The sequence below is a fragment of the Leptinotarsa decemlineata genome, unplaced genomic scaffold (assembly GCF_025532065.1).
Source record: "Leptinotarsa decemlineata unplaced genomic scaffold, Ldec_3_MD MMD2_P_RNA_scaffold_14, whole genome shotgun sequence".
NCBI lineage: Eukaryota > Metazoa > Arthropoda > Insecta > Coleoptera > Chrysomelidae > Leptinotarsa > Leptinotarsa decemlineata.
The window spans coordinates 9619814-9691902 of record NW_027412528.1 but is presented as its reverse complement, the minus strand read 5'-3'; the positions used below and the strand labels follow the sequence as shown (position 1 = coordinate 9691902).

Genomic DNA, 72089 nt, shown 5'->3' with positions numbered 1-72089 from the left:
TATCTCAAGAAGCCCTTGAATCTGATACTGATATTTATGATTTTTCAAAAGAAGTCCAGTACGTTTATCACAAAAGGTTATTTTACCAAGAAAGCATGCCTCATTGGGATTCAAATTTCTACATGAATAAGGACATTTAACCTCAACCAAACTATCATTACCTATTAACCCATCTGGAGATCCAGCAATTCTTTATGAATTATTGAACCAGAAAAATCACACTTACTGCTAGTTAATGCCTCAAAGTCACTAATTGCTTTCTTCTCAAATTTATTGCCAAGACTGATTGCTACATGAGATTCAATATTTATTGGATTCGAAATGCACTTAAATATATTTATCAAGCTATCATCACTTTTACTTAGACAAATATTTCCAAAATTAGATGCAGTAACTCGAATGCCCCTTTCTTTAAACCACAATTTAGAAAGTCTCTGATCTCTGGTACTTTTCTCAATTTTGATTAATTCTTGAAAAGATTTTCTATAATTCTCATCAAAATATTCAGAGCATAAGTTTTCATACCCCATATCCATTTTTGAAGACGTATCTACTTGAGGTTTGGTACAAAATTTACAAAAAAAATCATCATTCAAAGATGTCTGAATGTCTTCGATACATACTATATGCACCCAACCATCACATTTGTTGCATTGCACCCAATCAGCCTGGAATTCCAACTGCATAAATGCATAAATCTGGATTGAAATTTCGTGACTGTTGTGATTGAGAATTTTTAAGTGCCTGTTTGAGTGATGTTCCTAAAAAGTTATTTTGAATCAACTTTTCTTTTTTTTGCCAGAATTATTGGTAAGCAAGTCCTTTATTGAAGTCTTCAATTTGAGGTCTGCAACATTTTGTTTTGGGAATATAAAAATGACATTCTTTGAAAAGTAAACAATACATATTTTCCAATTTTTCTGATTATTCTACTACATTTTTGCCTCATAACTCCCTTAGGAAGAGTATTTTTCACAATACCGAACCATCTTTCAACTGCAGCATCACTTAGCCTTTCTATTATTTAAAAGAGGGGTAAACGGAATGTAAGCTTTGAAAAAATGATCAAAAAATTTTAAATTGCTGTATTCATTAATACAAGTGACATTATCTAAATTATTATTGAAAGAGATTTTGACTACAAGATGTTTCAAATATTGGCAAGACAGAGTGTCTTCGAAAATTATATTTCATCATCAATTGAATAATCAACAAGTTCAACGTTACTATCACTCAGAGCATTCGAACAAGATATTGTTAATAAATTTTGGAAAGCATTTTTGAATATAAAACTCTTTGTATTACAATGGGTTAAGATATAGAAGTGTTTAAACCAAGCACAAAAAATTTCCCAATCATTAATATAATATGCAGAGGCTATGATTTCTTTCATATGTTTTCGTACTATATTATCTTTATAATGGATATCAACATCACGAGCCATCAATTTAAACATATGAAAACAGCATATATGTAACTGAATTTTATTAGACGGAAACGCAATCTTATCATTTACACAATGAAAAGTCATATTGTATTCCTTCAAATCAAGGTTATTGAAAGAAATACAAGCAGCATTTAAAAGAGCAAACCTGAAATCAGTTACAACTTTTTTAAATGCTGGCCATTTATTGTGAATTACACAAAACGACCTGAACTTCAAAAGCCATGCACCTATGCTGCCACCATCATGTTCACATGAAACCATTTCCACTACAGGGCAGAGCCTGTCTGATTCCCGTATTTGAATAACCCCTGCATAATAATACACTTTTTTGCCACTGTTATCAGGACGACGTACTATGCTTCCAGTAGCATCAAGATGCAGAACTGTAACTTTACGAAGAGAAAGCAGAGCTAATTGTTCAGTACTATATATAAAAACATGAAACGGAATACCTGTAGACTGAATATAATTGGGGTGATCTCTTTGCATTTCAATCATATCAATGAGATAATCATCATGCCTATCATTTTTGGCAAAAGCTTCACAACGTGCTTTCCTATAAATGGCATCTGATTTGACTTCATCCAAGTTACATTTTTCTAAAGATTTATAATTTAAACTTAATACATCATTTTGACGCTGTTCCAAAGCCTTAACATTCAACAAGTCTCTTTTTATTAATTTTAGGTTGATTCCTCAATTGAGTTGATAAATTTGTTAAATGGTAGAAGTCTCTATCTGAACTGAATATCTCAACCCTTTGTGTTGGATAGTTCATTTTTGAACCGTTTCTGATATATAAAATAATTTTTTTACAGAAATTATGTGCACAATATGCATATATTTTAATTGAATCAGGTTATTTTAAATACCGGTTGTGTTTGAAATACAATTTACAAGTTTTATTAACTGAAACAATATGTTTATTGATAACTAATGGATATTTTTCCTGAATTAATTTCCTGTTTATTTTCGAAAAAAGTACTAATTGAAGTTTCACATGGACGAGAAACAGAATAAGATTCGTTATTTGATTTTGTTGAATTTTGAAGAAATATTTGTATTCAATGGTTGAGAAGAAGAAATGTTTCCTTTGATATTATCCGGCGTGGAATGCAATTTATTTTTAGATAAAGTATTACAGAAAGTTTCATTATCACTAAAAGAAATCCCGTTCTTCAGAAGTATACTGTTAAAAATACATAATTTTATTCTTTTATTACTCTTAGTAAATTTTCTTCCAATATGCTTATCATCCTCATCAAGTTTTTCATATTTTAGATGCCCTTTTAACAGTTCACTGATTTTACCTGTATCGCGACGAAAAACATTATAAATATCTGTACGACTTCTCGCAGTGTCGACAGAAAAAACGAACAAAGATGAATTTCTGATGATTAAGTCGTTACTTTTAAGAATTTGCAGAGAATTAAAGGGATCATGCGGAAAATTCTCGTTGAGATATTCAGCTAGTTTAACTACTGGAAACTTAGTAGGTCTTCCTGTCATATTGTTGTAATGAAGTGTAATAATCAAAATGAATTTAAATTGTTCTAACTCACCATTTAACATTGCTCATCTGTTGTAGGTTACATTTTCCGCCGGAAAAATGACAGGAGACACAAAACTATCAGTTTCACTAATCGAGTGGAGACCAATGTTGCCAATGGTACAAAACATTTCTCACGTCCTGACAGTGAAAGTATTCATAAGGAATGAGACGATTGTCACTCAATTAATTACAGTAAGAAATCATTTCATTGTCGTTTCAAGATGAATAACCATTTATTTTGTGAAAATAACCATGTTTATATATTTTCATGTGTTGTACCAAACCGAGCAAAACTCCAAGGATCGAATATTTTCTAGAGTGGTTTGAGAAACAATCACGTTACTATAGTGTATGGATATTTGGATATTTCATTATTGATTCTGAATATGATTTTAAATTTCTTTCCTAGATTCTGATCTCACATAAAACTGAACATGGACATATTTTCTGATACATGATCATCTCAACTGTGTCATTGAACATTACTTTTTGAATTTATTAGTCATTATGCATTTTTTTATAACATTTATAACTGAGTTATAACATTTTTTAACACTCATAACTGTGAGTGGAAATCATAACTGCAACCCAGAAGTGGTACATATAATATTTTTTTCTTCCATGTAAGCTTTTAAAGCTTTTTTCTCGCTTTTTTTCCCGTGATCTATCGCATTTGACCTAAAATTGGGCGTTTTTAACAATATCCATCAAGATATTTTGCAGAGTCTTTTCAGTTCTAGCTTTCCAAACTCTACCAAATAATGATGAAGGTATCAGTTTTATCCTCTCATTATACCATGAAAGAGATCTACTCTGTTCTCGAGTTTCTCTTTCAATAGTATCTAGTGCGTAGATAGATTTTTTGTACTCCTTTTCAAAAAACTCTCGACAAACTTTTTCTTTTATACGTTCATCACCGCTCTTTGAAACGCGGCAAGTGTTACAGAAATATGAGTCATGTTTTTCTGGGGGATATAATTCACAAGATTCGTGAACCCATCCTAAACATCCATCGCATCCATACCAAACTACCGTATGATCTAAGAAACCAAAGCCGCAGTGAACACAAAGATTTATAGTATCATCAATTATACTTTTGTCTTCAAGCATCCGTCTCAAATGTTCACCCCGAAAATTTGTCGATTTGTTGTTATATTTTTTTAACCAATTTTCTTGAGATGCCAATCCTTGATCATCAACAGTCGCCTTGTGAGAAACTAATACTTTTCTATGCTTTCCTTTATTTGGAATTTCAGGTAATTCTTCTTTATACACCGATAGTACATACTTTCGTATTTTTCGCACCACTCTGCTACATTTTTGTCCCATATGACTGGCTAGAATGTTATTTTTGCATATACCATACCACCTCTCGACGGGGGCGTTGCTCTTTCTGTTTGAATCCTCCAACATCAATCCGCTCCACGAAGGTACGTATGGTAAGTACCGTTTCATAATGGTGTCAAAAAATTCTTTACTGAAATATTGGTTCATAGAAAATATAGCGTCGTTATCTTTTTCAATAGTATTAAGCAGTTGACAGGCTAATTCTTGAAAATGAATATAAAAAGGGCTCTTTTCGTATATTGTAGTGGAATATTCTGAAGGAGTTGTATATGTTATACACGAAGTATCATATTCAGCATATTTATATTTTTAGCAGATTATGTAAACTTTTGTTTAAGGTTGGAGTTTTTGATGGAGAATTTAGTACAACCGCTATATTTTTGAACCATAACTGAAAAGTATTCCACTTCCGTATATTGAAAGAGGCCGCTAAAATTTCTTTCAGATGTGTCCTTATAACATCTTCTTGGAAATGGTTTTTAACTTCTATTACCATATTCTTGAATATATGATTGCAACAAATATGTAACTTGATTTTGTTGCTTGGAAATGTTTTCAACTTTGTGACAATATTATACGTCAGCTCTAGGTAATCTATTAGCTCCATACTATTCCATGCTACAGAGGTTGAATTCATCAATGTCCAACTGAAATCAACAACAACAGAACTGAATTGGGGCTACTTCTTTTGTTCTTGCAAGTAGAATGAATTTCAACTGCCATGCACCGATCGAACCAGCGTCGTGATCAGATGATATCATTTCTACCACTGGACATACTCTTTTATTTCTGGGTAGTTGAATGACTCCGCAGTAATAGAATATCTTTTTCGATGTTTTTTAGGTTTTCTTATTAGTGAACCTGTTGAATCTAAATATAAAACAGGTTTTTGCCTCATCAGAAACAGTTGTTCTCTGCTATATACATACACATGCAGTGGATCACCGACAGTCTTAATATATTCTGGATGACTTCGATACATTAATAACATATCTATGATGTCATCATTTCTCGCAAATATCTCTGCTCTGGCTTTTCCATATACTGCATCTGATCTAACAGAACCTAAATTATGTGTTTCAGCTGTCGAAATGGATAGCGACAAAACATCGTTTTGACGTTGGTCTAGTGGATTTATATGCAACAAATTATTTTTAACGATTTTTCGTTGGATACCTCTCATTTGCTCATATTCTTTCCCTAAATGATTAAAATCATTTGATGTACTGAATACTTCCACTATATGGGTTGGTCTAGAAATATTGGAAACATTGTTTATGAGAAAGATGAATTTTTTACAGCTCTTATGTTGACAATAAGCATAGATTTTTATAAGGTCACCTCTTTTTAGATATCGGTTTGTTTTGTAACATACTAAACAAGTATTATTAACAGATTTAATTTCTATATTCATCATGAATTGGTAAGAGCTTTCTATCAATTGACGATCTTTACATATAAACTGAAATTCTTTTTTGTTAAGTATAAATACTCCTTCTTTGAATGTACACATGGTGTAAGTGGTCCTCGACCAGTTACTTTCGTTCAAATTTTTGCATCCGTAAGGTAAAATTTTTGTTGTTCCGTCTTCAATTTGTTTTGTTGAGTAAGCAAATTCTTCATCAATATCTTCATTATCGGGAGTAACATTTATAATTTGTTCCTGAACATGTGTTATTTTGTTCTCAGTTGATTGGAATGAAAGAGAATCTGGGGTCTCCGATATTATATTTTCATTTTAATAGTTTATTTTCGTGTATTCTAGCGGAGCATGTCCTTGGGAAAAGTTATGTTTTCGCAAGACAAGGGTATCATCGGTTTGCTATTTTTGTCTTCATCTGCAATAAATGATCGATCAACATCTACGTTCTCTACAATTGTTGAATGTAGAAATCCGTTTTCAGGAATATCAATATTAGGAAAACATTCATGAGGAATAGGAGAAACACTGCATTCAAAAACGTCAGACATTTTCAAACTCATTCTCGCTTTCAAATCATTGGCATGTCTTTTGATGAAACCATGTAATTTCTTACGAGTTCTCACGTTACTCTTCTCTCCTATTATTTTACACAATTCTGAGTAATGAGGGTTGCTGTAGTAACTTTGGGTGAGTAAATATTCAATACTGAGCCCTTTAGTTTTCAAATGATCTAATACTAAATCAATATTTCGTTCAACCAATTTCTTATTATTTGAAAATTTGGGTACAGGTTTTTCATCACAACGCTTTTCTTTGAATAATATCATTGATTTGATATTTCCAGTATTTCTTTTCAGTGCTTGCAATACCATGAATCGAAACGTATTGCTACTGGTTGAAAATAAATGATTGGCAGCATCTTCAATTATTGGACTCGATATATTCAAGTATTCTAATGTAGTTTGGGTAATACTTGTATTCGCATTCAGATAATCGTCGAGTTCTCTAACTGGAAACTTCGTTTTGCGACCAGCCATTGTATTAAAATAAATTCCAATAGATACTTTTGGAAATGAAATCAACAACTGAATCAACAGATTTTGCCAACTCTTTGCAAATGAATCGAAACCGCTATTGAAGCGAGAAAAATATTTTTCCCTTTCAAAAAACGTAACAAGCGCCTAGAAAATTATGTGATGTACGTTGTAGTAATAGTATCTCAAGAAAAGTTCGAATAATTCAAGAAATAAATCAAATGAAGCAAATCATCGAAGCCGTCGCATAAATCACAGCGAGCTAAAATGAATCTAAAATGGAATATTAAGTACCTACATACGAAACATTGCTAAGATCTACGCTCTACCTACATAATAGTCGACGAGTTGTCTATCTCTACAACGCGCTCCTAAGGTAGACACGTTGGTTAAAATTTGATCTAAATCAACAACTTTTTCAACTGAAACCGTCTGTTAAAAAACACCGACCGTTGAAATAATCAAATGTTAAGATATTCGGAACAATATTAATCTGAAGAATTCTGATGCAGATTGAAATATAGGAAAATATCGAATATATAAAAAAAGATGTAGAGAGGTAGTTGAGTAAAATATGTTTCTCTGTTTAAAAATTATCGATTGTTAGTATCGATTAAGACAATGACCAAAAAAAATGTATCGGAATGATTCATTTAAAAAAGGATGAAAAAAAATGTACAGTAAACTAATGCTGAATTGTAAAAATACTGTGAAAGAGTCACAAAAAGTTGTATGGAGAAGTAGTCGACAAAATACTTAAAAAAAAATTGAATGCCAATTGGAAACAATAACATGTGTTAGGTTTTTCAAAGGAAAAAAATGTTAATTGAATTTTTGTGCGAAGTGATTATAGTGGCATATTTCAGCGACTAAAGCCCCGTAGCGATTAGTAAATACTACACGCTGTTACAATTCGCTTTTGAAGTAATAATATGTTCGGAATAGTGAGAATCTTGCGATGAGATTTTGTCGAAACGTCGGTGAAATTAGAGATAATATCACATACACGGATCAAATACCCGGAAAACCAGTTCAGCATATTCCTATCCGTGAAAACTTCAGATTCCATATTCGATACCTTAACGGGGAGATGAGGTCAACTAAGAAGAAGAAGAACTCAGGTAAAACTCAACAACATTTAAATAGTAGGTAGTAGAGGGTTTATGGACTACTCTATCTATGAACACGTAACGAATACCATTTTACCATTATAGTAAGAAGTGAGTTGAGCAAGGTCAACAAACTTCTGAACACGTAACAGCACACCTTGATAATGACAAATGAGATTTTGTCGAAACGTCGGTGAAATTAGAGATAATATCACATACACGGATCAAATACCCGGAAAAACCAGTTCAGCATATTCCTATCCGTGAAAACTTCAGATTTCATATATATATATATATATATATATATATATATATATATATATATATATATATATATATATATATATATATATATATATATATATATATATATATATATATATATATGTATATATAAAAATCATAAATGAAACAATTAGTGGACACAACACTCCAAAAGTGGGGCAAACCGCGGACACGTGTTTCTGGCTATTGGCCTCATCAGCGCGGTGCAGCCAAGTGTAAAGATGGGCAACACTTGTTTGCCGAAAGCAGGAAACAACACATATGCACGAAGTCAACAACAGGAGCCAACCGCACATTTGTGGTTCCAGTTAGAAGACCTAGAATTCCCAGGCTACAACTAACAAGACCACGTAGGCCGCTATAGCTACCTGCGTGACATCCGGGTCCAGGCTATCATACCCACTCGATAAAATCTCTCTTTGTATATATTTATATATATATATATATATATATATATATATATATATATATATATATATATATATATATATATATATATATATATATAGATCTTTCTACCTTACCTGAGCCATTTGGAAATTCATACGTTCCTGATCCATCGATTATTATTAAACATTTTTTTGTATTCAATGAATATATTTGCTAGATGGGTCGAACTATTGCTCTTTTGTTCCATATACATCATAATTATCTTTCCATTTGAATTTTCGATAATTAATTGTTACGATTATATACAAAAGTAACTTTCCTACTTTCTTGAGCCAAACACATATTTCTATCCAAGTTGAATCAGAATATACATATTTATTGATCTGTGCTCACAATCCTGAGTCCAACAACGTTGCCTAATCTAATTCCAGTTTTTTATGTTGAAAAAAAGATAGATAGATATGTTTAATCTCTTTTAATTCTGCAAGTATATTTATTCATTGAATGATTTGAAGAATGAAGTTTCTATTTTTGGTTTATTTTTTATTTATTTCCACTTCATTTTCAACGAAATGGCAATTCAGATGGACTTTCGAAAATTCTGGCAATACTGACAATTGTTTTTAGATCATTGATCAATAAGATTCGTAAAGATGAAAAATAAAGTGAACCTTTACGATCAGTATAATTTTTTATATATTGTTTCTGGTCGGTCGGTTCGACGTGGGTGCTTTGTTCACTCACTCGAATTGACTACCGTGTTGATCGGTGGTTCAACACGTAGTCTGAACGATCGATTTTTCACTGGCTATCGTCCAACCCGTGTTAGGAATCACACGTTAAAAGGTAAGACCTCGTTAATGCTTAGCTCGCACAAGTGTTGACTTCTCAGGGTTGCCGTAGGGGTGCGACAGCTGGTTAACGGAAAAACACATACTAAACAAAATTTTTTTAAAGAGATTGTTTCTTACGAAAAGGAAAATCCTGTAATGTTCAGAGAACATCGTGGGTACCAGTGGAGAGTAGAAAAGAGTCGATATTTCTCCAGGCTGTATGGCTCAGGGGAAAACCTCCTGGGGCAGCAAGTGCAAGAGCTTTGCTGTTTGTTGAAAGATTAAACCTTCGAGACAGATGTTCTGCATGTCTTGAAACGGACGACAAATGGATGATAGTCCAAACACTCTATGGATAATAATATTTTTCACTGAAGCGCAATCTAATATTTTTTCTGAAGGGGCAAGAAAATAAGTGGGAAATCGGGGAGAATGTACATATGAATTCAAACCAATAATTTTATATTTCGTATGTTAATTTCACTGAATTCAAAACGAAGCATTGTTGGAAGTTAATGAGAACTAAACGTGAAAAATCGTATTCGGCTTGATCCGCGGCAACCAAGTTATGCTATGGTCAACTGCCACCATAAATATTGTAAACAACAGCTTTCACAGGTGTCCACTTCCGATCATCAAACATACCAGGATATTCTTCCCCAAACCTAAAGTCTATCCAAATCCAAGATAGAGTGGATGTAAACATTGACATGCCCTACGCACGTGATATTGAACATCCCAAGAATTGGCCAGGGTCGTATTTAGAACCAACATCTTGTTGATCGCAAATGCTATATTATACTTAGGAAATTTTTTTTATAATAACGAGTGAAATGCACAAGTTTTGCAGTTGAACGGGAAAATGCAGATAATATGTGTAATATAAAATGATTTTCATTAGATTTTTCACAGCGCACTCAAGCATCATATGAAAAGAGACGTAACTATTTCTCCATTGATAATTTATATTTTATGTGAAATCAAAAGGAATATTAATCAAAATTATTCAACTAGATGAATTTGTCTCTTCATCAGTAGTGTCATCCCCAGCAATCTGAATTATCAGTGGCTCGATTTGTGCCTCTATTATATTATCAAGCTTCCACATCTCTGTCTCAAACTTCCGATATCACATGCCGAACACACTTCTCCCATTTCTCCGCTGTGACTCTTATCAAAGCCTCATCAAAAAGTAATTTGAGATCTGCAAATTTGAACGTGCTGTTATGCTGACCTACAAAATTCTTCACATCCACCCATATTAACTCGATGGGATTGAGTTCGCAGTGGTATGGAGGCAGGCAAAGGACAATTTTGCTTTGGCCTGCTGCCATCTCATCGACTATATATTTTTGGTATTCAAGCTTGCGCTCCTTGCCAATTTTTAGTAGCTGTACTCTTAGCATTGAATCTTCAAAGCTAATATTCTTTGATCGCAGCCAGTTTTGGATTTCAACCTTCTTTGAAGACGTTGTCGGAATCTTCTATAACCATCGCGAATGATGAGGTGCATTGTCCATTACAATCACAGCATCATCCTCCAGATGGGGTAGAACTTTGGAAAACCACTGTTTGAAAGATTCACCGTTCATTTCTTCATGATAATCTCCAGTTTTCTTCGACTCGAAACACCACAGCCCTTCAGGAACAAACCCATTCTCATTGCCGATATGACAAATAATAAGCCGTTTTCCTTTACCTAAAATTATGAAGAGGTATGTAGGTAAATAAAACAAATACGTGGGTTACTTTTTATATATTGATATTGAGGCGGGTCTTAATATAAATATAAGTTTATCTGATGGGTTTGTTTATCCGGTGGATAATCCATCTAGAAAGGCCCTCCTAGATGAGGTCACAGTTTCATCGACCCATACTTCAGGGGTAGTATGACCAGCATTAACCCAAGTTTCATCCATATAATAAATTGTTCTCTGTTGTTCCCTATAATATTTAATTTTGGTCAAATACTCTCTCCTCCATAACACAATTTCCTCTCTATCCAGTAATAAACTATTGCGCCCTCGTTTTTTCCATACAAAATTCAAATGTTTCAATACTTTATGGAATGTTGACCGCTTAAAACTTGGCAATAAAACATCTTCATTTATTTCTGTGAGTATTTTGTCTATCGTGGGTATTTCATTTCTGAAAAAGTACTCATGCACTTTCCTCTTGATTGCATGTTTATCAGCACCATCTATTGATTTTATAATGGTTTGACGATTCTGATTTGTATTCGGTTTGGAAAATGTATGATTTTGTTTATATTCCCGTAAAACATTGTAAATCGAAGCACATCACACTGCATTTTATCGGAAACTATCGATACGACTTCGTCGACAATCGATGTCTCAATTTCTTCCATCTCTTTCTTGAACACATTTAAAATCACTTCTTCCATCTCAACACTCAAATGTTTTTTTTTGATCGTTGCGTTTGGACCCTGTGCTGGTACCGAACTCGTATCAACAAGGCGAATTCACCAATGAACGTTGCCCTTTCCATCTGACACTGGGCGATCACGTGAACATCACGCTTCGATTTTATTTTGTTTCACTCTATCTTGGATTTGGATAGACTTTAGTGATCTCGTGTTCTTTTGGAGCCCTTTTGCTTTCAATCTGTTTCTCATATTTTGCAATATTTTTTTATGTTCTGCAGACCATGACATTTTTGGATGAACACTTTTTTCTTGTTCATTCTTGGTCATGTGTTCTTGGTCATTTCATCATGTATTGAAGATGTTCTCTCTTCAAAGTCACACTTCTCAACGATCGAGTTCATATCAACGTTAATTTCATCCAATGATAATTCCGTATATTTTTCCAAACCTCCTTCTGTTGCGAGGAGCGGAAGTTTGGATATTTTGTATGATAATTACTGTAAGTAGTATAAGTACTAGATATCACAGTGCGTTTTGAGGGTATGTCCCATAAACCTGGACAGTTGCACTTCAACTTTCACTTTTCAAAAATTGCAGTAACTGTGTAACAGTGTACTGAAAATGATTTTCCATCAGTGTGAAATATGTAATCATTGTCTTTCACAAATCTCTCCCTCACTTTCACTAAAACATAGAGGTATTGTCTCACTTTTTGAGAAAATAAAATAAGAACTCCTCGCTCTCTTTTTCCTCTGATAACAATTCTACTACAAGACTTGAGAGTAATTTTTTCTGTTTAAGTGAGGATGCTTTCGAATTCATTTTCTTTTTCTTGCAAATCAAGATTTATTTTTCTATAAGTGCTTGTACAGAACAATCAAAAATTGTAACCGAAATTGGGATAATTGGCGCCTGTGTTATCAATCAATGACAACAAGTATTATTTGTTCCTCTAGCACACAAGTAATTTCACTCCTAGATGCGAAATTCTATAACGTAATAGTGAGTAGGGATAACGATCCCTACTTATGAAAATAACTTGGTTTTCGAAATGCGCTTCTAGGAGTCATAATGATGTGAGGGGAAATGTGAGGAAAAAAATAATATATTATGATATATTCAAGCCAGTTTGAAACCGATTGCAAAATCACGCCAGAACAGACTCAGGATTTTTCTCAAAATTCTCCTGATCCATAATTTGGCCGCCAAGTGAATGCTGTTTTCGAAAAACAAATAAATCAATTATTTTCAGAAATATTTCAGTATTTAGACTCCGGAGTGTTGTCAAATAAATCAATGACTATACCTTCCTTGCTCAAAATAGCCAATTGCGTAGTAATATTTTTTAATTGGCTTATGATTCTGAAGAACCATTTCAGTATTCGTCAACTGATTACAATTATTCATCATTCGAATTTTCGATAAAAGGGATTCATCATGAACTAGGAATAACGTTTCATTCCGTACAACTAGTAAAAGAAGAGACAGTGTTCTGGTAGATTTTCAGTCGATCATATATGAAGCATTAAGTTGAAATGAAATAAACGTGCACAGACACATAAGATAGGTATTTGGAATCACATAATTGATTTGGCTGTTCTAATTATAAAATAACAACAACAAACTTAGTAGTTCGTTGAGACATGGTTTCTACCAGGACCGCAGCGAAAAGAAAAACCAGGGGGGAGGGAATCCAAATTTTCCCCAAGCCCAACAGCAAAATTTCCCAACTTTCAAGAAAATGAAAGCCGAGGGATTAGTTACTACTATAATAAATTAATTTTCTTACTGAGCTATCCAAAGATTGGCTGAATGCTTATGCTCATTAGGGTATGCACAAACAAAAATAAATTTTGGTAATCATAAAAATAATAATGGGAATCATTCTACTTTGGACCACGGTCCTTGGTCTTCCACCATATCCACCATTTATAGGAATATTCAGTACAAATGAAAGGAAACAACACTTAAATAATATTTTGCTTATTGTTTTCTACTATTATTTTTTTTATTTTCGCGGCCCGAAAATCAACGTTTCCAAGTCGAAGACTCAGCGAAAAGTTAGGAATTTTGTAAAATTATCACTACAAAATTTGTGGACTGTTCTCTTACTTGGGAGAAACTAAACTTTTTTGAAGTTTTCAAACAGCTCAGAATTTCAAAGTATTTAATCTCCAAGTTATGCATGTTGGAAAATCCCAACCTTCTCCTGGTTCTTTCCCTTTTCTTATTACATCTCCCTTTCTTTTCTCTTATTTTTATTATTTTGATGTTTATTCATTTTGTTACTATGTATTATTTTTTTCTATCTTCACGGCCAAAAATGTACCAACTTTTTCCCAAGTTGAAAAAGTAGGGAGGAGGCTTCAACGACGACGGCCCTGGTTCCTACATATTTTAGTACAACTTTAAACACTCTAGTGAAGTCCCCTGTTGAAGAATCGAAACAGTGATGCCAAATTCATATGGCTCAGGTTCGCATATAGGAGTTGGTATTGCCGATGTATACATTTGTATATGATGAAAGCATATGCAGCGCCATTCTGGAATTTCGTCGAACTAATTTTTACATCTTTCATACCAACCTGACCCATTGAACTTTGTCAAATAGCGCTTATTTACAAAAGAAACACGTGACGGGGCATTACGAAAATGATTGGATAATATTGGCTTCGCGCTCCCTCCTTCGAATATTGGCTCTTGGACAGCAGATGAGTGAGAAATACGGAAAAATCAAACCTGAGCCATATATATGGCTCAGGTTTGAAATAGTGGCTCGAGATTGCATGTGGGGTTTGCTATCGGTGGCTCAGCTGCGTATGAAACGCATGAATATATATATATATATATATATATATATATATATATATATATAGGGGAGACGGGGGCTGGTTCTAACAAATTTTGAATTAAGCGTTCGATAAAATCTCTCTTTGTATATATGTATATATATATATATATATATATATATATATATATATATAGGGGAGACGGGGACTGGTTCTAACAAATTTTGAATTAAGCGTAATATTTTCTAAACTATTTTAGCAAGAAACATGGTTTTTTGGTAAATGATGCAAAATTTAATGAGCTTTACGTAAAGTACAACAAAATGTATATAATAATTACCATATCTGAGAAAAAACGAGTTTTGGCAAACAAGTCACTTGTTAGATCTTACCTCCGGTTTGGGGTTGGTTTTAACACCGCTGGGGAAAGTTTTAACAGCGGAGGTAAGAAATAACATGTAGTTGGGAATGGGATTTTGGTTAAGATAAACAACAAAATAATATTCAATGTTTATTAGAAACACTAATAAAATTAAATGCGGTTCCTTACCGTTCATAAAATAAACAGAAAACTTAAATTATATAGTTAAACTGACTCACTTAATCAGCATTACTCAAATCAGAGAACAAAAAATAATGTTTGATCATCAAATGATCATTAAAAATCCAAATAAAATGAAATTCGGCTCCTTGCCGTTTAAACATGTGTAATAAACTTAAAACTTACTAAATCTATCTTTATCAAATAAAATAACAAAACATTACTCCTCTAATAAATCAACATAGGTACAACTTTGGTTATAACAGTGAAACTTTCTAATCAGTCTTACTCAACCTACTCATTAGTCAGTCTTCAAACCAGTGATAAAAATTAGTCATCGTAATCGGAATCTGAGTTGCAGTTTGTGCAAACATAAGCAACTGCATCGCCTTTTATGCAAGTTATATGCGACCATTGTTTACAGGATATACATTCAACCCAGTCCACACCAGATATATCTTCAGAATATGATGAGCCACAGCCTGAGCAAATGGTTTCATCCTCATCATCGTCGTCTTCTGAACTCTCTTGTAATACTTTCTTTTTTACTCTATCCCTAGGCTGTTTACTGGACTTCTTCTCTTTTTTTTCCACTTTACGTTTCTTAACTCTTTGCTTTTCCTTATCGACTTTTACTTTCGCAGTAGATTTCTTTTTGTTATTCTTTAGCTTAGCTTCTTCTTCTAAAGCACTCTTTTCCGGAGTGTCGGTTAAGATTGCACATTTTCGCTTGCGACCTCGATTAGACTTAGAGCGGGGGGCCGCTTTTGGCAATGGCCGTACAGCTTCGGGACTAAAGAATGTTGGTGAATCTCTTGGACGAGACGTCACTGCTGGTTCATTTTCTGCAGTTGATGTACCAGGAACTGGACTCCTTGACATTTCCTCAATTACTGCACCTACGCTGATATCAAGATAAGGCATGCTTCTTTCGATTTCTGGTATCAAGGACGGTTCCAGGCCTAATGTTAGGCTGAGACTCTTTGGTGTTAATTCGTCTTGTTCCTCAGTTTGCAGCAATGAAGGCGATGGATTACTTAAAATGTCTTCCTCGTTTTGTTGATTCGGGGGAATCGTGATATTAGACTCAACAGGCGCTGCATTAGTGTTGTCATTTGGCTGGGATACAGGCATTGGCCGGTCTGTTACGAAAGACGGAGCAAAGTCGTCATCGCCAAAAACAAACTCATTGCATGGCCAGATACCAGCTTTTCTAAACGAGTGAGCAATATTGTTCGGGGTGAAAGCCAACGGAAATGCTTCTCTTACAATACCAGGCAGGTCATAAATAGTCATCGTCTTTCCAGGATTGTTAATCATCCAATTAGTTTGTAGTCTGGTAACGTAATTCTTCAGAGCCCATAAATTCCCACATCTAATGGCTGCAGCTTGTGCGAACAGTGTGGAGGAAATGAAAGTAGGATCACATAATTTTCCTTCGCTTTATTTATCACCGCCACATTTACGTGCGAGTGATAATTGTCTAAAAAAAGAAGTACCGGATCATCTTTAGTGGGTTTCACGTGTTTTATGAAATGATCCAAAAATATCAAAAATTCAGTCTCAGATATCCAGCCTGAACTGTTACCGGCGCCAATAGCTTCAGGCGGGCCATTTTTAATGAAAATGTCATTATATCGGATTCGTGGAAACACAAACATGCAAGGAATGTGGTTACCTAATGCATTTGCTGCTGCTGCCACAATTACCAAGACGCCCCTTTCGGCAGATGTGACTGCTCCAACTTGTTTTGAACCGCGCTGTGCGACGATCTTCTTTGGTTTCTGTACTGTTGTGACTCCCGTTTCGTCAACGTTCCAAATCCTACTTGCAGTTCTACCTCTGAAGAATTTCCTTGTATTTTGTGAAAAACTGCTCCACATTTGTTCGGTTAAACGATGTAGCTCGACTTAAACTGGTTGCTTCCGGCTTCGCAGTGCCAAATTTGGGTTCCTCTTCAAAAATGCTGTAAACCAGTCATTACCAGCGGACTTATTTCTTATCCAACTTACAGGAATGTTGGAAATCTTGTGATAAACGGCAATTTCATACGCCAGTTTTTTGACTTCACTAGGTAGCAAGCCAAAATATATTACAGCACATTGTAGAAGATATTCTGCTAACTTTGTTTCTTGTTGTGTATTAAACACTTGTCTATTTTTTTTATATCCCAGTTCTACCGGTAAGCCTTCTTTCTTCTTTTTCATAAATGTATGTAGTGTTACATGGCATATTTCGAAACTTCTAGCTGCTTCCCTCGGGCTCTTTTTATTTTCCAACACTTCCTTAGCTGCTAGTTCATAGACCTCTTCCGATGTACTTCCACGCGTGGTTTTCCTTTTATAATTCCTCATCCTAAAAAAAAAAGAATAAGTAGAAGTTTAATAGGTCGATCCATATCGCACGCAATATTAAATGAATAAATAAATAGTGGACAACATCACATAGATTGCTCCGATCCCTTAGTAAGTAGCTTATGCATTTGTATTATGGAAATAAGAAACAACGAAGATACCACAACACCCAAACCCACAATGTAGAAAACTTAATTTTCTACATTGCCCCAACCGGGGATCGAACCCGTAACCTCAGAGATGGCGGCGCTTTGAAAGCCGGCACGCTAACCACTCAACCACAGAGGTCGTCAAACATTGTCGCCATAACCTTAACATTTTTTAAATGGGATCACATTTGGTATCAAAATTGCACCCTCGTCGTATAGAAACAGTAAGAACAATATTACCTACGTTTAAATTTTTTCAACTGTTAAAACCTGCCCCGTGTGCGGGGCAAATATTAACGCGTTAGAACCTACCCCGTGCATTTTGTTAAAACCAACCCCACGACCCCATTTTGCACAAAGTTATAGTTTTTCTTTTACCGGTTATATTCTCGATTAAAACTTTAACATTAATGAAAAATACAATAAATACAGATTTATGCAATACCAAAGCCAATTTTTTACGATACATATTTAAAAAGTAATGCAAAAAATTAAACACGTTAAAAAGTTCATTTACCTGTGAAATTGAAGGCGTCTGACACAACCTGCTCCCGTGACGCTCGGCCGGCAACTGACAGGTCGAGACACGTTAGCGCGTATTCGTAAGCACAAAGTGCGTTGGAACTAACATGGTAAGTCGAATATGTTCCATGTAATTACGCTGTTAGTATTTACCCCTGTTAAAACCAGCCCCAGGGTCCCCTATCCAATTCCGTATGACCTAACCAATATTTCGACTTGATCCCACCCGTATCTGTCAGCATAAATCCATACTAGAATGAGCCAAATCATAAATGAAATACCATTGAAAGCATGAGATTCTGTCCTAAAATCATCTATCACACGAAATCAACGGCCCTCTAAAACACATTGTGGAATCTCAGTATCCGACAACTACGCCATCAGCAGTTCACGTTGCTCTCGAAAACTTAGGACAAAGACTACCACGTCAAAACGACTTGCATTCTCCATACCTCTTATTTTTCCCTATATCACTATGAAGTAGTAGTATCTCCTTGAACTACTACCAGTAGGTACTTCCACTACTTGTGTTGATGTTCAAAACCGTCTAAGCTTTCGAAAAACAATCAACGCAGAGATACACACCCATGTATACCCAATGTTCTCTGAAGTCGTTATCACCAACCAGCCGAGCAAACTTTATCGTAATATTCAACCATATTTACCAACCAGCCGCATTCACTTTCAATTTCCCTCGCTACCGACGAGATTATAGTCGAAGACTACCACACAGACGTCCCGCGTTCGATACCCCAACGGAGAATTTTTTTTATGGCGTAATATGTTACCTACTATATCTAGTCTGGCTCGTTGAAGTAAGGCTTCTTCTACTTACAGGGCTTAGTAATAGGATACTTACGCTCTGAAACCAAATCTTCAGTATCACAAAAAACGTTCATAATAATCACCGAAGCCATTAGGTCTTTGTAAAAATCACGTGCAATATGATCTGCAAAATATTCATTAATGTCTTTACTGAAATTTTTCATGAGGTGTGAGCAACACAAATGTATAGTAATTAGATCATTCGGGAGTTCCGGGAGTACATCGGTTGATGAAATATATGTAATTCTCAAATATTCTAATAAATCTATTCGGTTACAGGCTTTGCAGATGGCATGTATGTTGGCAAAACTGAAATCAGTTACCACAGATCCGAAAATGGGCCACTTATTTTGTTCTTCGCAAAAAACTCGAAAATCATAAAAAACATTGAAAATTGTCTTTGAAAAGTGCAAACCCGAAATCATTTCAAATACGGAAATATACGCTCAGATGAAAGGTAGTTCAGCGCAATACAAAAAAACTGTTTTCGTCTTTACAGTTGGTTTTCCCACGATACCGCCAATAGCATCAAAATAAATTATGGGTAGATTATTTAATCCGCTTATATCAAGGACTTCGAATTGTTCTTGACTATACATTTTCACGTTGAATGGTACAGATACTTGCTTTATCCCCGTGTTCCTCTTGCATTTTCACTAAGTCGACTATATCATCCACATCTCGATCCCAATGAGATTCCGCTTCCGATTCAATTTTTCTTATTGTACAATCTGACTTTATGTCTTGTAGATTACCTAATAGTAAGATTCGTTATTCGTTATATTCTGACGGGTTTTTATGCAAAACTTTTCTTTTAAACATAGTACGTTCGATACCTTTGACATGCATTGTGATTTTATCCGGATGGCATAAATTATTTGAACTAGTATATACCTCAACTTTTTTATCCCGAATTAAAATTACAAATTTCTTGCATTTATAGTATTCTTTTTGCAAAGAGCAAATATTTTAATTGATCCATCTTTGAGATATTTCGGATATTTTATCAAGATGACACATACATTATTGACAAATTTCTTTATACGGTTCCGAAAATATGGAGGATAATATTCACTAATTAAACGCTTTTCTTTTATTATATAAGCAAAATATGAATCTGCAATCGAGAAAGATCCCTCTAAAATTGTACAATCTTTATACGAACTAGGAGGTAAATCGTCAATGTTTTTAGAATTAATTGGTAGAAGAATACTTGTGTTTGAATCGGACAAGTTGAAACTTTTAGGAATATTGAAACTTTCAGGTGTTATATCTACTTTTGCAATCTGATTACTACTGTTCTCGTATTCATAGCAAAATGATGAATCGATATCGATTGATTTCTTCATTTGAATAGCTCGACAGTTTCTTTATTGAACTAAATGGGACTTCTGCTTTCTCACAAGGCCGAAAGTTATCAGTATTTATGGGAGTTGAACAGAAAACATTTTCATTTGAAAATTTTGAACGCAAATTATTATTTTTTTGATGTTTATCGTCAAATTCAGTATCCTCAAATATTTCTTGATTAATATGACCAACATTTCTGTTATCACTGTAATATTTCGACAAGTAATAATAAATTCTTTTTCTATGATTAATATTTTTAGAATTTAGACCGAGAGCCTGACAGACATTTGTTATTACACGCCTCTTCGATATATGCAATCTAATTTCAACTGGATTTATATCTAAATTTTGTAATGTTTCAATTATTTTTATTTTCCTTTCACTAGTATATTCTTCTCCACGTGCGAGTTTTATTATTATTGATTCAAGTTGAGATTTATTTTCATGAATGTGTCTGTATACCTGACTAGGATATTTTAATGTGGCAATTCTTATGTTTTCACAAATGTATTTAAAAATGTCATGATTTGGTTTGAAGCCGATAAGGCCGTTGACCGTTCAACAGGGATCAAAGAGCAAAATCGTTTTCGCAATTTTCTCCAATAACTCATAATTCTTATTTGAACCAACCATGGTTGCAATTTCAAGAATCTATAGACGAAAAAGTTTTCAGATATAAGTTTCAGAAACACAAACTGAAATGACACAGTCTCACCTGACAATGAACTATATCAAATCAAGAGCACAATCAAACTGAACTCTAGACTAGACTCTAGTCTAAGGATTATAGGAAAAAATATAATTTATTCCATTTCTCCCACTCACACTGCTAATCATGCCATGTACTCCAATGTTGTCACTGTTTCATCACAGAAAAATTCTACTTTACTGATTAAATGAATCCTTCTGAAGAGGGTGTCAAATTTCGCAGAAATTCCTGGAAATGTGTGTATCGAGCTGACAACACAGCATATTCACAATTTTAAGATTCATTCCCAATATTGATCAGGACCTCACTAGCACGATTGCCTAATGAGAATTTGCAGGTGTCACTTATTAACTTTGCAATCTCCTTCAATTCAATAGGTGCTGAGTAGAAATGATTATTAATTATTGTTGTATTTCCAGTGCAATAAGTATTAGTTTTGTGCTTCCTATTGTTCTGAAAAAAATTTGTACTTATCACCCAACATTTCATTTTCTATTCAGGTCGTGAATTTCGAAAAATTATTTCTTGAAATCTAACCCTACCAAAACACTCTCGTAAACTTGATATGTATGCCAACAAATTCTCAAATGTAAGGTTCAGACCTTCATTGTCTAAAAATATAACCGGATTAAAAGCTAAACTCAGTGTCCCATCGAAAATATAAGGATCAATTTGAGTGAGTAAGACAATAAACTAACATAAAAAAGAAGAAACAAATAATGGACATTGAATGTGGAAGTACGAAAAAGAAAGGAAATGATCTGGTAGTGACCCAAAAGGTATGAATTCACCAAAATGGGTGAAAAAATAAATGAAATATCAATAACACTGGTCTGCAACAAAATCCTCCTTTAGATAAAAAATAGACTTCTATGAAGAGTTGAACATGCTGAATCCAAATCTGTTTTCCATTTTTGCTGACACGTATACTTTTTTTTTTTAGGATTTTTCATTATTTCTTATAATTCCTGTTTTTCTCTCATATATTTTGTACTAACACTGCTTATAACTCTGCTTCAATCAGCTTATATCGCATTTGTCCACGCAAAACTGGTGTACTGTGTTAGAAAGAGATAGAATGATATTGTCTTACATTGTTTTTGAACAATTACACGCGCTAGCGCGTATAATATTTAATTTAATTTTGTTGTAGTTACAAAATGCCAAGAACTTGCAAAAATTCACCAAATGTATTTTGCTACGTATATGGTGAATTTGTTGTAAAATCACAACAGAATAAAATTTCAAGCCTAATCAAAACTGCGTACGAAGGTTTTTTGGGTTTTCAGTTGACGAAAGGGATAAAAATATGCTGCAACACTTGTTCAAGAACGCTTCGAGGTTGGTGTGAAGGAAGTCATAAGTCCATGCCATTTAAAACACCTATGATTTGGAGTGAACCCCAGAATCATGATAATGATTGTTATTTTTGTATGACGGAGATAAAGGGCTTTATGAAAAAAAATAGGAACAAAATTAAATATCCGATCATAACGTCTGCACGAAGGCCAGTTTCTAGAGGCAATGAAACACCTCTCATGTATATTAATCGCAACGAAATTGTTGATGATGAAATTGCTTCTTCTCAACTTACGAGTGATCTATCGGTAGCTTCTCTACAATGAAATCTTCGTCTTTATCTACAAGGTCATCAGAACTTCATCTCATTACGCAATCTGATTTAAATGATCCCGTCTGGAATTTGGGACTCTCAAAATCAAAGGCTCAACTTCTTGGATTGAGATTAAAGCAATGGAATTTATTGGATAAAAATACGAGAATATCATATTTCGTAACAGACAAGAGGACTTTATGATATATTTCACCAAAGAGGAAGACTTGGTATATTGTAATAATGCTGAAGAACTTCTACAAGAACTAGGATTCCCTGAAGGGCCTGAGGAATGGCGACTATTCATTGATTCTTCTAAAATCAGTCTTAAAGCTGTCTTACTTCACAATGGCAATAAATATCCTTCAGTGCCCCTTGCACATGCAACAAATATGAAAGAAAATTATGGAAATATGAAGTTATTGTTGCAAAAAATTATATATTCATAGTACATGTGGAACATATGTGCTGATTTAAAAGTAGTGGCAATGTTAACTGTACTGCAAGGAGGCTATACCAAATTTTGTTGTTTTTTATGCGAGTGGGACAGTCGCGCTAGAGATAAACAGTACGTTGTTAAAAATTGGCCACAAAGGGCTAGTTTAAAGCCCGGAGTCAAGAATGTAAATGAAGAGCCTTTAGTTCGTAGTGAGAAAATGTTTCTTCCACCGTTGCATATAAAGCTGGGACTTATGAAAATCTTCGTGAAAGCAATGGATAAGGACGGTGAAGGCTTCCGGTATCTGAATTCAAAATTCCCCCGAATCAGTGACGCAAAATTGAAAGAGGGCATCTTTGTAGGTCCTCAAATAAGAGAGCTCATGAAGGACGAACATTTCAAAATTAAATTGAATGATGCTGAAAAAAGAGTTTGGACCGCTTTTGTAGAAGTATGCCATAATTTTCTGGGGAACAAAAAAGCTGAAAATTACAAAAATATTGTTCAAGAGCTTCTTGCGTCTTACAAAGCGTTAAAATGCAACATGTCCCTCAAAATTAATTTTTTGGACTCTCATCTAGATTTCTTCCCCGAAATCTTGGTGCAGTCTCAAATGAGCATGGAGAAAGATTTCATCAAGACATATTACACATAGAGAGACGTTATAATGGTAAATGGTCAGAAGCAGTGCTTGCTGATTTTTGTTGGTTAATTCGTCGTGAAACACCGATGGAAAATATGAAAAGAAAAAAACTACGAAGTGAAATACTACATTCTACTGCGTATTAGAATAAGATAGATTTTTTTTTAATATTTGATACCAATTATATGTAATATTCTAACAATTATTAAAGTTAAGATTTCAATTACAAATAAAAAAAGGAGTTTTCTTTATAAATTCCATTACAAAAAAACCGTACGTGATACATAATTTCCAAAACTATATTCCTTTTTAGCAGTATCAAATCTATAATAAACCATCGCAATAATAAAAAGTAGGCAAAAAAAAATTATTATAAATGAAAGCAAAAAATAACACGTAACAACAACGAAAGTTACTTCTTGAAATCTTCGGACGATAACTTTTATCTCCCGAAGATTGTTCATAATGCGTGATACTACATATTTCTATCGTTTATATCAATCAATACCTGAATTTATTCTTCTCTACTTAGTCTAGACCGATTCCATTAATAGATAAACAAAATATTGCGATACCATAGCAACGAAGAATAACTTATCACATCCTAAGAAAGCTGAACTATAAGATGTATGAATGCTGGAACGTTTTTCAATACTTATAAGAAGTATAAAGTTTTATGTGAAAAGGTCAAACCCAGAATATAGGAACTTAAAAAAAAGGTGTCGATTGAAATTGTTAAAATAAAAAAGAAGGATCGAATCAACACCTGTACTTGAAGAAGTCACTAGTTAAGTAGTCCTTGGACTAAAATAAATACATTGCATATTTCCTATGAGGGAAATGAATAACTTTCAACACTTCCTATATCCACCAGGTATGGTTTCATTCTGATGTCGTGTCTTTTCACAACTGAAGAGAAGTTGAAGAATGCTTCTCGAAGGGCCAGCCCGATGCTTATCAGTATTCCCCCCACTTCGTTTTCGACTTCGTCTTCCCCTCACTACTTCCAAAACACGCTCATCCCTCATGATTCCGAATTGCAACAATTTGTCTGGTATTCACAAGATGTAAGTTATATACGTTGAAAAAAACTTGAAGTGAAATAATAAAACACAATAAATTTGACAAAATTTTTCATTTGTAGGTCATCATCTAGAGCATCAGTTCTCAAACTGTGGGTCGCGACCCCCAGGGGGGTGGCGTGGTGTGTCCAGGGGGGTCGCGGGATAAGGAGGAAAATCAAAAAAACAAATCAGTCATAGCTGTAGTTTTTATTAATAACAAAATTTATAGGCTACACAAATTTGTAATACACATACAAGTTGAAAAAGGTGTAATAATATTTAATGGGAAACATGAGCTTGTTTGGAATTAACCAATTTTTTTATGTCCGGAATGAGTTTTGTAATACACAAAAGAATGTCATTTTCCAGGGTCAAACGATTTCTTGATTTTGTTTTGATATTCACCATTTTGGAGAAACCTTGTTCACAGTTATAAGACGTAGAAAATGGCATCAAAGTCTGTAATGCTTTTGTAGACAGTTCTGGGTATTCATTTTTAATACCTATCCAAAATTTGTCGATACAAGTACTGTTAAAAGTGAGTTTTGCTGACTGATCACTTGAAATTTCGATCAGTTGATCATGTTGACGAGCAGTTAGCTCAGCTTTTGTTACGACTTGATCACTGAACGGATTGACTACCCACAAAACCCCACTCGTATCCTTATTTGGAATGTAATCTGTCAACTGTTCAATCAAACCTTCGAGATGAGAAGATACTAGTAAGGAGAGAGATGAAGTGTCATGGGATGTACAGTAGGATGTAGACAGAAACCCTATAAACTCTTGAGTTAGTGTAGAATTTTCAAAATCTTCTTTCTTAACTCTTGCGTTCCAAACACTGAGTTTTTTTACAAATGCATTTACTCTGTCTTGAGCATATATCATATTTTTGTCTGGTCCTTGTAGGGATAAGTTCAAAATATTAAGGTGAGAGAAGATGTCAGCCAAATAAGCAAGCTTAGCCAACCACTTTTCATCACTGAAAAAAGTGGAAAGTTCGGGTTTACTATCAACCAAAAATAACAACATTTCTGACTTTAATCCAAACAGTCTGCTTAATAGATTACCACGGGATAGCCACCGTACTTCAGTGTGAAGTACGGTGGCTATCCCGTACTTCACACAAAATATTAAACATCCTACTTTGCAGCGGGCGACTTTTAATGTAGTTCACTATCTTGATAGCTTCATTTGAAACTTGCCGTAATTCATCTGGCATTTTCTTAGCTGCCAAAGCTTGCCTATGTAAAAAGCAGTGAACCCAGCTTGCATTCGGTGTCAATGATTTCAACCTGGCAATTAAGCCACTCTTCTTCCCCGTAAGGGCCATTGCTCCATCACTACAAATTGAAACACATTTCTTCCAATCAAATTCAAAAGGTTCAGTTGCTTGAACAAACACCTTATAAAGACTTTCACCTGTTGTATTATTCGGCAGGGGCTTACAAAACAAAATATTTTCATGAATAGCATCACCGTAATCGTACCGGATGAAGCATAAAAACTGAGCACAGTTGGCAACATCTGTTGACTCATCCAACTGAATTGCAAAAAAAGTACTGTCTTTTATTTGCTTCTTTAGCTGGTTCTGAACAGCTTCAGCCATGTCACATATTCTTCTTGAAATAGTATCATTTGATAACGGGATTTTTTTCAATTTTTCAGCATCTTGAGGACTGATTATATTTGAAACCATATCAATTGCAGCAGGAAGAATTAATTCCTCAGCAATTGTATGGGGTTTCCCTTTTTTAGCAATCTTCAGTGCTACCTCGTATGAAGCTTTAAGAGCATTCTTATTAACATTAGCAAGATCCGTAATGTTTACCTGTTGACTTCGAAGGGAGAACAGTTTTCTTTGGAAAAATTCCACTGGTTTGTCTTTCAAAGCAAAATGTTTAGTTTCTAGATGGCGTTTCATTTTCGAAGGCTTCATGCTTTCAGCTGACAACACTTCATTACACACCACACATTGAGGTTTGTCTGCCAGTTCAGTGAAACCGAATTGTATGTACGACTGGTCATATTTGCGGAATTTTGTCTTTCTGCACTCACTAGCACTAGCATCACTACTTGACGACGGTCTTCTTAAAAACTTATCCATTGCTACTTTTTCTAAGTGTATTTGCTCGCAATACTACTCACAAGTACACACACAGTGTTGAGTGATCGACTCAAGAAGCCAGACTGTCATGTCGTCTGCCGTCCACCGGCTAGCAGAGAGTGCGCGCGCAAACAGGCCCTATGAGTCATCATTGCTTTGTCATTGTTCGTGCCACGAAGTGAGTTATCCCACTTTCTCTTATTATAAACAATTCAAGTGACAACAATTTGTATTTATTTTTATTAGTTAATAGTATTTTTATGGATAAAACTTAGCCAATAGTGTTTTTTTTTCATTTTTGTTTATATTTAAAAATAGGGGGGTCGCCGAAATACTAGGTCTAAAAAGGGGGTCTAAAAAGTGGCAAAAAGTTTGAGAACCCCTGATCTAGAGGATATGTACCGAACAAATATTACGATGAGGAATGGCATCTTTGGTGGCATCTACATCACCACAAGAAATCCTTTTTTAACAATTTAAAATGTCGTAAGGGGAACAATTTAAAATATCGTAAGGGCACACGCAATGTGCCCTTGCACATTGCGTATCTAGGGACTTCAGAATGTCACAGGGCATAGCAGTACATTTTAAGTGTTTTGTATTTTGGTTATTTAGAGGAAAATATAATTCCATTTTAGGCGTAGATTTGGACGAATAGACCAACTTCTCCGACAAAATCAGAAGTCAGGGGGGTTAGCCAATCTGTTCGTGGAAGGTAGGTGGATTTTTTATTTAGTGACCGCAGATTACGAGATTTCGTCGATGAGAACGAAGTAAATAATTTGGCAATTCCAAAAATAGCGTGCAGTCGGGATCACAAAAACTGGAAGCTCATCAAACCTATGATAAGTTTCCTATTTCGACATAGCAGTTGCCAATTGTACATCTATGAGTGAATTTCATCAGTGGTTATGATAGGGCTCATGGCGAACCTTCCACAAAAAATGTTTCATTCAATATGAGAATGGAAGGAAAACTATATTCCGTGCGTTGTTTGTAAACAAAAATAAGTGATATAGTGACATTCAGAGAATATATATGTAAAGTACAGGAATTTGAGAGACGTGTCCAACAATTAAGTAAAGATATTCAATTATATGAGAAAAAGAAAAATGTTCTGAAGCAGTTGTATGATTCAGACATTTCATCGAAATTCATCTCAAATGAGAAGAATTCAGCCTCAGAGTGTAGAATATGTCGTCACCGATGCTGAAAAACAATAATATATATTGTTTCGTATGTAAACGTACCGAATGTGGGTGAAATTTCAAGGAAATGTGCGTGACGGCTAGTGATTGAAGATGTGAACAATGGAGATTGATTCGTTCGACATCAGTTAATGAGGGTCAAGTTAGCAGTATTTGCGCAGGCGCAATTCCAAAGAATACATCATTCAAATATGAATTGAAGTTGATATTTCGTCGGTTAGATACAAAAAACTGCTGAATATGTACCAGAACACACAACAAGGCTAGAAAAAAAGAAGTCATAAATTCAATTTGACATTTATAGATTTATCATAGTACATACGATATCAGCATGTATTTTGATTAGAGTTGTATAACAATTAGAAAATTTATTTAAAAAAAAAATGATATTTTGGTTGAGTGGTCCCAACATCGAATGGTCCCTTGCTGAGGTCATACACAGAGAAGAACATTGGTGTAGGAGAAAATTCAAAGAAGCCGCATACATGTTGTCCAACAACGTATTCAGCCAAGCTAGCGTAGAGATACGCAACATCAATCCCATTATTTTTCCCGTATGCACCCAGGGTTTTTGTATGAGAGCAATATCAAATCCCGCCATCATTTTGGTAAGGACAGACAAGGCCCCCTTACTGTGTTGTAGGTTTGTTTGTATTACTCCCAACATTGCTGTTAAGACCCTTCAGGGCCTTGAAGATGACCATGCCCAGCCCATACCCTTCAAACATGTTCCCCTGAAGGAACTTTCGTGGAGACGGCCAGGATTTGTCCTTTCTCTTCCACTTTTTCTGCTCAGGAGGATCCAGTTTTCCACTCCCAGGGCAGGATTCTGCTTACTGAGGCGTGTTCTAACTGTAGCCTCCTCGTCTTTTTAGCCCGGAAAGGAAACTAGGACTCTCGGTCTCTTTGGGAGTTCGTTGGCCTCGACCACGGTCAAGTCCGCCCCCTCCCAAAGATTGCCCAAGTTTTCAATGCTTCCTCTCAGCCATTATTTTGTCCCTTCATTCGGACAGGTTATCCATAGGACTCCTGCGCCAAACGAGGTATTTTTAAATTGTAGGTTCTCGAGGCTACCAGAGGAAGTATTGTCTAATTCGCGGACAAGTCCCTCCTGGATCAGGTCTGCTTGACCCTGACTCAAGGTGACCTCAGGGTATCGCATGTCAGTGACCGCCACCCTCATGCCCCTAGCAGTCTCACTATAAGTCCCAGTTTCTTTGGAAGCCCTGGGTTTTTTCAGTACCTTCTGTGGGGAGTTTTTACGTCCTCTCTAGGTCTCTTTTTGGCCCTTTCCACAGAAGTTGCTTCAGTTTTTTCTATTTTTCTGCGGTCTTTTGTATTACACGGATTCTCAATCCACGTTCCCGCAGCTATTTTCCAAGGAATACACAGGTGAATATAGAGGCCAAACAATCGACTGGTCTTCGAGTACACACTCTATCTCCAAGAAATACGAGGGTGAATATAGAGGCCCTAATGTGATCCTCAGCCAATTGACTGGTTTTCGAGAAATACAAGGGTGAATATAGAGGCCCTACTGTGATCCCTAACCAATCGACTGGTCTTCGAGTCTACACTCTTTCTCCAAGTAATACAAGGGTGAACAAAGTAGCCCTACTATGATCCCCAACCCATCGACTGGTCTTCGAGTCGACACTCCATCTCCAAGGAATACGCAGGTGATCATAGTAGCCCCTACTGTGATCCCCAACCAATCTACTGGTGTTCGAATCTATACTCAGTCATCTCTCAGAAGTACGAGGGTGAACATAATAGCCCTACGGCAACCCCCAACTAATCTACTGGCATTCGAACCCATATTTAGCTGTTTCCCAGGAGTACAAGGGTAAATATAGTAGCCCAATGTATTGAACATACCCTTCACGATAACCTACACAGAACCATTACATCAGCTACCCTAACAGGCACCTCAGTGTCTATTCAGTTGAATTTATTCGTCATCATTTTGTTATAGAATCATCTAATATTTTTTATTATATTCCATATACATTTGATCTGTGTTTTATTATTTTGTTCAAAATGGAAGGAAATACCGTTATATATATTTAAAGGAAATTTAAATTTTTATCCTTTTCTGAAAACAAAAAATTTTGGCGTCCAGCCAATATTCAATTTCAAGAACCTTGCTTCACACCTAACACAATCTGAAACTGGCAAGTCAGTCCAAAGAACACCACTCCAATCTCCACTGCACTAGCCTGATCAATCTGCAGTAATCATTACGTTATAATCGAAACTGATAATATTGTAATAGACAAAAATGATATGAATAACGTGATCATTTATTTATTTTGTCAAACCGGGGCACATCTGCGGAAATATTCAATACATTTTTTTAGTGTTTTACAAGTATTTTATTATAGATGATAGAATAATACAAAATAATCAAAGCTCTAAACACAAAATTTTTAATTGGCATGACTTACTAACTAAGCCCCCAGTAGTGGCGTGACTTCTAAGTCGTATTTTTGTATTTGTCGGCTGAACTTTTTTTTTTTAATATCGGGTCTTGCTTTTAGATACGTGTGTAACTCTGTACATGATTTATTCATATTTATTCTCGTAATCAGAATAGCTTTCAGTACTATGACACTTAACTGTATTTTATCACTGGTTCATATTTTGTTCATTTGGGAAAAAACTCTTTCGACTGCAGCGCTACTAACAGACAGACACATAACGTACTCAATAATTATGTAAAAGTTTGTTAAATGAAGGTTGTTAGTACGGAAGATCTGGTATAATTCAACCCAACAATTTTCAGTCGATACATTCTCGGAATTCCAACCAGAGATTTTTTTCATCTGCCGCATAGTTGGAAATGTATGTAAACTCATCAGAGACTTTCGTATTGCGTGATCAGTAAATCTATTACTTTCTGCACCTCTTCCCACGTAGGCACCTTTGTTAAGTTGGCCCATTCTGTGTTGAATTGACGCCACTGCTCTAAGTATTCTTTGCTTGTTTTATAAAACTCGTCCGCCGCAGTTTTTACATTCTGCTGGTCAACAGCAGCTTTGCTTTCTTGTAATTTTACAAGGAGGTTACGGACGATGTGTGATATCACGGAGTGCCATCATTTGGGTGGAACCTCCCGGCATATTTCTTAGAATGTTTTTTTACTTGGAAGGTTGGAATTGTATGCTGAATAAAGCAGTCAACTCACAACCACGAAGTTATTTGTTTCATTGAAACGCTAAATTATTACATTTACTTGCTCTAACCTACGTATTATCGTAATCAGATTTGATTCGTTGCTTTTCTTTTGAGTAGTCTAATTGTTGAGAATGGGTTCAATAAATATCCCTTGTCGAAAGTAATGATAGGTTGTGAGATTTTTGAGTTGAGCCCATCAAAAATATTGTGAATTGAAAAAAATGTAATTTCATGGGTTTGTGCAAATTGAATAATTTCTTTTAAAGTTTGAAAAAAATTCGAAGGCAATTTCGGGATCGACAAATGACTTTGTGGAGCTAAAGTCGATCAAAATATTAATAGTGTTTGAATTGAAACGGGTATTGTACGCTGTCTGTTCAAAAAATAAGGTGAATTGTCATTTATCTCAAAAAATATTTATTCACTCATCAATTTCAATGTTATCATTCAAGTAGTTCTCCTCAGATATAATACACTTGTACCAGCCTTTTTTCAATCCGAGAAGCAGAACTAATATGCACTTTTTGAGATGTCCTTCAGCTTTCTCAGAGATTCGGTTTTTATCTTCTCAATCATCGAAAAACTCTGTCCTTTCATGGTCTTTTCAATATTGGAAACATAAAAGTCCGGTGAATACAGTGGCTGAAAAATGATTATATATCGACTATATATAGAAGAACATGGTCCCTTTTGACGACAACAAGTAGTAGCGATACGTTATAACCCGCTTGAGCCACGAAACAAGTAGCGATACGATATAACTCGCTAGAGTCATGAAAGTATCTTCAATGTCCCGAAACGGCGTATCTCTCATAGGGACTATGACTATGCCTAGTGATTGATATTTAGAAGTGCAGCTCTCCAAAGTTAGAATACGTTTTTTTTACTATTGAATTGTCGTTGTTTCCTCCAAAGCGTCTAATGGATGCAGTTTATGAAAATACTTGTGGATTTTGATTATTGGCAATATATTCTCTTTTACAACACGAAAGAAGACCAATGGCTTTGAAGGTTCGATGAACACAATCAGTTGAAGACTATCTCAGGTTCGCAAAATCTATAGGATTACGATGACTTCCCATATTATCATGAAAGTCCTGTTGCTGGGTATATACTATGCTCTTCAGGCTCCTATTCAGTAGTTTCTGGAATGATGCACAAAATAGTCGATTATTGCCTAAGGTACTAGAGAACTATCCGTTGACAATTATTTTCGTGAGTATTACTCAGTCTGTATTCAGTTTCAATAATTACTCTTCTATTTATTTTCTGCAATAACGTGGCAACGAATGTTTCCGGAAAATACATATTAATTTGCAGTCCATTAAAATCAATTCTATCCCTATATTTCAATATAAACTCTTTCGATAGATTTTGAAACACCGACACATTATACCAATCAAGTAAGTGCGAATATCGCTCCATAATATTTTCAGACAAAGTCTGGTACTCACACACGATTGACCAATCCAGTTTCTCTGCGAATTCGCTGATGAAATCATCATATAATATGGAGTTGGAACAAATGTGATCCCAGAATAATTGATTGGCTTTGATTATATTATTATGTATTAATTTCTTTAATAAATCATCTGGGACCAAATTGCATTCAAGAAATACATTCCAATGAATCTTATGTCTGAACTCCCAAAGAAAATCATCCGAGAAGTGGTATCCTGACGAAATCTCATACCAATCTAAATATTCTTGATAATCCCTCAGAAAATTTTGAGATAAATTCGTTTGTTTTGAAATATAGCCCCAGTCAACATCATCACAATTAATATATTTTTTGGTGAGATATCTAAACTCTTGGCAAGTGTGATAACAAGAAATCGGTCTTGGATATTGTTATAATATCATCCTGATGCCTTTGGTCCGTTATTGGTATTGATGTTCTTGTTATGTGGAGAAATATAGTCTCCATAACTTCAAAGGCTCCCATATTGATAATAAGTTGTAGATCAATCATAGTCAAAACCTGTAAAAAATGAAAAATGAGTGAATAGATGCCAAAAAATTAACAAATGTGAAAACAGTTATGTAGTCATGGTAGGCCATATTTCAAAGCCAATTCTCGTGAAATGCTGAATTATTACAAAAGGAGACCTACGCTTTCTTATCTTAATCAACGAAACACGAAAAATATTTGAATAAACACGTTAGAGAATATATTTTATGAAATTAAAGTGAATTGAGATTTGTTCTATCTGTGCGGATTTCAAGCGGTCTACTCCATTTTCACCGCCATATCATGATATGGATTTGAAACAGTACCTACAATGACTGCACTACGTCACACTCATGAAGCCCTAAATTTATTTCTGAAACTCGTTGTCATAGTTTTTACTTGAGAAATCAACATCATATGTCACGATATAGAAAACCTTTATATCTTTTCTACTAGAAACTATCACAGATATAAAACGATATGAAAAAGGGAACTTACCTTCTAAGTCTATTTCAGTGAACTCTTTCAGTACCTATAATTATTCAATACAATTCAATTGTCAGATTTCACTTGAATCACAGGCTCCTTCTCTGGTGAATGAGACACTTTCATATGCTTTTATGTATTTACATTCATCAGGTATAATGATCAGGTATACTTACTAGATTCATTCAGGTATAGTGTTTTCAGAATCATTTCGTGTTAATCCAATACCATAAAACTAGCAGCTAGGTACTCGGCACGCATAATGATTTTCGTAAATACGTACGCCTAAATTTTCGAAAGCTCGTTCAACAAGTAGTTCAACAGACCCCGAAGTGTGAGAATATTTTCGGCATAATTTATTGAGCGCGCTGTGTGCAGTTATTTTTAAACGATTTTCATAATGTTTGAGGTTACTGAATCTTTCTTTGTTTTCTTAGGACGAAACCATTTTAGTATGGTACACTTTCTGTTATTTTTTCTAATCAGTATTATTAGAATCAATACCAATATGGCTGATCCGAAAATGATTCCGAAGATTTAACATGTTATTGGTGTTATCGGCTACATCGATCTTTTTGACTGTTGACAACTTTCCTGTCAAGTTGTGGAGTCCGTACATTTCATCTAAGTTGAGCTTGGGGAAATTCTAAGTTTTGGATTTCCACATTGTTGATTTGGATTTTTGGCAAAATCAGAAGTTTTCCTTTTTGAATCTTCATGTTGTTGAAAAACGTCTTGTGGGTTATTCGAACTTCACATGCTTTGGGAATTTTGATGAGTGCGGGGGTGTTTCTTTGGGTACATCGATCAGCTCTGCGCTTGGAGAAAATCATTTTTTCTTGTACGGGAATGATCAGCATATCCTCTTAGGTATTTGTTCGGCTATGGATTCGCCTATGTTGATTGGAATGGGTTGGCAATTCGTTGTGATATTGCCTTCAATCAGCTGAATTGTACACTGGTCCTCCAATAATAGGCACATGTCCAATTTGAATAGATTTTTCGAAGCTGCCTGTACCAAATAGGGATATTAAATCATCGTAAATTTGACTAAAGTATTTTATCATTTTTTGTAGATCTGAACTGGATATAATTGAATTATGCAAGGCATTCAATTTTGCCAATGTAATTGCGTCTTCCAGGTTGTCAATGCTTAACCATCAGCCAACAAATGTCACTTGGGCTCGCTCTCTGTCAAAATCGAGAGTGGACCGGAATTCAGGTTATATTGTTTTGAATAATTGTTGGTATCGATAATCAATATAAGATTTTCTGATTGATTCAGCCGTTACTTGATGAAGATCCATAGTAATTTCACAAATTATATGAAAATATAAGATTTATTGGGATTGCGGCTTGTCAGTTTCATTTCATTTCTTTTGGTAAGTTGAGGAAATGATTAGAGCGTAATAGAGGGGACTTTGGCATCTCAATTTACCTGTCGCCCAAAAAGATAACTTCGACGAACTCACTCCTTCTCCTCTGTAGTAAACCGGTATGCCCTGACTGTCATCCTGATAGCCCACCAATTGTGACGCGCAGTGAAGTGGTTACATAGTGAGGTCTGAAGATTTACTTCGTGAATGATATTTTCTTAATTTTTTTTCTGAAACTGCAATGGTTTGATCGTAACGCTTTCCGTCATAGGCGTCGAGTGTTCCGGCTTTTACCGATTCCATTGAATATTCGTTTAACACATTCGTTCAACACGAATTTGAAGTTGAAGGTTGACCAGTTTTGTCTGAGTTGTTTGGATAAGATATTCAGTTCTCTGCAGCATATTTTCGTATCGCCCATTGTAGGAAATTGGGTTCGTATCATTTTTCTTCTTGAAATTATGTTTGATTTTATTGAAATATATCTCCACGTTATTTAATTGATTGATATTTGGACTCGAATCGATGTAGTAAAGAAATGTATGTTTACTATAAATAATTTTGGCATCACCTTATTGTTTAGAAAGAATGGGGTTATGAATGGTATTGATTTGGATGTCTTCGTCACATAGTACTTGGAGTACGTGAAGTACCAGGTACAAGGTTGGTGACCTCATTTTCGTCAGTTTCCTGTAACAAAAGTATTTTGTTAGTCTTGACCTTTCGGCCAATATTTTTGTGATAGGTTCCTTTGTTGGTTTTGAGCTTCATACTTGTTTCCTCAAGTATTACAATTTTTCGGAATTTGGGTTGGTCTTTTTGTCGTGCTTTGGTTTGGTCCTTATGTATGCTACTTGTTGATTGGAAAAATGGGGCGGTTCGTCTCGGTTTTCATTCACTTTGTCTATACATATTTTTTTGGTTTGTCGGTTTGTCTGTTGTATCGATTGGTACAATATTTGGGAAGCGTCCTTATGGGCTTGAACGTAGTCTGAAATGATGATATGAGACCGAACGGGTTCGTATCATTGATGTGACCTTTTACTATTCCAAGATTTTTGTTTTCCTCTCTCAAACATCGATAGTGTTCGATCGAGGTCGAGTGAAATCTTCCAACAGGGGAATTGGAATTGCTATTTTTTGGTATTGTATAATGAAGTTATATTCGATATAGTTTACAAAAATTTCTACTTCTTTATTCTTGAATTCGGTACTAGAATCAGTGGTGATTTTCAGCGGTAACCTATGGTGGGAAATGAAATTGAGAAGATTTTCGAGAACGAGGTCACCGGTAAGTGCTTTTAAGGGTTACGCTTGACCACATCGAAAAAAGAAGTCAATAACTGTCATAAAATTTTCTTACGATATCATGAATGTATCGATATAAATATGTTTGAAGTGGTAGGAGTGAGATTGAATTGATGATTGGAGGATTCCGATTATATTTGTTCTTTCGGCATATTTCGCAGTTATTGACAAAATTTTGATATCATCAATTATTTTAGGCCAATAAAAAGGTGAACTCAGGGATTGTTTTTAATTGTATTGATACTACTGTATCAATAAAATTAAACAATGGTAAAGTTTCCTTATTGGTCATTTAGGTTTTTCTACATCAGTAAGGAATGTTGGATATTGTACTTTTTTAAAAGATATCGTATTAATTAAAATCTTCTGCAACACGAAGGGCTCTTAAAATGAAGCGCATACGTTTGCTTTGGATCGAAGTAATTTTTGAGTAATTTGACGGTATTATTTTCGATGTTTTCATTTGGTAATGTGATATATGACCAAAAATTTTCAACTTACATTTGAGTTTTTCTATATCCCCAAGTGTAATGATTGCCCGGTTTTTATATGTTTTCAAAGCGAGTTCTGAAAAAGGAATATTGCATATAGAGTTACGCAGAGTGAAAATGAAACTATATGCGCTCTATCCAGCATTCAGCAAATGACTAATTTATTTCAGATGAAACACTTCACATCAGGACCGGATTAGCAACTATTTACGCCCTAGGCCAGAGATCTACATTACGCCCCCTCCCAGCAGATGTTCGGGGGGGGGGGGGTGGCATTTTCGGCATATTAAATGGTGCGCCCTACCTTTCCGGCAAAACTTAAAAAAATGTGTGAGTGATTACAAATATCTCGGTTATTATTTAGATTATCAGTGATCTGACACATTCATTTTCAAGAAAATAATTTAAATCGATCAGTCAATAACAGCGAAATTCCAAAATGTGTGAAAAGGAAATACAGAAAAGGTTATGTTGAAAAATAAAACACACAACACTACTTAATTAACACAAAGAATACTGTATAATTAAAAAAGTAAGTACATTTATGAACACAACACGGTATTTACTAACGAAATGACTTTTAACATCGTTTCAAAATTTCATCTTCCTGGCTTTGGACCAGGCAAACGATTGGATGGTGTTGGTGAAATCCAATGTTTTGGTTACATCATTTTCAATATTGAGGAGAGCGAGAGAGTTGAGCTTTGTTTGGGTCATGTTTGACCTATGGTATTCCTTGATCCTTTTTAAGCAGGAAAATTACCTAAAAATACAATTAAATTGTGACACTTATAAAAAAAATTATACAGAAAACAAAGCAATAAAAAAGTAGACTATTCAATTTTATGAAGTGATTAAAAATTCATATAAATGTAGTATATTAGAAAGTAAGAGTAATTTGTGGAATCTTACTTTCCCATGAAAAACTGTGTGTGATCCCAAGACAAGAAGCTGACAAAGTACAAAGTAGACTTTGTTTAATATTTGTTTACGTTATTTTAGTTTAGATTGAAATCTAGAGCAGTGGTTCCTAACCTTTTCAATGCCACTACCCCTGTGAACAACTATGGGAATTGAGTTTACCCCTAGCTAATTTAAAATGATTTAACCACACAAATTCAAAAAAATATCTTTATTAGGTAAGAAATTGCACGTTTAGGTAACTAGTAATATATAAATCTCGGACTTAAGTAGTGTGAAGGTTGATATTGCTTTGCATTCGCAAGTTCAACAATATTAGGTTCGGTTTCACTCAACGCGCATTTCATGTCATGCTCCACATTCAGACGGTTTCTGGCTTTTGTTTTTAATGTAACAAGAGTCGAGAAACCAGTTTCACATCTTTAAGTTGTAGCAAATGGAATCAACATTTTTTGAGCTTTGTCAGCTATAATAGGATATTCTGCAGATGCTTTTCGCCAAAATGTGCCGAGTTCATTATTCTGAAAATCAACTTTCAATTAGTTATCCTCCAGTTGTCCAAGAAACTCTACTTTTGCTGACACATCTTCGTCCTTGAAAATATCGACGAAAGTGGAAAATGGTCTTAAAATCCAGGAGTAGGATTCACGACTATTCATGTTCGGAAATTATTGCTTCAGTGAGTCTATCACAGCAGTTAAATGTTGAACCACTGAATTTTTAAACGTTATTTTGTCTTGTTGAGTATTTACTAATTGCTCACTTAGTTGTGTAAACATTGACACAACCCCAGCTTGGACTCTACGTTGGTAAAGTTCCAATTTACGCAAAAAACTTGCCATTTTATCCTGCAACGTCAAAATTTTTGTTTAATTTCCTTACGGTGAAATATTCAGACTATTAATTTCACTGACAAAATCAGCAAGGTACGCCAAATTTGCTACAAATGTTTGGTCTTTGATTTTTGCACAATATTCTTTTTCTTTTTGTGTTCTCTTATTTTCAAAAAACAATCCAATTTCTTTTCGTAGTTCGTAAACCCTACTTAGAACTTTGCCTCTTGATAACCAACGTACCTCTATATGGTACAAAAGAGCATTAAATGTAGCACCAACTTCATTGCACAAAATTTTGAATGATCTTGAGTTCGTAGCGCTGCCTCGAATGTGATTAACAATTTTTACTATGTTACTTAACGTATGTAGCAAATCTGGTGGAATGGTGGAAGCGTCTTCAAAGTCAAAGCGTAACGGTGTATCAAGCAATGATAGTCGAAAACTTGAGGAGCAACTTGTTTCACGAGTGCTTGAAATCCAGAACTGATGCCCATCATGGAAGGCGCCCAGTCTGTACAAACACCAACCAGCTTCAACCAGTCCAGGCCATTTTCCTCAATAAACCTTTTTAGCGTTTGAAATACATCTTCGCCACAAGTAGTAGTGGGCAAAGACTTGCAGAACAAATATTCTTCCTTTACATCATCATATTCAATGTATCGTGTAAACACCAATAATTGTGAACACGAAGCAACATCTGTGTGACTCGTCCAACTGCAGCGCAAACATAGGACTTTCCTTCATTTCAGCAATGATGGTTGCTAGAATATCGGCACTCATTTTTCAAATGCGACTTTGAACAGTAGTATTTGAGAGTGAGATTTGTTTAATCTTAGCTTCATATTGCTCACCAATAACAAATGATACTGCAACACACAAACAAGGTTTGATGAGGTCGTCTCCTATAGTTTGTGATTTTTTATTAAGTGCAATGCCATAAGTAATTTTGTATGAAGTATAAAGACACGATTCATTTGCTTTCTGCATATTACCTGTAGAATCCAATCGTGAAGACTTCAGAACCTTCTCTTTTTTTTTAAATCTATATTTTTATCTGCGAACTCCTTGTGAACTTTATCAAAATGTTCTTTTAATTTACTCGGTTTCATGCTTTCTGGATTAAGCATTTTATTGGATAAAACACACTGAGGCTTTTCTATATTTTTGTCCACGATACTTGTCAAACCCCATTGTAGAAATGCTTCTTTATAAGTGCGCTTTTTGCCAGATGAAGTAGAAACCATGTCAAAAACACCTGTAGGTACCTAAAACAAAAGTCAACAAATACATGTATACGTAACGTAAATGAATCACTCGTGACAATATTAAGAAACGCTGCTTACCTTTAAATTTGAACAATCCAAAAAATACGATTTCTGCGATGCGGTTCTGCGAACAAATAAAACGCGTGTTCTTCCTAAGGTTGGGTAATTCAAAATGAAACGATCGGCGCGCGTCGCCGGCCCGGCCGCCGCCGCTAGCCACATCGAAGCCGTGCTTCACCCCTCCACACCGCCGCTCACCCGCCGTCACCCTCAGCCGCGCGCATAAAAGCACCGTGCTACCGTACTATTATTTTGTTTATTATTTTGCCACTTTTTTGTACCAACTCTGTTACCCCCTAGATTTGCCGTTTTACCCCAGCGGGGGTAATTACCCTCAGGTTAGGAAACACTGATCTAGAGCATTGAAATTGTAATACAAAGTAAACGGTTTGTTATTGTTTGACTTACCTCTCGGCCGATGCGTTTGTTACTGGAGTACAAATAAACATTCTTAGCAAAATTTCGACATTTGGATAGATATCTTCCAATTTGTTTCCTATGATCCACTTGTACAAAGACAACGGCTTTTTATTTTTATTTTCTATTTCGTTTGTTGACACGTGCGACCTCAGGTGGACAAGTTCATCAAAATTGCCGGCTCTAAATCATTTTCAAATACACTGAGAAGTTTGTTAACCTCAACTTCAATTTCTTCTGTCGTGAGATCTGAGAGTTTGATTATTGTAACAAATTCCTCATAGGCATGCATTCTTGCTGTAAGTCTTCAATTATCGGAATAAATGTGTTAACTCTAAAGTTGTCTCTTCCAGTAGTAAAAGAAACTTCGCCATCTCGAGTCTCATCATCTTGAAGTTTTCTTGTTTTCTTACGTCTGTTATCATACTCATGAACTTTGGTTTCACTAACATCAAGTGCTTTGTTTTCATAAATGTCAAACTGATTTCTGAGCTCTTCAAAGAAGGATATCAGTGAGTTGGAAACTTCTGTTACGGCCAATACATCAGTGTCTTCATTTTGCACATATTTGTTAACCTTATTGAGCCTGAAAAGAATAGTACCCCATAACTTGACCATTATAGCTGTTTCCAAACGGTTCAATCTGCTTAGTAGGCCTTTAGCTTCTGCTCGAGTGTTAGCCTTCTGATCTGTGTCACTTTCCAATATTTCTAGAGCTCTGATGATTGCAGGTCATTCTTCTTGTAAGGCTCTTAAAGCGTCATGTCTAGCAGACCATCTTGTTGTGGAAAGGCTTTTGGTTGTTAGTGTTGTGTTTTTGCAATTATTTAACACCGCCCATCTATGTGTAGAGCTAGAAAAAAAATTATACAGCTCTTGAAGCAGAGTAAATAGTGACACTGCCTCAATACAAGAATCTACGACGTGAGTCCCAACTAGGTTTAGAGAGTGTCCTGCACACGGGATATATGATGCAAGTGGACTGACATCAAGAATTTTAGCCTGTAGTCCTGAATATATTCCAGACATGTTCGAAGCGTTTTCGTAGGATTGCCCGCGGCACTTTTGTATGTCCAGGTCGTAACGTTGCAGAGTGTCAATCACAGAGTTAAACATGTCAAGAGCCTTATGTCCAATATGTGGTAAAAACTTGAGAAATCGTTCAACAGGCTCTCCATTTTGTTGTTTCACATATCGTATTACAAATGATAGTTGGTCTACGTGGGAAATATCAGGCGTTGAATCGACAATCAATGAAAAATACTGAGAGCTTTTAGCCTCCTCTAATATATAGTCTGTAGCTTTCTTGCCAAGGAGCTCAATAAACTCGTCACAAATAGTGGATGAAAGATGGGAAATATGTCCTTTACCAGGGTTTCCATACTTTCTGATATGTTCACGCAAAAAGGGATCAAATTCAGCAAGGACTTCTAGTAACATCATGTAGTTTCCATTGGAGTTAGAACCAAATAACTCTGTTGACCCCCTAAATGGCAATCCTCGTGAAGCTAGAGCTTTTATGACCACAACAACTCTTTGTAGTAGCATTTGCCAGTAATTCATTTCTTAATCAATCATTTCAGTCAATTGGGAATTATCCTTTCCTAGTTTCTCACCTCTCTCTTTTAAAGTGATTGTATTATTTTTGTGTGAAACTGAGTTTTCGTGCTCTTTTAGCCTTGCTGTAACATTTTTCCAGTCACTAAAGCCATTTTTCACAAAAGATGATTCCGACTGAGATTCTGAATGGAAAAGACGGCAAGGGCCACAAAAAACTGCACATTTGCTTTCAGAGTAGAGAGTAGACGAGCCATGCTCTATTTTGTTTTTCCCCATTTGCTAAATGTCTATAAAAATGTGCACTTGAAAAACTCCAAAAACGGTTGCCATATTCCTTCTTTGCCTTTGAGAAATTTCCTTCTTTATTTTTAATTATCCCGTGTTGAGACACGTAATCACGTAGTTCATTATTTACAACCCAGTTTGCTGGATCGGGATAAAAAAAATGGTTCAAGTTCAGGTTCATGTTCTAGTGGTGTTGGCTTATCAATGCTATTTGAAGGGCTCTCAGGGTCGAGGTCTCTCTGTGGTTCGGATTCAGATGCTAAAGATCTTGTGTCCGGTTCCGGCGGTTCCGTTTCTGTTCCTGAAGTAAAAGACTGCAGGTGAACAGAGGTACTAGTACTACTAGGAGTACTGGTGTCCAAAAATAAACCGTCATCTTTTTTGGTTTGGGTCTTATCTTGTTCTTTAGACAGCCAATTTTTCATTGTCCCAGAGAACTTCTTGCTCTCTTCTGTTTTCAATTTAGCTCTTTTTCTGAATTCAGCCCCAGATGGGCGTTTTTTTGGTTGGCTCATTTTAATACCTGCATAAAAACCACGATATTATTAGTACCACATATAACAAGGAATTGGAACTGATTTGACTTTAAATGTAATGTATTCATATTTTCATCATATACTACTGTACTCTATTTGGCTTCGTGCTTCGTCCTGTCCAAACTGACCGACTACCTAACTCATACATAATAAACGCACAGTACAGTATTATTTTTTATTTGGCAAAAGGCAAAACCGAGGCACAAATTTGATAAATTCGTCAGTCAAAGACTGATTTTATTACTATTATAATTATAAATATTATATATATTATATAAATGTAATAGTTATAATTATAAAAGTTATATATTATATAGCTATTATATTATATAATGATGACTTAATAGTATTATACTATATAATATTATAAATTTTAATAAAATATTATAAAATAAAAAATTAGGTATTTTATGAATTGTTTTAAAAACTAACCTCAGCCGTTTAGAAATGGGTAGAATCCAACAAGAAGAATACTTCGTAATCGTAATGCGTAATGCACAACAAAATCACCACACGATAACCTAACCTCACACCACACGCACTTGATAGCTTGTTACTGACTACTGTTCACAGAGGTCACAGAGGGCGTGGGTTCGGCGGGATGGGATAGCAGTGACACGTGATCGTGAGTCATTCACCGGGCACCACCCCTGAGCTCCCCGCAAGCTTGCGCCCTAGGCCATGGCCTAGGTTGGCCTTATGGGTAATCCGGGCCTGCTTTACATGTATTCCAACCATAGACTGCGTTGGGTGTACAGAATTCAAGTTTCCGATACAACTTAATATCAGCACCTTCACTTATCAGTGAAATAAACTTACAAAACCATGCCTAGCAGTTTCAACAATTTATGATGTTTTTCAGAGCTGAAACTTTCAGTTAGAACATCAGCAGGCATAATATCTGTAGGTAGATATTATAATTTCAAAATCGAATCAGAAATCAATTTCCTTACAAAATAATGACGAACATCTATATGCTCACTTCTGTTATGATAAACAGGATTGACTGATAAATTTATGGCACTTTGATTATCATTGCTAACAAACCTCACAAGTATAGAGTTTCATGTGCTCCTTCAAATATGGACATATATTCTGCTTCTGTGCTTGATAATGTAACTGCTTTCTGCTTTGCCATGAGATGACAGAACCATAGAGTTTCTTAATTATCTCCTGAAAATCTCCAACCATAATTCATAGTCTCTTTCAATATTTTAAAACCCGTTTATCACTTTTCCTGTGACACTCATGATAGGATTTATTAAATTGATTAAAAAACTAACAGTAAAAGATATATCTGGTCTAGTCAAAACAGATAAATACATGAGGCTTCCAATTAACTTTTGGAAAGGATATTGAGCTCTGATGTCTTCACTATCTTTTCCCTTTTTTAAATGCAACTTTAATTCCATAGGTGTCTCAATTCCTTCAGTATCAGACATGTTGAATTTTTTTAACAATGAATGAATGATATAGTTTTTCTGACTCAATATCATAATGTTATTATCCCGATCAAAATCTACTTACATGTCCAAACATTCTTTAATTTGAAATCAAGAGCTTAATTCCTTTTTGATTCTATTTGTTTCTTTTTCATCATGAAAAAAACAGAAAAAATCATTTACATATAGCGCAATGATTATGAGCATATCATTTTTCTCTTTTATGGAAATACAAGACTCATGCTTAGATTTCTAATAATTCAACTTGCATGCAACTTGTAAATATTATTTACACAGTCATTCCACGCTTGTGATGACTTTTTGAAGCCACATATGGCTTTATTCAATCGTAAGCATTTATTTGCATCTGAACAAATGAAACCTTCTGGCATTTGCATATAAACAATATCAAATACCCATTAAGAAATGCTGTTTTAACATCTAAATGATGAATATCTAACCTTAATATAACCGAAAGTGAAAAAAGTAATCGTAAATTGAATGTCTTATTTCAGGGGAAAAGATTTCTACATAATCTTTTCTCTGTTTCTGTGAGAATCTTTTCGCTACTAACCTAGCACGATATTTCACTATACCTTCATAATTGACTTTTCTTTTGAAAACCCACATACCTGCATCTGCTCTGAGAAACGCTTCTTCTACTGAGGTCTGGTTATCTTTTTTTAAGATTTCCATACACATATATGTGACAAAATCTTTGAATTCTTTGGGTTTTGTCTGTCTTTGTAATCTTCTACTTTCTGAAATTGATATTTCATTTATTTTGCATGTGTAAACTTCATCGCTGGTGTTTTCACCCTTGAAGTAACTATCTCCCGCTTCGGAATTGTTAATGTCTTTATCATTAGGGTGTGCATATTTTTTTCATTTTCTACGGTGTCTCCCACTGAATCTGTCATTACTATGCTTGTAGTGATTGGTACTTGTACTTTAGTTTCCTCCATAATCACCACATCTCTGTTTATAGTTACTTTGTTTGTTTCTGGGTTACACAGTCTGTTACTCTTAGTACTTTCACCATATTCTACAGAAATAATTTTTCTTGATGAATTTCACAAATTCGGGCTTCTATTGTCCAATATACAGGGTGTCCCTGGACTTCCTCTTTTCCTCTCGGGACTGTATAGATGGGGTCAAAATATCACCAGTACTTCATATAACTTTTTTTCCTAAAAGTCTTCGTAACCAAGTTACGGGCCCTCGAAGTTACAAAATGAAAAATGTTTTTCTTTGATAACTTTTCAAGTGAATATTCAAAATCATCCAAATTTTGGTAATTGACTAAACAAATGAATTCCGTCGATGAGCTTTCATGCAGGAGTCAGTTGTTTTGCTACAAAGTCAGGAACGGACTACCCCCGATGGTCCACACCCCAAAACTTTGAAATGACAGATATTTTTCAATAATTTTCAACAAAATAAGGTTACTTGGACAATTTTATGAATAAAAGTACTCGTGTGGAAAGTCGATCGGAGCAACGAGTCTTGATAAAAATGTAGTTCTACTCGACGACATCAAACCCGCTCGTCCACCATTATTTGAAATGAATAATTATCAAAGCAGAAATAATAATGATAACGTTAATTCAACAACATTTATAACAGGAATAATACAAAGTATGCTAAAATGAAGTCGTAAACAAAAAGTACAGTACCTATATGGAAGTTTAAGTCACAATTGTGATAGCAGATATTTTTTCAAAAGAAATATCAAGTTCTGTAGATTCGTGGTGTTTTTAAACTAACAAGCTACTCTACTATGAAATATCGAATTCATTCCATATTTTGTATGTACATAATACGTGTGGAATAATCACGTTTCGTGTTGATCAGTTATCTGAATCTCATGAAACTCAACATTCGAATGTTTCAAATTCTTCTTCACAGCTAAACTGTTGAGGAGTTTCACTGATAATTATAATTTTATGGGAGAAATTCTTTAACACGAATCTAAATTTAGCTGAAAAAACGCACATCGGAAAAAATATTTACTATACTAATAAAAAGCAAACGAATGAACTACAAAAACGGCTGCACATGATCAGGTGAAAAATATCCAGGGAATAATTATGTTCCATTTCTTTCACAGATGTTGACAAAAAAACCTTTTAGAAAGTTTTGATAAAAAATGAGAAACTGGAATGCGATTTTGTTTTGTTGAGTGGTGCGTTGTCATATGACTATCATTGTATTGTCAATATTCTATAGGATATTTTGAATTTTTTTGATATGGCCGAACAGTTTACATTCAATGAATATGCAGATATGCATGTATTTTATGGACGAGCATTTTGTAATGCTGCAGAAGCTCGTCGTCTGTATTCCGAGCATTTTCTCAATCGAACGGTACCGTCACATTCGAGCGTTTCGATCGCAGCTTGAGGGAGACAGGTATGTAATAATTGATAATTAATTTGAGCACGTTGTTTTATTTCGATATTATTGTAGGTACAGTTTTGCCAAAACGAGGTGGTGAGGGCGCTCCTAGGACTGTACGTACCGTTGTATTGGAGGAAAATATTTTGGAAGCCGTCGCTGATGATCCTTCAATGAGCATCAGAAATCTATCAGAACAGTTCCATACATCCAAGTCCACTATTCATAGAATAATTAGGGAACAACTGCTCCACCCATTTCACATCCAGAAGGTACATGCCATGACACCTCAAGATTTTTCAGCACGACTGGAATATGCCAATTGGTTCATGGATAGGCAAAGAGAGGATATGACTTTTATTAATCGAGTTTGATTCACTGATGAAGCAGGTTTCAGTAGAGATGGAGTTATCAACTCTCATAATCTCCATATATGGGCCGAAGAAAATCCCCATGGGATATTGCAAACCAAACACCAACGGAAATTCAACGTGAATGTTTGGGCTGGTATCATAGGAAACCATCTTATAGGACCATTCGTTCTACAGGACCGATTGAATGGAGAACGTTATTTGGAGTTCATTCAGAACGATTTGAATGGACTTTTGGAACATGTTCCATTGCAAACCCGAAGAGATATGTGGTTTATGCATGATGGCGCTCCTCCTCATTTTAGTTTGATTGTGCGTGACCATCTGAACCATATTTTCCACAATAGATGGATTGGTAGAGGTGGGCCATATTCATGGCCATCGCGGTCTCCGGATTTAAATCCATTGGATTTCTTTCTGTGGGGGCATCTAAAAAGCCTTGTTTACGCTACACCTATTCACACAAGAGATGCATTGTTGAATAGAATAACATTACATTGTGAAGCCATACGAAACGACCCTGGAATGCTATTTCAAGTACAGAGAGGGTGTCTTCGCAGACTAAGAAAATGTATAGAGAGAGAAGGTGGTCATATCGAGCAGTTTCTGTAGCGGATTTTTCATTTCTGTTTGCTCTTGAGGCTCTTGAGTTTCGTTAGTTAAACGTGTTTGCATTATAAAAATTCGTTATGAACATTTTACCTATCATTTCCATTTTCCTTAAAAACTAATATTTTCGAATAATGGTAGACATCTCAGGATAAATGTTGTTGAATTAACGTTATCATTATTATTTCTGCTTTGATAATTATTCATTTCAAATAATGGTGGACGAGCGGGTTTGATGTCGTCGAGTGAAACTACATTTTTATCAAGACTCGTTGCTCCGATCGACTTTCCACACGAGTACTTTTATTCATAAAATTGTCCAAGTAACCTTAATTTGTTGAAAAATATTAAAAAATATCTGTCATTTCAAAGTTTTGGGGTGTGGACCATCGGGGGTAGTCCGTTCCTGACTTTGTAGCAAAACAACTGACTCCTGCATGAAAGCTCATCGAAGGAATTCATTTGTTTAGTCAATTACCAAAATTTGATGATTTGATGATGATTTTGAATATTCACTTGAAAAGTTATCAAAGAAAAACATTTTTCATTTTGTAACTTCGAGGGCCCGTTACTTGGTAACGAAGGATTTCAGGAAAAAAAGTTATATGAAGTACTGGTGATATTTTGACCCCACCTATACATTCCCGAGAGGAAAAGAGGAAGTCCAGGGACACCCTGTATAAAATGATTGGGAATCCCTGAAACAACTAAAGAAATAGAATGAAAATTAAATAGCTGTAAATAACAATTATATTAAGCAAAAAAACCTGAAATGAAATAATAGTGGAATAAAATACAAGTAAAAATAAAACAATTGAACAAAAAATAAAAATAAAGAAATACAAAATGAAAATAAAGATAAAAATAAAAAGTCAAGAGATTTCAAGCCAAGTTAGTTCATGAAGTTTCGATTGTTACTTGGCTTGGTTACTTGGCTTGGTTACTTAACTTTTTATTTTTATCTTTATTTTCATTTTGTATTTCTTTATTTTTATTTTTTGTTCAATTGTTTTATTTTTACTTGTATTTTATTCCACTATTATTTCATTTCAGGTTTTTTGCTTAATATAATTGTTATTTACAGTCCTGAAACTGTACTTCGGTTGCGCAAATATATTGCAGTGCCAACTGTTTCTGCCCAAAATCTGTTGTCAAGCTTCGCATCAAATAATAAACATCACACATGACCGCATAGATGTGTATGCACAATTTCTAGGATACTACTCGCTCGAGATCCTTTATCTGGAAATGGTAATCTAGTTTGCTTGCCTTCATTACAAGTCTCACAGTTTTATTTGTTCATGCTGATTTCTCCTTTGCATATCATTCCTCCAACTGCACCATTTGTCATTCTCTTCAGATCCTTTTCATTGATGTACCCTAGTCTTTGATTCCAAATTCCTTCTGGCACAATAGTTCCTGCAGCTTGAAAGCACTGCTCTGCTCTTTCAGTGTCTAATTCCTACATATTATTGACCAATTTGGCTGTTCCCATTAGCTGACCAGTTTTGTTGAAAATTTCACAACCATCATTTTCACAGATTACACTGTTTCCATTTCTAATTAATTAGCCAACTGATAAAAAATGTGTTGCTACTTGGGGTACATATGAAACGTCTTTGACCAACACTTGAATCCTTTCATTTTGCACAATTGTTATGTTCAAGTTTCTGGTGCTTTATATCGATACTTTTTATTTTATTAACAAGTACAATTCCGTTGGGTCCTTGTTAATTTGCAGTTTCTGTTAACCAGTTCTTGTTTGTAGTTATGTGGGCACTAGCTCCTGAATTCATTTATCAATCCATTTTATAATATCAAATTGATGATATTGCATATTGGGGTGTTACTACAAAATCATCTTCGAACACCAATAGCCTGCCAATTGAACTACGTAGACCTGAAAAAATCAATGACTATTTTTTAAACGTGGCTGGACTTTCGATAGTGAATGAAAACACTCTTTCATTCTGCAATAATAATAAATTGAACGCTCCTATGAACTTTTCCATCACCAATATGTGATGATGATATTTTGACTGCCATCAAAAAAATAAAATTTAATGCTTTAGGTATTGACAGTATGAATATCAAGATGATTTTTTTAGTGATACCACACTGTATTGATGAAGTTAAACATATTTTCAACGAGTACTTCAGACAGGGTATTTTTTCAGATGTTTAGAAGGTTGCTAATTGAATTCCAATTCCAAAAAATGAGCACCTGCCACTTTCAGTGACCTACGCCCTATCAGTATTCTGCCCTCATTCTCTGAAATATTCGAGAAAAATTTCTCGTCAAGGAAGAGCTTTTCTTGTAGAAATCGAATACTCCCGTATGAGCAGTCTAGGTTCCGCAAAAAACACGGAACACATTTTAGTACTGCTTGATCAAAGTAAAGCTTTCGATTTAGTTAATTTCGATTTACTCATCAGCACGCTCAAGTTCATAGGATTCGATGACATTTCTCTTAAATGGATCACAGAGGGTGAAACTGGATGATTACTCATGGTCATCCCTAAAAGAAACAATCTCAGGTATACCACAAGAAAGTAATTTAGGATCCTTGATGTTTTCAGTGTTTATTTTTGATTACTCCACTTTCGTATCACATTGTCAAGTACATCTATACGCAGATATACAGTTATATTTGTCTTCTCATAACACCGATACAGAAAGTTGCGTGGCCAATATAAACTCAGATTTGCACAAAACATTCCTATACTTGGAGAATCATGAACTGAAAATCAATCCAAATAAAACTTTGGCCTTATGCATAGGGTCTCAAGGACAAATAGTAAAAACTAAGTGTAACTTCAGGCTCACCCTCGATAACGCAGACATTGACCGGGTGGACAGTAATAAAAATCTTGGCATAACCATAGATAGCTCTTTGTCTTTCCATTAACATGTGACAAGAATTTTAAAAGTATCATTCTTCAAAATCAAATCGCTATATAAATTAAAGTATCAGTTATCAGAAGAAATGACACTCAGGTTAATTAAAACTCTTGTTTACCCTCATATTGAGTATTGTTGTTCGGTGTTTTACAATTTTTGCCGCAATATAACCAGCAGACGTTACAACGTACACAAAATGCTTGCATGCGATTTGTATGCTGTATACCATATGGTGAACATGTCACACCATTTTTGTTCAAAATGAAGGAGCTGAATGTGAGGTACAGAATCCAATATTTGATAAAAATTTGTTTGTTAAAGTTGCTTCAAACTAAAACACCTAGTTATTTATATAGTTTATTGAGCAGGCATTCTGACATACATATGGTTAATTTGAGAATTAACTCATCCATCATTCCTAGGCACCGTTCTTCCAAATTTCAACGATGTTTTTTTTATATAGCCTCTTCTTATCTGAATGAAAATTTACCCCTTTTGATTCATAATATTCATCAATTTAAGAAAGAAATAACAGCTCTTCACTGCTCGGTGCTAATTAAAAATTCAATGTATGGTAGTGCAATGAAATTGTTAAATTGACCAAAATAATGTTAAGAATATTAAGAGTTATTAGGAATTATATGCTCTGTTTTTTCTCTCTCTATCATTGTTATGATAGTAAATATGTATTTTTATAATTATTTTCTTACACTCGCTGTATAATTTTTGGGAGGGGTGGAAGATAGCCTTAGAGTGAATAACCACCACTTGTACTGAACACAACCGCCCAGAAACGACCCTTGTCTGAGGCATCTAGCCCTACAATAGAAAATATCACATTGAAAAACATTTCTTCTACCGAATTTCCTAAACCTTCGGCACAAATATCCAAGAAACATATAAAACAACAACTTGAAAATTCCGTAGAAAATCTCATTTATCCAGGGAAAGAGCTTTTTCGAAAAAGACAACTTCTCAAGGAACATCCCTTAGTGTTACACTGTTTCTTGTAGCTATAAACAACATTCTCAAAAACATCAAAATACCAGTGAAAGCCAACCATTATGCTTTATGCTAGTGGAAAAAATACCAAAACAATATGCGACCTTCTACAGCAAGCAATAAACAGGTTACAAACATGGTCCCGACACTCAGGATTCCGCTTTTCTTCGAGCAAATCTAAAGGTATGATCGTTTCAGGTATGATCGTATCACTTTTCTTAAAAGGGACTTGGCGAACCTACATGAACCTGCTTAGTATTGACAGAAACTTCGTCTTTAGAGTGGCGTCATGTCGAATATTTATGAGTTTTTATAAAAAATTCAAGTAGGGCTGATGAAATCTGGACACACAATTTTTGGGAAAGAAAGTTTGTGGCTTTCTACTACTCCATCTTAATACAAAAAAATGTGGGGATCTTCCAAAGAAAGGAAGGAAGTTATTTGATAATAAGAAACTTTATATATGGATGTGTAGATCATGCAAAGAAGCAACTTTCAGGCACAAACTGGAAGAAAGCTCACCTGAAACAGCTTCTTTCATATAAACATTGATTTACACGAGAAAAAATTCTTTCGAAACAAATACTTTTATATGAACACTGAATTATGCAGCAGATACTTTTCCCCACTCAGTTGGTTTTCCAAACATTCGTTATGGATTAAAATCAGATATCATTCACAGGAGTTCTACTTTGAATGAATGATATCAAATTGCACTTACATGGAACACTGTCATCCTCACTGGTAGACATCGATGTTTCGTCGTAAGACACACAGCCTTAGGGCTCTCCAGTACCAATCTTCGTTCGAATCAGATTGACAGATTTGTAAATGTCCTGAATTTTAGAAACCTTCAGCTGATATTTTTTTGTTGTTTACATAATTTTGTTAGTTAATATAGACTTCAGCTTTTGATCATTGATGAATATAGCCTTCAGCTTGAAATTTGTTATAGCCTTAAGCTTATTGGAATATTCAATACAAATGAAAGAAAACAACACTCAAATGATATTGTGCTTATTGTTTTCTACTATTATTTCTTTCTATCTTCACGGCCCGAAATTTCCTAAAAAGTCGAAAAAACAACGAAAAGTTGGGAATTTTGTAAAATTGTCACTTCAAAATTTGTGGACTGTTCAGGACTGTTCTCTTACTTGAGAGAAATTTAACTTTTTTGAAGTTTTCAAACCCAGAAGTTTAAAGTATGGGATCTCCAAGTTATGCATGTCGGGAAATTTCAACCTTCTTCTGGTTTTTTTCCCTTTTCTTATTACGTCTCCCTTTTTTCTCTCATTTTTATTTTTTCATCTTCATTCATTTTTTTACTGTTATTTTTTTTCTATCTTTCACAACTTTTTCCCAAGTAGAAAAAGCAGGGGGGGTGGCTCCCCCTCATGGCGACGGCCCTGATTATCGTCCATAATACATAATCATATCTTTCTTTAATTTTAACGTTGATGGTCATTATGATCGTCACCTAACTGATGTCAATTTTTCCAGTGATATCTAAAATTTCTTATGACTTGGTCTAAAATTCAGTGTTTCTCCGAATGAACGTAACATCGACTTATCGTGTCTGTTAGCAGGTCTTGTCATGAGTTCTCTCTAAGGTCTCAATCTGCCTTCTCCTTAGATTGAATTGAAGTATCGATGGGTGTTCGATGACCGTCATCAAGTTCGTTCAGAGGTCGCTTTTCGATTTCGATGGCTGGCGAATCATCCGAGCTTGTAGTGTTTTCGCTGTGGCGATGGTCTTAGTGTTTGATAAGTCTATGTTGTGTCCTGTCTCTTGATGATATTTGGACAGGGCTGAGGATGGGTCTGACTTTCGGACAGCAAGTTGATGTTCGTATACTCTACTTGTCACACGTCTGTTGGTCTAGCCTACATATGTTATATCGCAACCGGAGCATGGAATTTCACATATATCTTGGGATTCATTTATTTTGTCCTTGAGGGAATGAAGGAATGTGGGGCACTTGTTTATAGAAGGTACCTTAAGAGGAAATATGTGCTGGACATACAGTGACTGATGAGGCTGAAGGTGTCTTCGAAAATATTGTGTTTCTTTTCGAGAATGTTCAACGTGTCTGATACGGGGATATTTGTGAATGGATACACTACGTCAAAACTCACAAGGATGCCAGTCTGTTGAATATTGAGGTTTTTGAGGATTTCAATGAAGTGAAATGAATTCATTTCAGTCCATTATTTATAATTTTTATTTATCGCGAAAAATAGAAATCCGCGCTTTCATTTTTCCACAACACCTGTGTCTCGTCAATATTATTATTATCATTATTATTTTTTAACCTAAGTTTGCGCTGGTCAGGCCTTATCCCCCGATACATTCAGGAGGCCGTGCCAGCATTATCAACCAACGATAACTCTCTACACCGTGGGGTAAATGATCATGGAGTTCGAAAATCATGCGCTCTGAGTAAGCGGAGTGAGCCAAGAATAATAGCTTTTCACATTTGTCTGGCTAAGATTTCTGCGGTAACCTGATATTTTAACAGTTTTTCTTCCTCTTTTCGGGTGATATTCATATTGGCAGGAGCTGAAAAATCCACGACAAATATCGTCTTGCTTTGGTGGTCAAAAAAGGCTACATCAGGCTTATTAGCTTGTACGAGCCTCAGGTTGGGAAACGAATAGTTCCAAAATATTCAGCATTTCTCGTTTGCCACAAGGGATTCAATATCCCCCGAGCGTAGGGCAACACCGGTGTCTCGTCAATAACGTTATGACGATGGATACAGGCTGAGGCCGAATATGCTGATAGCAAGTGCATTAGGGTCTCAGACGCCTCGCCGCAGGCCCTACAACTTGTGTCAGGAACTTCTATACCCATTACGCAACTGCGATAGACTTATCTGTTCAAAATCTGTCGCACCCCTATGAGCGACAACCCTCAGAAGTCGAAACGTGTGTGAGCTAATAATTAATGAGGTCTTATCTTTTAACGTGTGATTCCTAACACGGGTTGGACGAAAGCAAGTGAAAATCGATCGTTCAGACTGAGGCTTGAACTACCGACCAACACGGCAGTCAATTCGACTGTTGAATACATCATCCTAACAGGCCATGATGAACACTTCAGTTTCCGACTTCAGCCCACTGAACTTGACGAAGGCGAAGATCAGATCCTTTAATAAGTCAACGTTTTCAATGTTGTTGAAGAAAACTCCTGACGACTTTATAGGCTACATTCAATACCATTCTGTCAGATAGACACTCCAAACCCAAACGTCCACGGCTTTCCTGTTGCTCGATATGAACGGCAAGCATATTCGTAGCAGAAACTTCGTTGTTCCTCGATATCATTCATTAATTTTTTTCTACGGAAGTTTGTGCCGGTCAGGCCCCGTCCTCCCTAAAAGCACAATATGCACCTTTTTATTTGTATTTAGCTCGCTGATGGTATTTTCGACCAACCTTAGAGCCTGTAGTTCAGTGGAGTGATCTCTCCTGAAGCCGAATTGTTCGTTAGGCAGAACATTTTGGTCCTCAACTTCTTCGTTGAGTCTTTGCAAACGACTCTTTCAGCCAGCTTAGCCGCCGACGAGAGTAGACTGATCGGGCGATAGTTCTGCGGGAACAGCTGGTTCTGGCCCTGTTTTGGGAGAATGACGACGATCGCATGCTTCCACCTTCTAGGGAAGTGTCTGAGGGCCAACGAACTGTTAATTAAGTTCAATAGAAATTCGACGCAGTTCTCCGGGAGTCTCTTCAACTACTTGTTGGTTATTGAATCGGCCCCCGGAGCCTTCTTGGCCTTAGCAGCCTTGATGTGACCCTTCAGCTCCTCCATAGAAGCCGGACGGATGTCGTCGTCGTCATCTTCCCTGAGGAGTCGGTGAACCCGGTCTTCCAGCAGCATATCGCGATCGATGTTGTCATCGTCGTCAACGTTGAGTTGAAACTGACGTTCTATCGTGTCTGCAAAGGCTAACGCCTTGTCGGCGGGGAAGTAGCACACTCCGCGCTCTCCGTGAATGGGTGAGAGAGCAGTCTTCTTCCCCCTGAGCCTACGAGTGACTCGCCAAAGCTCGTCACTCCCAGGTTCGAAGGATTCCAAGAGCTCTTCCCACCTTTCGTTTCGATGCTCAATGATGGCCTGTTTGACTCGATTGGCCATCCTGTTCGCCGCTGTTTTGTCCCCTGGGAAAAGGGTTCGCTGATAGAGCCTTCTCAGGCGATTTCTCTCTCGAAACGCTCAACTGCCGCGTAGAGTTCGTCGGGAGAGTCGAGTACCTCAGGAGGGGCGCACATCTCTTCGAGCTGGGCTGTGAAGACATCCCAGTCCGTCTTAGATCTCACGCGATACTCAAGGGGAGGAAGATCATCGCCCAGTACCAGGATTACTGGATTATGATCAGAATCCAGTTCCGACAGAACGTAAATTTCGCTAGTCAGAGAGACGTTTCTGAGAAGCGCAATGTCTAGTACGTCAGGTCTAGTCTGCCCGCGATAGTACGTAGGCTCATCTGGTCCCAGCACAAGATATTCATGTCTGTCAACATGCGCATGGAGCGCTTGGCCGTTTGGCTTTGTGGCTCTGCTCCAAGGTCTGTGTTTGGCATTGAAGTCGCCAGCAGCAATTGTCGGAATGTTGCTTCCCATCCAGAGATTCTGGGAGTAGACGAATGTTCGGAGGGTTGTATACCGAGATTATTCTGTGACAACCCCTTCTCAGTTGAATTTCGACCCCCACGGCCTCAGTACCGTGCAATCGAGCATTGTCAATGCCGTATTGGACACACTGCAGGGATCGCTTGACAAAAATGCCAAATCCCCCTCCAGCACGTCCAACACGTTCTCTGTGAAAGAATCTGTAGTTTGGAATGACAATAGATTCGTTCCTTAGATGTGTCTCTTGGACTAGAGCCACATCTATGTTGTTCTCAGTTAGAAAGTTCTCGAAGTCCAGCTTCTTTGAACGAATGCCATTAGCATTCCAAAAAACTATCTTCAGAGATCTAGGCAACGTTGGTTGTCTAGACATTGACAGTTCCGGTCACGTTAGTATTCACCGTGAACATTGTCTGTAACACGGGGAATTTAACAAATAACTTTTTCATCTGGTCCAGTGCGGCACAGATGTCTGAAACCCCCTGAGGCTGAGGTGAGGGTTCAGGTCGAGGGGAGGTGGGCTTTGCAGAAGTACTTGCGCCCTTGGATGCAGCTTTTGCAAAGCTGACCCCCTCCTGGACGCGTCCAGACCCCGCAGGTCTCCCTGAGGAGGCTGGTTTCCTGGTTGTGGTCTGCCCCTTTTTTTGTACCTTTGGGTACGCGGGGCAGCCGCGGTAGTTGGCTGTGTGAGCCCCCTTGCAGTTATTGCACTTCGGGGGGTCAGTCTTAGCCTTTTTGCAGGCACTAGTTAAGTGCCTGCCAGCGCATTTTACGCAGATAGGCACTGCCAAGCAGTTGCGTTGGCAGTGACCAAAGCGCTGACATCGGTGGCATTGACCCACCGAAGTTTTTGCGTGCTGAACCTTCACGCTTAAGAGTTCTTTGACCTCAAAAATATGCTTCTGGTCTCTGTCTACCAAGACGAGGACCGGAGGCATAGGTTTGCCAGCGCGCTTCATGCGCCTGACGCTGGTGAGGTCAAAGCCGTTTGCTTCGAGCTCCTCACGCACATCAGTGACTGCCAAGTGCTCTGGCACTCCCCTGATAACGGCACGTAGTTGCCGCTCTTCGGGGAGCGAATAAGTATGGTGAGGAATTTTTTCCTTCACCAAAAGCCTTGCCAGCCGCCGATAGTCGTCAGGAGACTCCGGTGAGAGGAGGTCTCGGATTCTGAATAATATTTCCGAGCCTCGTCTCTGACGTTGTCCAAAGCCGCTTTCTTTTTCAGCTTTTTCAGCTTCTTTTTAGCTGGCTTTGGTTGATCTTTGATGACTTTTTTGGTCCATTCGTCAATTCGACGTCTCGAGACGTCAGGCAGCGGTGGAAAGCCGTCGTTTAGTCGCCTCTTTTTGGAGGCGGAGGAAGCGAAGGAAAGTACGCTCATGTTGTCGTTGTCAGCATCACTGAACTCGCGTTCGGAGAAATAGTCACGAGTAGGTGGAGCATTAGCCACTCCCTGTTCGCGGTCCGCCAACACGTGGCGGTCGTTCCCAGGTTTGGCAATGCTTTGCCAAGCAAGTCCGACTGGGTCAGACCAAGAGCCGAGATCAGTTGACTTATAAAGTCAATAATCTCGCCCTTCTCCTTCCCAGCCAGGCTGCATAGCAGTTCCTCCATACTGCCGTGACTTAAAACACTGTATTGAAACAACCAGTAGCTCTGAGCACCAAGAAAGTAACGGAAAAGAAATATTTAAATGTACTCACCAGAAACGTTTTCGCTTGCGCAAAACAACAGAACGCACGAACTATACTGAGCCAGAAACACTACAGCACGGCTGGTCATTCACTGAGAAATCCGCAAAATCACGCTATATCGCTATGAACGAAGAATGTAAAACTCTGCATATTTATACGTTCATGGACGAACTCCAATCGGCCAATCACATCTCTAACAAAATCACATCCATTTCGATCGACCAGAAAATCAATAATCACGCCATGCCCTCCAGCCAATCAAAAGCCCGCTAGCCGGTGACCTGATTTTGCCCGGGGGCGAAACCGTTGCGAACAAAGAATTGTCTAACGAAAAGTTTAACGGAAATTTGCGATTTTCCAACTTTTTCCCCGAAAAATTTCAACTTCATATTCGGATAGTATTCAACAATCCGAAACGAAATTACTGATAAATTTTTTTCGATATATCTATTCCTTTTGGCTGTAAAATGCATTTGAAAGTACAAAGTGTAAGATTTGGTCGAAGCTATCGAAAATTGATTCCTCCGATGCTTATAATTCCAAATCCGACAAATATCTACATTAACCAGTCACGCTGAACCAGTCACGCTACAGAAATCGTTCTGGTATCAAACGAAAGCTAATTAAAAGTTCTATCGATGTCTCTTAGAAGAAAACATGATTTCCATATCTAGCTGAGTGAAAACGGCATTTCCCTGAAACTGACCGGTTTTCGCTATATAAAATAAACGAATGCTATTAATCTTGCAAAAGATTTCCTAACACTCAGGAGATGATATTTCAATGCTGAGTATCCATACTGAGCTGAAAATATCATGAAAACATAGTTTCCATTTTCCAATTTTCCTCAGAGTGTGCGGAGCTCGCACTGAGGCTCGGGAAACAAAGCAAACAGTTTTGTTTCACGACAGGTGAACAAAAGTTATATTCTGATTACATACTTTCGTAAACTTTCGATTACAGTTGTCTCTGCTTAGTGTAAATAGATAGATAGATAGATTGATAATTTATTGGTGTTTTATACATTACTCAGTATTTACACAAGTCAATATATACATACATATTAATTAAATTAGTATATGTCAGGCATCTATTAATATTTACATAAACAATAGATGCTTACAATTCATATAACAAGTATTTTTTTATAAAAAATATTCATATCTTATAAATACATCTGTGTTATGTCGACGAGCATATTTAAAAACAAAGCAGTAAAATTTAAAATTATATTACAGTGCAGGAATTCTTCGGTGCTGAAAAAGCTGTTTTTCATTAAAAAATATTTTATCCTGATTTTGAATATGTTAATAGGTAGAAATCTTATTTTTTGTGGTAATTTATTGTAAAATTTCACAGCCCAAAAATTTGATTCATTTTGACATCTTATTAAGCGGCAGTAGTTTGTTTTAATATTTTAGGTGGATGATCCAAAATTAAACTTTAGCTTTACCCTTTTTTGTGTTTTTATTCACCATACTCAAATACATATATATATAACATAACCTTACATACTCTAAAAGACAGTTTTTCTTTAACTAGAGAACTTAATATAGAACTTAAAACTATGACTGACTTATGTCAAGAGACATTGTGACCAACACAATGTTTGGCTTTAGGGACTTTTTGGCGTCACCTTTAACACCCCCCCTCGCTAAAATCCCTAATGCCAATGAGGAACTTAAAATTTTTAAACAAATCATAACTTAAACCTTTTGTTAAAATATCAGCTTGTTGATATTTTGACTCTATATATTTAATGTCTATATAACCCTTATCTAAATTTTCACATACAAAATGATACTTCAATTCTACATGTTTTACTCTCCTATTATTGCCGGGATTGTTCACTATAGATATACACCCTTGGTTGTCTTCATAAAATATTACCTTTCCTGGATCAAAATTAAAATCAAGTAAAAGTTTTCTTAACCATAGGCCCTCACATACTGAGTTACTTAGAGCCACCAACTCAGCTTCTGTGGTAGAAAGTGTGACACAATTTCGCTTTCTAGTTGTCCAGCTTATTGTGTTTGAAAACAATTTAAATAGAAATCCACTAACAGATTTTCTGTCTTGTAAGTTACTACCCCAATCGGCATCAACATAACATATAAAATTCAATGTATCTACTCTTTTATATTCTAAACCTTCATACATAGTGTTTTTTAAATATCTTAACATTCGTTTCAAGTGTTTCCATGATTCATCAGTTGCCTTGTCTTGAAGGCTGCTAAAATAATTTAGTGCGAAACATATGTCTGGACGTGAACCCACCATTAGGTACATTAAACAACCTACTAACTGCCTAAATGGTTCATTTGTTAAATTATTATTTTCAGGACAAATATTTAATTTGAATTTTTTATCTATTGGTGTGTTCACTCCCTTACAATTTACCATATCAAACTTAGCTAAAATTGTTTTTATATATTTTGATTGAGATATATTTAAAATTCCTTCTTTCCTATCATATTTAATTTCTAGACCAAGGAAATGTTTAAGTTGCCCTTTGTTCTTCATTTCAAAACGATTCATTAACTTAGAAATAATTTCATTTAAAATTATTAAATTAGGCCCTGCCAATATTATGTCGTCTACATAAAGCAAAAGATACATTCTTTCACTGTTTGAATCCTCAAAATATAAACAAAAATCATTTTCAGATCTGATAAAACCTATTTCCAACAAAAAACTATTAATTTCATTATTCCAACACCTGGATGATTCCTTCAGGCCATAAAGGGACTTCTTTAATTTTAATATTTTACCTGCATGTGATGACATACCCTCTGGGTAATGAATATACACTGGAGACTTTAAAATCCCATTTCAAAACGCACATTTTACATCTAATTGCAAAAAATAATAAGCTAATTGATTACCTAAACTTAAAAGTGCCCTTATGGTAGTCATTTTTGCCACTGGTGAATAAATATTTCCATAATCTACATTATTTTGAGCAAATCCCCTAACTACTATTCTAGCCTTAAATTTATCATTTTCATTTTTCTCCAATGGTTTTTTAGAAAATACCCACTTTGTATCTAAAATATTACTAATTCCTTTATTTTCAACTATTTCCCACGTTTCATTTTTGTGTATTGCTTCTAACTCTCTATTTACAGCTGATAACCAAGAATATTCATCTTTATGACCTTTTATTTCCTCATAAGTCTTAGGTACGTCTTCTATGTAATTTATGGCATTGAAAGCCATATATAATTCATAATCATTATACCTGTCTGGTAATTTTATCTCTCTTCCCCTCCTATTTATCATTTCAATTTCATTTTGTTCTAAATTTCTGACTTCTGTATTTCTTACTTCCTCTATATCTCTGACTTTCTCTATACTGCCCTCCTAACTAACAAAGCGTTGTAGACAAGCGACATGGAATAAAAAAAAGGGATGCTGCAATATTAGTGCCTACGACAAAAACAAATGAAAGTCAAAAATGATAAATTATATATATATATATATATATATATATATATATATATATATATATATATATATATATATATATATAATTTATCATTCCTTTTCATCTGCATTTCTTAGGTCGATCGCGTTGTCATCAACAGGAAGTGTTTCCCAAAATACTCGTCTATTTTGTGGTATTAAAGGAAGCAAGTATTTCTCGATGTTGCGTTTTCTCTCATTTGTGATTCCTCTTGGTTTAATTATTCTTGGTGGAAGATCCAGTCGACGTATAGCTTTCTTATTTAGGAAATTCATATGATTCACCTCTGCATCAAAACTTGTCCGATAAATGAGTTCGTTTTTTCCTCTCTCCGCAATGACTTCCACAATGTCTTTCATATAAGGTCTTGGAATCAATTGTTTTATTTTGTAAGAGGAAGAATTATCGGGCCAAACAAAGAAGTCCTCCAGATTCATTTCCTTCACGGTCACTTTGCCTGAATTTGCAGCTTGTACACAATTTACAAAATCTGCAAAATCGTAGACTTTCTTCTTTTGTTGTAGAGATAGCTCCACCTGGTGGTGGAAACTGTCTGCCGCCATAAATGTATGTCCTGGCTCAAAATATCGCAAAGTCAGTTTATTTGTTGCTGTTTCAGGTGAATTAATGATATATGTCAGATAGGAAAATAGGGCCCAGTTTTTATTTTGTCCGGAACAGTTATCTAACCAGAAGGTTATGTTCTCAAAGTCTCGCATGGCGATGAGGAAAGCGTGAAAGGTACTGATCAAGTCTTCTTTTTTTCTTCCGGAGATGCATTCATGCCAGAGGCAAGCGAAAGGTTTGATCTGCTGCTTCTTGCCAATCGGTACAAAGCTTTCGTTAAACACAATAATTCGTTGACAAAATATCACCTGCTTAAACATGTCGATCCTGGGCAGCATTATAACTTTCTCTAAATCCGCAGAAACAATTAGGGATGTTTCATCGGAACCAGCATTAGCAGCATCAGTCCTGTATTTTTCACGGGCATTCTTTGCCTTACTCATATGATTTTTCCATGCCTTGCACGACTCGCAGTCTGGTATTAGATTTTGTTGAGTATGTTTTGGATCATGCATCTTAAAAATTTCACATGTTTCACATTCCTCGTGACCCAATTTAGTGAATGAAATATTACAGTCCTTTGAAACACACTTTCTGTATAACTCGTAAGAACACTTTATATCGGGATGTTTTGCCATGAAATCCTTATGCATGTTAGTGATGTTGATATCGCTAGCTAAATACCTTTTGTTCGGCGCATGTTCTCTTCTGTAATGGGAAATGGTAGGTCCAAAAGATTCAATATGTGTTTTGATTACACTTCGATCCGTTTTAGGAGTTTTGGGGTGCTTTCCTCGTTTATCTTGCCCGCTCGTAGCATTACTTTCCTTATTAATAACATTGGTGATAGCTCGGTCGTTTTTGCGATCATATCCCAGTGTAGTTAGAAAGAACACTTTGCAGATTTCCACTTTTTCACCGTTTGCATGTTTCAAAAAGTATTTACAAGACCTTGTCCTCGACATTGCAGAACCTCTTCGCCGTTTCACTTCCATAGTTGAAATACTTGCCGAAAGAAAAATTTGACGTTCCTGCCAGGACATCATCCAGTAGTCCCTATTGATTGATATACGCTGATCTTCCGCAATTTTTCCAACACATCCTTTCTTGCATGATCCACAACCTGTTCGAACCGTATGTTTAGTTTTAACTTCTTCCAGTTTATCAGCATTCCTTTCTGCAACGGTTTTACAAAACTTCTTCCTTTTTCTAAGTTCTCCCGTTCTTTTAGAGTATTGTTCATCAGGGTGAATGACTTCAGCCACTTCTCCACTCTGGTGAGTTGAGGTTTTCTTTAATGTTCTACAAATCTTCTTGCTCAAAGGTTGATCAGATGAAGTATCAGAGTCAGGTAAGTAATGGGGATCGTCCACAGAGTCGTCAGAATCTAATAAGAGCATGTTTGCATCTTGAATTGTGTTTATTGAAGAACATTGTGCTTCATCGGTAGCAGCAACCAGAACGTCTTGGGTGTGGCGTACTGGTGATGATGGGGTATCAGAATCAGGTAGGTCATAATGATGAGGATCGTCGACAACAGTGTTTTTAGAATCAAGCAATGGAATGTTTGCATCCATGATTTCATTTGAATGGATCAGCAGAGGCAATGATGGCGCATTGAATTTAGGTAAGTGGGGATAACCGAATGCCAAATGATTGGAATCAAATATTGGAATATTTGCATCCTGATTCAAATTAGAAAAGTATGGCTCCTCAGCGGCCATAATTTCAGTTGAAGGTGGTTCTGGCATTAATGAAGGACCGTCTAAGTTATCTTCAGATGGCGAAGCAGCAATTGAACCAGATTTGGAGATATCAGCATTGTAGAGGCTCAGCGGATTCAATGTAACATACTCATTTGATTCTGTTTGTTCGATCACATTGCTGGATATAGCTTGCACATCACTTACATTTATTGTCACCTTATTCTGAAGACCCTTCTTAATCAGTTTCCACCGATAACCGTACTTCTTGTTCTCCATAGTAATTTACGGAGCAAATCTGAAGCAAGTGAAAAAACCACATTCAAATAACATGAATAATAATTCTTAATTAGGTATTAGCCAAGGAGCACCTTTAAGGTTTTTTTAAATGGCAAGTAGGAAACTGATCAAACAACTGAGACAAATGTACAATATTTTTGATATAAATTAATATAGTTGTTATAATAAAGAGCTCAAGTAAACTCCCGAATTAAAAAGAAATAGAAAGGAAGAAGTAAATGACAATAAACATTATGAAGAAAGTACTTACCAATTACTCGAAATAACTTTTTCCAAACTAACACTATCACTTTTTTTATTACTTGCTGATAAAATACACAAATTATGCAATTGTTGGTTATGTTTATGTTATCTTCTACACGTTCAAACGCGACTGAGATCTGCCGCACATACAATAAAAATGTTTGCATGTCACCTGACCCTAGACATAAACGCAGTATCTCCAGGCAAAATTGGAAATGCTGCATTTTAGTCAAGCAAATGTCAGATACTGCTCTTTAGATATGTATGAACATCAAAAAGTGGACATACTGCAAACGTTTTAGCCATTTATTTGAATATGGATTGCCAATACTGCTTTTTTGCTTAGTTAGACAGATACAAAAATGTTCTAGATATGTTAGAAATGCAGTAACTCCAAAATGACAAATTAGGAGTTACTGCGTTCTAGCTTAGGAGGGCAGTATATCAATGGTATCATTTACTTTAATCTCATTTTCTGTATCTATTTCCTCTGACTTAATTTCTATATGATTTTGTTTAAGGTAACAATGATTCTCGTCAAATTTAACGTCCCGAGCATAAACTATTTTTTTCTTTTTTAATATCCCATAACCTATAGCAATTTTCAACATACCCAATCATAATTCCCTTTTCAGCTTTTTCATCAAATTTTCCCCTTTTCTCCTTAGGTATGTGATAATATGCTGTGCTACCGAAAACTCTCAAATTACTCACATTTGGCCTTTTATTATACCAAAGTTCAGCAGGTGTGATCTTATTTTCTAAAGCCTGGGTAGGACTTCTATTTATAATATACGTTGCAGTTTGCACTGCTTCCCCCCAAAATTTCTTGGGCAACCCTGAATCGAATATCATTGCGCGGCCCCTTTCTACTAATGACCTATTCATTCTTTCAGCCTCACCATTTTGCTGAGGTGTAAAAGGGATTGTATAATCTACTCTTATACCATTTTCTCTACAGAAAAACTTTAAATCATTAGAAACATACTCGCCCTCATTATCACATCTTAGTTTTGAAATTTGACTGTTAAACATTGATTTTGTCATATTAAAATATTCTTTAAATTTGCCAAAGACTTCCCCTTTATGTTTTATTAAATATACTATTGTAAAATTAGTGAAATCATCAATAAATGTTAAGAAATAATTGTATCCCTCATTTGAAACTGGACTTATTGGTCCACAAACATCTGAATGAACTATTTCCAAGACTCTATTACTTTTACTTCGGGTTCCAAAAGGCAACCTAGACATTTTTCCTGTTATGCAAGGCTCACAAAAATCAACTTTCAATATAGGTATATTTTTATCAACTCCTTCTATTAAATCACCTTTTATTAATTTTTCTAAGCTATTAAAATTTATATGGCCAAAGCGCCTGTGCCATTTCATAAAATCATTATCATTGCTTATTACATTCAAACATTCAGTTTTGTTTACATTAAATTTTATTTCATACAAATTTTCTCTTTTTCTTAAACCTATCAAAATATCATTTTTATCATAAAGTTTTACTTGTCCACTTTCAAAAACAACCTTTATCCCTGCCTGCTCTAACCTTTTTACTGAAAGTATATTTTTTCTTAAATTAGGTACATAAAATACATTCTTTATTTCACATTCAAAATTTTTTCTGTTTACATTACTAAAACCTACTATATTCCCTACTGCAACTGCAGCTAAATAATTATTTTGTTTTGCAACTGCTATCTGTATAGGGTGATCTAAGGTAACTAATTGAGAAAAAATTGTCTTTTCATTCACTAAGTGATCTGTACATCCAGAATCTATATAAAATGTTATTTCATTTTTACTTAAAACATTTTGCATTGCATTTATTTCATTATTAAAACAAATTCTGGGTTCATTTTTATTTTCAAAATTAGAAGGTTCATCTTGGTTTTGATTATTTTCATTTTGCATATAATTTGTGTTGTGTTGAAAACCCATACCTGTGTTTTGATATCCATTTTGATATCTACCTCTCATCTGGCCTCGAAAATGCCCTCTTCCATAATTTCTTCTATAGTTTGTAGTACCTCTATAACTTGTATTTCCTCTGTTTGTAGTTCTTACTCTGCAATCTCGTTTGAAGTGTCCTATTTTACCACATCTAAAACATCCCTCTGTCATAAAAGCTACTTGATCTGTACTTCCACTGTCTTTGTATTTTTCTGTCATCATTTGCCTCTTTTCTGCCTCACCCTTTAGTTTTGCTTTTACTTTATCGTAAGTTAATGTATCAGAATTTTCAATTATTGTCACAACTGTTTCATAGGACTTTGGTAACGCTATTAATAAATTACATATTATGTCTTGTTCTTCTAGTTTTAGCCCACTAGCCTTTATTTTTCTCAGTACCTCTTCGAACTCTGCAAGGAAATTATCTAGAGATTCACCTTCTTTCATTTTCATAGATAGTAATTTCTTTTTCAAAAATAGTTGTCCTTGAATTCCTTTCTTCTCATATATCTCTTCTAATGTTGCCCACATTTTATGTGCTGTATTCTTTTCCCTTAAATTTTCTAGCTGTGAATCATCCACACTCTGTATTATTAGTGACTTTGCTTTTGAATCCTTTTTTAGTAATGCTTCTCTTTCCTGTGCTGTTCCCTCGATAACTATTTCAGCCTGGACCACATCCAATACTCTGTTTTCATCTAGTATTCTTTCTAATCGAAACTTCCAATTATAGTAATTACTTCCATTTAATGGCTCAATTTGGAAACTTCTTACATGTGCCATTTTCACTTACGACTTATTGAACTTTTATTCCCGTTTGTCCAAAACTATTATTTCCTTATTATATCTCCTTTATTTACCAGTATCCTGGGCCCATAACCTTTTAATATTTTAGGTGGATGATCCAAAATTAAACTTTAGCTTCACCCTTTTTTGTGTTTTTATTCACCATACTCAAATACATATATATATAACATAACCTTACATACTCTAAAAGACAGTTTTTCTTTAACTAGAGAACTTTTAATATAGAACTTAAAACTATGACTGACTTATGTCAAGAGACATTGTGACCAACACAATGTTTGGCTTTAGGGACTTTTTGGCGTCACCTTTAACAGTTTGTACTCTAATCATTTTTATGCCTAGTGTTGTAGTCATGCACATTTTCAAAACTTTCATAATAAGATAGATAGATAGATATATGTATATATGTATATATGTATATATGTATATATATATATATATATATATATATATATATATATATATATATATATATATATATATATATATATATATATATATATATATATATATATATATAAATAAATAAATAGATAAGTACTCTTTGATCATTCCCATATTGATTTCAATTTAAGAGCCACCGGTATACAGCTGTTTCAGCCTATTGGGCATCGTCAGTACCGGGCAGGCGGTCCTCGATTGAAGACAAAATGAGAGAAAACCAAGAAAGTACTTGATAAAAATAGCTGCGTAAACGCAAGCGAAACATACTGACGATGCCCAATAGGCTGAAACAGCTGTATACCGGTGGCTCTTAAATTGAAATCAATATGGGAATGATCAAAGAGTACTTATCTATTTATTTTTTGATTTTCATGGAATTATTTTCCAGCAGCTTGACTGCATTAACCTTTCTAGATTTCATATCATTTCTAGAAACATGTGGATTCGTTTTCCGATGGCATTTCAGGTTAGCTTCCCAAATTTCTGCTACCGCAGTTGTCGGTTGATTGGTCAAAACACCAACACTGACATAAAAACTTGGCAAGTTGACTTGGGTGTCACACCAATAGGTGGTTCCACTTATGTTTCGCTTGCGTTTACGCAGCTATTTTTATCAAGTACTTTCTTGGTTTTTTCTCATTTTGTCTTCAATCGAGGACCGCCTGCCCGGTACTGACGATGCCCAATAGGCTGAAACAGCTGTATACCGGTGGCTCTTAAATTGAAATCAATATGGGAATGATCAAAGAGTACTTATCTATTTATTTTTTGATTTTCATGGAATTTCCGGTTTTCCGGGTATTTGATCCGTGTATGTGATATTATCTCTAATTTCACCAATCACCAATATCACATACACGGATCAAATACCCGGAAAACCAGTTCAGCATATTCCTATCCGTGAAAACTTCAGATTTCATATATATATATATATATATATATATATATATATATATATATATATATATTAAATTTTCCATGAAGAAGGAAAGATTAGCATTTTTAATATAATGAATGAATTTCGACATTCATCTCTGTAGTCGATATTGTCTAATTGATTTCCTTTGGTGTCGGAATATTCTATCACAATCTGTTGCATGTCCCCAGGCGACAATACCATAAGAAATAATGGATTCATACAAGGGAAAATATGCCATTCGAAGAGTTGCTTTTGAAACTTGTCTGGAGAGGTTGCTTAGTAAAAAATAAATTTCTCATGAGCTTTTTTGATAGTTCATTTATATGATGATCCCATTTTAACTCACTGTCAAAATAAATTCCTAAAAATTTCACACTACAAACTACAAGCAACATCCAAACAATTGAAATCGGGTGATAACCATTTATCACCCGAAGACGATTGTGGATACTAACAATTTTTATTTTTCATTTTTTGTTAATAATATTTTTTATCTTTCAGCTTTTATTAAAATTTCAATTTTTTTTTTATTTTTATTCGTTTGGTTGTTGCTTGTATGTTATTTCTTTGTAATTTCAGTTTTTGTTTAATGAAATTGTTATCTTCGGTTAATATTATTAATTTTTATAATTTTTTTCAGGATTTTAAAATTAATTTATATTATATTGGACAATGGAAGTCCGAACTGATGAAATACACCACGAAACATTGTCAACCACCTTCAAACAAATTCTATAGGATTTAAGTCAGGGTGGTATGGAGGAAGCCTTTAGAACTGTATGTCCGTGAGCGCTTATAATTTCATCAATTTTATACATTTTATATCGTGGTTTATGAATTTTAATTAGACTATACGAATCAATTTTCAACATATCTTTTGTGAAAGGTATATTTCGTTGCCTTAGTCATTCCACCATTTGTATTACATAAAGTAGGAGACTTATTTACCTGCATATTTTGATAGAGAGCATTTGTCTATCACTAAGACACTCTTTGGTGGTAAATTAGGAATGAGGATCTCCTGTAGCCATTTTATATAATTTGTGAAGTTCATCTCGTTATGATAATCACCTGACTTCGTGTTTTATCTAAATTTCAAATAATCACTTTTCACAAAACCCTTTTCACTGCCTGCATTTACTACTATTAGTCTTTGCCCTTTTGATACTGCTCTATGTAAACCTTTACTAGTGATGTCATTCCAGGTTTTTATGCGGGTATGCTAGGAATGAATATAGGTTTCGTCCATGAAAATTATGGTCGCTTTTCTTCTTGAAATTTTTTCATACTTCGCATAAAATTGTTCTTAACGAAACGGTATCTACTTTTCCATTATTGATTTTCGATTATTTTTCATTTTCCTCCAACGATATCCCATGTCATGCATAACTTTTCTCAAGCTTTCGTAGGAACCGTCATAGTTATTTTCGGATTTAAATTTATGATGTATGTGCCGAAGAGTTGGAACTTTTTTATCGATAGTATAATAATTACCCAGATAGCACAAATACGTCTCATGGACGTTTTTAAAACGTCCCGCTTGGACATTCAGGACATCCTCAAAACGTCCATTTTACGGACGTGGACATCTTATGGACGTCTTTGTAACGTCCATTGTTAATAATCAGGATGTCTTTAGAATGTCCATAATAGGACATTACAGGTCTTCAAATGGACATTTACAGGATGTCTTTAGGACATCCATTTGAGAACATTTCATGGACATAATGAAAAGCTCAAAAAATATTCACAGGATGTTCTATTTGTTTCTGTCATGCGTTTCTGTACGCTAAAAATTATTTATTTATTAGGTCAGATTGCCTCGAGAAAATTAAGAAAATATTGAACATTTCAAAATCTTTTATTTGAAACATATCTATTGAAAATTATAACATGAAATAAATGATATATTAGATTAAAACTTTTTATTAGATTTTACATCCCTCCTCTCCTTCGCTATTTTCAGCCATGACTGAATTGACAGCTCCGTTTCTTGTCTTGATTTGGCCATGTTTGTCATCTCAGCTGAACCTGAAAATAATTAAAATTGCTTTTACAAAAAGGATTTGAAGCTTTATATCTTCTATTAATTCTTTGCGAGCGCTTTCGACAGCTTCTTGGCTCTCCTCCTACTAGGAGGAGAGCCAAGAAGATGACAGTATAACTAGCTGTCGAAAGCGCTCGCAAAGAATTAATAGAAGAGATAAAGCTTCAAATCCTTTTTGTAAATTTTAATATTAAAATACTAAAAGAAAAGGAAAATAAGTTGCATCAATCAAAAAAAATTATATATATATATATATATATATATATATATATATATATATATATATATATATATATATATATATATATGTATATATATATTTGTGATGTGATATCTAATGTAACCGGGGTCTATATAATATATGAGTATACTCACTTATGATAAGTTGAGTAATTTTCATGTTATTGAAGGACTTCTTTTCTTTTCGTCCCAACCAACTATATTTCATTGCTTCTTCATTAGTTAACAGTGGAGTCAATATACGTTTCACCATATTATAGTTGTTTGTACCCCCTAGTTTTGCTAATTCATTCACCAGAAGAGTTTTTCTAACTTAATAATATTTAACTGATTATTGAAAGCAATTTGAGATAATAATGCAGAAATGAGAATAATGTATTACCTATCTACCAAGGTCTGGCATATTTTGAACTGCCTCTCTAATTTTTTTAGTTCACTTTATAAAAAATTTCAAATTGTAATCTTATATAATTTTTCCGCAGAATTTTGAATATACAAATAGAGAACAGTTGAAATATTTAAATGTAAGGTAGTATTCAAAATACTTATATTTGAAAACCATGTAGACATATGTATTACAAACAAGAATTAATACAAATAAAAATATTTGTTGAAATAAATTTACTTACAGCTCCATTAAAATTTGAATCAACATTCAAAATCTCATCAAATTTAAGGACGTCTTCTTCAGAATTTAATGGAAAAAACAAATTATATTTGAGGAATAATGATTCATCACAGTGTATTCCATTCTTATTCATGTCTCCTAGTTCTCTTGTTTGTCGAACTTCTAATAGAATATCAGTTGCCAAACTCCTTAGAAGATGGTTTTGTTCAATGACAGTTTTCAATTTGTTTGCTGGAAACAATGCAAGATTAAAATGCATGTTGTGGTAAACATTATGAAATTCTCTTAAATTTTGCAATATTTTGAGCTATTTAAGCAGTCAATAAATAACTGGCTAATCTTGGACAATACATTTTGGTCATTTATAGGATACTAACCGTTCTCTTGGCATCCCTTGCAGCAATAATCTTGTATATCCTTGTGAGTACTGTTTGACTCCTTTGGATGGAAGGAATAAACCTCAGTAATTATCGATGAGTCCAACACATTATCTTTAACTTCAACTGATGTACTTGCTTGCTGATCTTCTACAAATAAAAATTAAGGTATATTCAAATATATGTCAGAAAATTGTTTTTCATGGTCCATAATCAAAACTCAGCTCACCATTTATATTTCTAGTGTTTGACTCTGCAACTCTTTCATTATCTGCAATAAACAATATATTATTGAACATTATGTGTTTATAGTTCTAAAATAACATACCAATTCTTCTTTTTGGAGGAGATGGCAAGACACTTTCTTCTATCGACTCTTCACTGGAAGAAAGAACTTTTTGTATTCTCCTTCTTTTAGTCTCAGACTCAAATTCTGATGCTGTCGCTTGTAACCTCAGCAGTTCTTGCTTTTTGTCTGGCTTTCATATAGTCATCTGAAAGGGCAATTGTAGTGGTAGAGTGTTTCATGATGATGTGTTGCATC

At 35.3% G+C, this 72089-nt stretch overlaps 1 protein-coding gene and 1 long non-coding RNA gene across 2 annotated transcripts in view; both read right to left on the bottom strand.

Moving 5' to 3' along the window:
• Positions 1-17046: 17046 nt before the first annotated feature.
• LOC141482506 (zinc finger BED domain-containing protein 5-like) lies at positions 17047-26910 on the bottom strand. The gene is made up of 2 exons (XM_074175910.1): positions 26009-26910; positions 17047-17491 (listed from the first exon to the last, which is right to left on the bottom strand). The coding sequence occupies exons 1-2, from the start codon at positions 26908-26910 to the stop codon at positions 17047-17049; spliced, it is 1347 nt and encodes a 448-aa protein (XP_074032011.1).
• A 43151-nt stretch (positions 26911-70061) lies between these two features.
• The window catches only part of LOC141483578 (uncharacterized), a 3157-nt gene continuing 1129 nt past the window's right edge, over positions 70062-72089 (bottom strand). Inside the window, exons 2-6 of the long non-coding RNA XR_012466166.1 lie at positions 71874-72039; positions 71775-71816; positions 71546-71695; positions 70676-71399; positions 70062-70284 (exon numbers count right to left, since the gene is read on the bottom strand). This is a non-coding gene — a long non-coding RNA (uncharacterized lncRNA). The remainder of the gene's footprint in view (positions 70285-70675; positions 71400-71545; positions 71696-71774; positions 71817-71873; positions 72040-72089) is intronic.

What these genes read in the sequence shown, in the direction of transcription:
- LOC141482506 (XM_074175910.1), bottom strand. Translation starts at nt 26,910, where the DNA reads ATGGATAAGTTTTTAAGAAGACCGTCGTCAAGTAGTGATGCTAGTGCT. An exon ending in AAAATGCCAGATGAATTACG is followed by an intron (nt 17,492 to 26,008) that starts GCAAGTTTCAAA and finishes TTTTTTTTTTAG; the next exon opens with GATGAGGAATTATAAAAGGA.